The sequence below is a fragment of the Rutidosis leptorrhynchoides genome, chromosome 10 (assembly GCF_046630445.1).
Source record: "Rutidosis leptorrhynchoides isolate AG116_Rl617_1_P2 chromosome 10, CSIRO_AGI_Rlap_v1, whole genome shotgun sequence".
In the NCBI taxonomy this organism is placed as follows: domain Eukaryota; kingdom Viridiplantae; phylum Streptophyta; class Magnoliopsida; order Asterales; family Asteraceae; genus Rutidosis; species Rutidosis leptorrhynchoides.
Window position 1 is genome coordinate 12644271 of NC_092342.1, and position 72089 is coordinate 12716359.

Sequence of the window (72089 nt, forward strand, 5' to 3'; positions counted from 1 at the left end):
AGAGACGAATGGAAAAGATGAATAAAGATATTCACGCAATACGAATCAGTTGTGAGCAATGCGGTGGACCACACTTAACAAAAGAGTGTCACATCGAGCAAACGATGGAACAACGTGAGAATGTTTCCTACATAAACCAAAGGCCGGGAAATAATTATCAAAATAATTATCAACCGCCAAGGCCAAACTTCAATCAAAATCAAAACATTCTATACAATCCAAATGGACCCAACAATAACTCGTATAACCAACAAGGTCCGAATAACCAACCAACTTAAAACAACACTTTCAATCAACAAAGACCTAGCTTGTATAAACCACCACAACAAACCGAAGAGAAAAAGCTAAATCTGGAAGAAATGATGGCAAAGCTAATGGAATCTCAAACACAATTTATTACATCTCAAACCCAAACCAATGAGAGGTTTGATCAGTCATTAAGAACTTAACAAGCTTCCATTTTGAATCTAGAAAAACACGTAGGTACTCTTGCTAGCATGATGGGTGAGAGGGAACAAGGAAAGCTACCGAGTAATACTGAAGTAAATCGTCGGAATGAGAATGTTAACATGGTTTCAACGAATTCTGAAAAACCAGCACAAGAAGATGGGAAGGTTTTCGATGTGAGTAACAATGAAGAAGTTACACCACCACCACCCGAGTATGTAAAGCCAGTGGTGTCACCATACAGACCACCCATCCCGTTTCCAAGAAAAGGAGTTGAGTATGAGCAAGTAATAGGTAATAAAGTTTGTGATACCTCTGGAAAGAAGAAGAAGAATAAGAAAGTGCAAGAAACAAAAACCGTAAAGATAAACCCGGTGAAGACAGTTCCACCAAAACTTCCACCAAGGTTGGGTGATCCGGGTGAATTTATTGTTCCTTGTCTACTTAGTGATTGTGTCATGTATGATGCACTAGCAGATTTAGGTGCGAGAGCGTAACATCCGTATTACATCCGTCCTACATCGGTTGGAGAGGGGAACGAAGCATGCCTTATAAGGGTGTGGAGACCTTTCCTATCATGACACGTTTTGGGACCACAAGCGCAGCAGATCCCATGAGAACTCTGCAGTTAAGCGTGCTTGTGCGAGGGAACTACCAGGATGGGTGACCTCCTAGGAAAGTGCTCGTCGTGTGTGGTTTCCAAGAAAAATCCGTGCGCCTACGGGCAAAGCGAACAATATCATGCTACGGGGAACGTGTTACCTGGGATGTTACAGATGGTATCAGGAACGTGTTACCTGGGATGTTACAGATGGTATCAGAGCCAGGCCCCGGACCAAACGTGCACAGCGAGGACGCTGTGTCCCATTAGAGGGGAGGATTGTAACATCCGTGTTACATCCGTCCCACATCGGTTGGAGAGGGGAACGAAGCATGCCTTATAAGGGTGTGGAGACCTTTCCTAGCATGAAGCGTTTTGAGACCACAAGCGCAGCAGATCCCATGAGAACTCTGCAGTTAAGCGTGCTTGTGCGAGGGAACTACTAGGATGGGTTACCTCCTGGGAAAGTGCTCGTCGTGTGTGGTTGCCAAGAAAAATCCGTGCGCCTACGGGCAAAGCGGACAATATCATGCTACGGGGAACGTGTTACCTGGGATGTTACAGAGTGTGAGTGTTATGCCTCTTTCATTATATAAGAGATTAGGAGTAGGTGAGTTAAGTCCAACGAAAATGAGTGTTAGACTCTTTGATCAAACCATTAAGCACCCAGTTGGAATTGCTGACAACCTACCCGTTCAAGTGGGTAATTTAACCTTTCTAGTCGAATTCATTATCATTGACATAGAAGAGGACTCAAACATTCCTCTAATTTTAGGTCGACCATTCTTAGCGTCCACCGGGGCGTTATTTGATGTAAGAGAGGGTAGAATGACACTTAGTAATGATGAAAAATCGATCACCTTTGTGAGTCGAAAGTCTAAATCTCCACCAACCAAAACTGTTGAACCAACAAAAACGATTGGTAAGAACCATGTTGTTTTACCAACTCCAACGGTTGTGCTTAACAATAATAAAACGTCTAAGTGTGGGGAAAATGAAGTAACACCTAATGATGACTTGATAACAAAGAACCTCGCTGTTGATACGAAATTAAATGACTCCGTTATTAACAGTTCAATGAAGAAACTTATAAAACGGATTCGCGATGCTAGAACCAAGGGGAACTTTACGTTATGTAACCGGTTAGTATCCAATCTATCGCCTAAATAAAAGGCAAAACTAGTTGAATTTGTGGATATTACACAAGAATCCTACCAATGGCTTAAAGCCAAAGTCACAGATATGCAAGTTGATTATGGTCCAAGAGAAATTGACAATGAAGTTAATCACAAATTCGACACCACAGCTACCTAAGTGCGGGGAGATTCAGATGTTCTAAAAAGAAAATGCTGCCTAGAGTTAGTTGTTCTGTTATAGTGTAGTTTCGAGAATGGAATCCGATTGGTCTTTTCCACTAGTAGACACTAAAGAACTAGTTCCCCCCCCCCCCATTCTGAATTTTTGTTTTGTAGGTTTTGTATTAAATTAATACGCATTTTTAAATTTAATTTTTGTGTGATTTTAAAAACAAAAATTTACTTTATTTCATTAAGTTTAAAAAATGATTTCTAAAAATCATCGTAAGTTGAAGACTAGGTCATGAAACCGAAATTGCTTTACCCGAGGGCGGGGCGAAAAATTTTGTTATCATTATTTTTAATTTTATTGATCTAAAGTATACCAAAAAAACCCAAAAATCTTTGCTTTTAAAATAATCGCTTTAAAAACGACAAATTTTAAATTTTGTCGAGGGACGGACTAGGTAAACATACCGAAACTACCTAAAGTAAAAGGAAACAAAATTTTAAAAAATTATTCATTTAAATTGTTTTAATAAATAAAATTTTTATAAAATATATATATATTATATATGTTTGTAGTTTATCTTATTTACAAAACAGGGTAAAACAAAGCACTTTCAAAGACTGACATTAAGTTCAGCAAAAGCTACTAATTTTGACGACAAGACGCAAAATATCAAATGTGATATAAAATAATATGTTTGCAAACTCGGTAATTTTAATCACTTTTCTACACTAATCACCCTCATGAATTTATAATTATAGTCTGATTTCATGCAAATGAGGGCATTGCATGATCTCATGTGTGGGGAAAGGTTATAAATTCTCTCGGGTTTACACTTAGTTTAATTGCCAAAGTTTGTGAAAATTTGGAAAATTTTTAAATAAATGAATTCAAAATCATGTTTATACATATTTATGCACGATAAAACTAGGTGATAATACTGAAATTATTGTTACCTCGGAGAGAACATAAATGGAGAAACAACCCAAAACGTCAGAATTCATTTAAAATAGAATAAAGGAGAATAAAAAGGCAAAGAAAAAAAATAAATAAAAGCTAAGTGTGGGAAGAATTTACCAAGTTATTCAAAACACATATCACATATGTTTGTACAAGATTATTACAGGTACTTTTGTTTTGGACGATTTTAATCAGTTTTACCTAATTTACTGTAATATATTTGAAAGAAAGATGAATCTACATGATGAATCAATTCCATCATTAAAAGGAAGTAAAGTATTCCGAAAAAGAAATGCGCTTCTTAATTTAGGTGAAGAAGTTGTCGTCCAGACCAGTTGTAGAGTCTACGAAAAACCTTGAAAAGATTTCTCGAAAATCAGCTGGAAATCCACGGACCTCAGCATCAAACAGGGTCGCCAAGTGGTCAGACTTATCCTAACCATGAGAGGATTTGTCTCGTAAAATGGGGAGGGCGCCGTTCAAATTAGCTTGATAATACTAATGAATCAGACTCCCAGAAAGGATAATCTCCTTAAAGATTAAAAATCAGCTTTTAAGCTTGATATTACTCAATCCTTGAGATTGACCTTAAAGATTGAGAATTACAAACTTATGAAATTCAATGATATCTAAACTCGAGCTTGAACGAGAAAATATTTTGATCAAATTAAAACCGATTTGTTTTCTGAAACCCTATTTTCAATGCGTTCATTATCATTGAACGTAAAATCCTAAGAATTCACCGAAATTCATTAGGTCACCTGAACCAAATCGGGTGTCAACCGTAAGAACGGTGGTTGCATAGCATGGTCGAAGACAGGACCTTGTGCCAGACCAAAAAACTAAAGGGTGATCTTTACTATTGCTCCTACAAAGGATAGTAATTGCATCTGACACGTTTTTGACCATAATTATCTGCATGTCACGGGACATTGCCTTAACAGTTGCTTGTTCATCGCTTTCCTTTACAACCGGACGGTAGTTTACCGAAAGGTAATATACGGAGCAAGTATACTGAACGTGTGCTTTCCTAATACAAGGATTAGCAAGTGGGTGACACAAAACTACAAGTTTTTGAGCTAAAATTTTCAAATATGAAACCCACACAACCCACAAAAACATTTTGCAAACACCGGTGAAGGGTTATTCCGGAAAACTTATCTAGGGTAAAAGCTAGAATGAATTTTCAAAAGATCAAATGTTTTCATAAAGATCCAATTTTCTTAAAGGATCTAAATTTTCATAATCATGTGGGACTGTAAACCACATTGTTACTATCATTGTTTATACCGCTGTATCAAAATCATTGATGTATAAAGTGTGAGAATAAAAAAAAAGTGATTTGAGTGAAATGTGATTTTATTTTAAGTTATGTATTGCTTGAGGACAAGCAACGCTCAAGTGTAGGGATATTTGATAGTGCTCCAAATGAACATATATTTAGGTACAATATCCTTCCAATATGTAAAGCTTTTAGTTGCAATTGTTCTATTTTTATGTAATATTTGTTTAAATAAATAAGTGCGAAGACAAAAGAAGAAAACGACGATTTGAAGACGCAAATGACCAAAAAGCTCAAATAAACAAGATATAATTCAAGTGGTTTCATTTATTGATAAGAAACGTTTAAAAATGACAAGAGTACGAGTCGCGGAATGCGAAGTACAAGATATCTCCGCGTACGAAAGGACGTTCGAAAATCCGAAACCGGGACATGAACCAACTATCAACGCGCGACGTAACGGAGCTAAAATTACAAGTCAACTATGCACATAAATATAATATAATATATAAATAATTCTTAAAATTATATATATATATATATACTATATTATATATTAAAAACCGTCGGCAAACTAGAAAACAAAAACATGTGAGTTGGATCAGAGGGCCATGCGATCGCATGGACAGAAGGCACAAAATCCATGCGATCGCATGGGCATCAGAATCTGGCCAAGTGTTATAAAAGGCGACGAATTTTGCATGAAATATACACACCTTTTTCAATCTCTCTTTCTCTCTATGTAATATATAATTATAATTTTAATTATAATTAAGATTAATAATAAATTATGGTTTAGTTGGGTTAATGTAAGAAATGTTTTACATATTTTAAAGTCGGAACTCTGTCAGTGTAACGCTACGCGATTAATCACCACTGTAAGCTATGTTCTTCCTTTTTAAATTAATGTCTCGTAACTAAGTTATTATTATGCTTATTTGAGCCGAAGTAATCGTGATGTTGGACTAAATATTAAATCGGGGTTATTAGATTTTGAACCATAATTAAGGTTTGGACAAAAGACCGACACTTGTGGACATTAGACTATTGACTATTAATAGATAGGGGGTGGTATTGTCTAATCGAATGACAACTCATTAGAATCTGTCGAACCTATCTTCAAATTAGTTAATCTAATAATTATTAAAATGATTATGTATGTTCTATTTAGTGACATTTATACGACATCTTTTACGATCATTTAATTAATTATTCGGGTTGGGTAATTGATTATTCATTCTGATCAAGTGGGTAAATTAATATTCATATCTCATTAAAACATGGGTGGATTACATACAAGGATAATTGGTGTAATTGTTAACAAAGTAATAAAATATTGGATTACACGCAGTCGATAACCAGGTGTAATTATTAAACAAAGTATTAAAACCTTGTTACAGTTCGAATCCCTAATTAGTTGGAATATTTGACTTCGGGAATAAGGTTAATTTGACGAGCATTTTCTAATTATGACCGATGGACTATTATGGACAAAAACCAAATAGGTATCAAATAATCCAGGACAAAGGGCAATTAACCCGGGTAATAATTAATTAAAATAAAAACGTCAAACATCATGATTACAGAAGTTTAAATAAGCATAATACTTTTAATTCATATTTCATTATACCTTTATTTACTGTCGTTTTAATTACCGCAATTTACTTAATCGCAATTTAAATTCTGTCATTTATATTATCGTCATTTATCTTTACACTTATTTAAAATCGACAAACCGGTCATTAAACGGTAAAAACCCCTTTTATAATAATATTAATATATATAATTATATATATTTTTTAAAATATAGCGTTAAACTCAGCTAGCTCCCTGTGGAATGAACCGGACTTACTAAAAACTACACTACTCTACGATTAGGTACACTGCCTATAAGTGTTGTAGCAAGGTTTAGGTATATCCACTATATAGATAAATAAATAACTTGTGTAAATTGTATCGTATTTAATAGTATTTTGTAATAAAAATAATAGTATTTCGTATACACTGCTGCACACATCATCCCCTGTTCATGAACAAGAATTGCAATAGCTTGTTTTCGAATGAATTTTAAAAATCTAATAATGCAGCTTTATTAGAAATCCTTCTTTCAAACTGTATGAAGAGTTTCAAGGTCCAATTTCTAACGTTGAGTTGTAATTTTTGAGTCAAAGCTTAAACTTTAAAAAGTCAAAATGTTGTTCTTCGCAAAAATTCGAATTCGTTTTTAAGTTTCTGGTTCAATTAATGATTTAGGGAGTTTCTAGTAGTGATTTACAATGTATTTCGTGTTGAGGTCTTAGTCTAAAATGGCCTTGATTTCAAAATCATGGTATGAGTTTCACATTTTTTTTTTCTCGAAGCATGAACCGCTGCTGCATTCGTTTTTTTTTCTTTTCTTTTTCTGATTAATTTCAAACACTTAATTCAATTATTTCTAATTCGTTTAAATATCCTAAAACTAGATAATTAATTAATTGAAGTTTGGATTGATACCTGGACGTGTGAATCTGATTAAGAAGAAGGAGGAGGAATGAAACAGATGTTTACAGGATAAATATAAATAAGATAGAAGTTTAGTCAGAAAATGGAATGGATCAGATGGTTTAAGGGGTGTTCGGGTGAGCGGGTGGTCGCGGGTTCGAGTCCCGGCTCTGGAGGTTTATTTTCTTTAAGTCTTCAAAGGTAGTTTTATAATTATTATTATTATTAATATCATCATTATTAAGATTATTATTATTAATTATTTTTATGTTAACTAGTAATATTAATTCCATGAATATTATTATTATTATTATTATTATTATTATTATTATTATTATTATTATTATTATTAGTATTATTATTATTATTATTATTATTATTATTATTATTATTATTATTATTAATACAAGTACTAAGTAACGTTTATTATTATTATTATTATTATGCTTATGATTAAGATTATAATTATTATTATTATTAAGTATTAAGTATTAGTATCTTTGTTATCATTATTATTATTGTAAGTATTATTATTATTATTAATAACATTAGTATTAACGTTATTAGCATTGTTATAATTAAAAATTAATACTGCTACAACTATATTAGTATTATCGTTGGTTTTACTACTAGTATCATTATGAGTGTTAATATTATTATAATTATTAATATTATTATTATTAAGATTATTATTATTATAATTTTCAATATTGTTATCTTTAGTGTTATAATTATAATTATTATTATTATTATTATTATTATTACAAATATAAGTATTTGGATAAAAATTATTATTTAGTATTATTATAATAATAATAATTATTATTAGTAGTATTATTATGAAAATAATAAAATTTATTATTATTTTCATTAATATTAGTATTATTATCATTTCTCTTAGTATTATTAACATATTTAAAATTTTAATATCAGTACTATCATTATTAGTAATATTAAGTATTACCAATATTAATATTTTTACATGACAAATATCATTTAAGTGTTATAATAATTACTAGTTTCACAAGCAAATGTTAGATATATAAAAAAAAAACATATTTAATATACATAACCTAATTATACTAATATTTCTATATACAAAATGAATACATTTAATTAAATAATGAAATATATATATATATATATATATATATATATATATATATATATATATATATATAAGTTATTAATATAAAAAGTATATCACTAATAATAATATATATATTTATTCGATTACGATTATATGTAACGACCCGTCAAAATCGCTATTGACGCGGCACGTTAATCATTGATTCCACAGTGAGGTTTTGACCTCTATATGATACGTTTTGATAAAATATTGCATTCATTAAAATAAGTGACTTTCTAAACATAGAAAGTTATAAACATGTGGGCGAGTGCTTAGGTATAAGCAAAACCCCGAAATACATAAGTCTTTAATTTACAGGTTGACATCACAGTCCAATTATTTATTACACAACGCAGTTTTATTTTGAATGCAATAAACTTTGTACAAAGCATGAGATACTCCATGCAGGCAACAAGCACATCACAGCGGAAGCATTCTAATGACCTGAGAATAAAACATGCTAAAAAGTCAACACGAATGTTGGTGAGTTATAGGTTTAATTGCTCGAGTCATAAACATATATAAAGATAGACCACAAGATTTCATCAAAAGTTTATCAATAGATTCTACGTAACAGAGCACCCTGGTAACTAAACTTAACGCTATAGTGATAATTACCCCATTCGTTTTAATACACGCAAACCAACGTGTCTTAAACTCAAATAACATACGTCCGTTAAAAGGCTAGCGCTCTAGCTCGGACGGGGATGTCAAGCCCTATGGATCCATATACAATTATTCGCGCCCACCAGTCCATATCCTATGTACTGGTAGCTACTAATTACCAAAGCTAAGGGATTTTCGGTTTAACTCAGTGTAGAATTTAGTATGTACTTGTGTCTTATCGCGTTTAAAATAAATTGCATGTATTCTCAGCCCAAAAATATTTAAAGTATTTAAAAAGGGAGACTATAAACTCACAGTTCAATATTGAGACTCAATATTGTAGGCAAATTGTGTAGACGTAATGATGGTAGACGACTGTATGGTTGGCCTTGGATTTAAGAACAATACCCCGAACAATACCCAATATTTCCTTAGCTTAAAGTGGTTTAAAACCCGAATTAAAACACCCTCGAATATACCTTATTATTATTAAACTTAAATTTAAAATTATAATTATAATTTAAATATAAATTTTTATTACTGAAGAAGAAAACATGTGATAATCCGTCGAGCAAAACAGGCGTATTTATATTACTTTTCCGTTTACTGTAGCTCATGCGATCGCATGAGTTTTCAGTGTTTTTGCCATGCGATCGCATGGCCGCCTTTTCTGTTTTTGTTTGCTAGTTCGTCGACATCAAATAGTGGACTGTAGAAAATAGTGTTTACTGTAGCAAATCACTGTAGCACTGTAGCAAAATACGGTTTCACTGTACAAATAGTGTTTTACTGTAGCAAATAGTGTTTTACTGTAGCAAATAGGGTTTTACTGTAGGAAAGTCGTTTTTACTTGTACATATATATATACATACATATAATTGTTCATGAATCGTCGAGAGTAGTCAAAGGTAATTGTATATATGAAACAGTTCTAAAATTTTGAGACTCAATCTAACAGACTTTGTTTAACGTGTTAAAATAATAAATCGTATAGAGAATTGGTTTAAATAAGTCAAAAATTTTCGGGTCATCACAGTACCTCCCCGTTAAAGAAAATTTCGTCCCGAAATTTTGTGTAGTACCTGTTTCATGAGCGATATCAGTGAACAAATGTGGATACTTTTGCTTCATTTGATCTTCACGTTCCCAAGTAAACTCGGGTCCTCGTCTTGCGTTCCAACGAACCCTAACTATCGGTATTTTGCTTTGTTTTAATTATTTGACCTCACGGTCCATGATTTCAACAGGTTCTTCGACAAAATGGAGTTTATCATTAATTCGTATTTCGTCAAGAGGAATTACGACATCCTCTTCAGCTAAGCATTTCTTCAAATTTGACAAGTGAAATGTGTCGTGAACACTACTAAGTTCTTGCGGTAGCTTTAATCGATAAGCAACTGCTCCAATTCTTTCGGTGATTTCAAAGGGTCCTACGTACCTAGGACTTAACTTTCCTCGTTTACCAAATCGTACAACGCCTTTCCAGGGTGACACTTTCAACATGACTTTGTCGCCCACTTGAAATTCTAGCGGTTTTCTTCTTACATCAGCATAACTCTTTTGGCGACTCATGGCCATTTTCAATCGCTGTTGTATTTGAATGATCTTTTCGGTGGTTTCGTGAATAATTTCTGGTCCAGTAAGTTGTCTTTCTCCTACTTCACTCCAACATATAGGAGATCTGCACTTTCTACCGTAAAGTGCTTCAAATGGTGCTGCGTTGATGCTGTTATTGTATGAAAATTCCGCCAACGGTAAGTGTCGATCCCAACTGGTTCCAAAGTCAATCACGCATGCCCGTAACATGTCTTCCAATGTTTGTATTGTTCTTTCACTTTGACCATCTGTCTGTGGGTGATAAGCGGTGCTCATATCTAATCGAGTTCCCAATGCTTTTTGTAATGACTGCCAAAAATGTGCTGTGAATCGAGTGTCGCGATCAGATATGATGGAGATAGGTACACCATGCCTGGAAACTACTTCCTTCAAATATAGGCGTGCTAATTTCTCCATACTGTCTGTCTCCTTTACTGGTAGAAAGTGAGCTGATTTAGTTAGACGATCAACTATCACCCAAATAGTATCATGACTACTTGCAGTCCTTGGCAATTTCGTAATGAAATCCATGGTTATTCTTTCCCATTTCCACTGCGGAATTTCTAGTTGTTGCAGTAATCCTGACGGCTTTTGGTGCTCAGCTTTGACCTTTGCACACGTTAAACATTTGCTTACATAAGTAGCAATTTTTGTTTTCATATTAGGCCACCAATAGAACTTCTTGAGATCGTGGTACATTTTTCCATTTCCTGGGTGAATTGAGTACCTCGTTTTGTGTGCTTCATCCAGTACTAGTTGCCTTAGGTTACCATGTCTTGGTACCCATATCCTACCAGCAAAATACAGGGTTCCATCGGCTTTTACTTCAAGCTATTTTTCTAACCCTCTGCTCATTTCGCCTTTTTCATTTTCTTCTTTTAAAGCTTCTAACTGTGCTGCTTGAATTTGCTTTGTGAGATCGGTACGAATTGTAATATTCAAAGCTCGGACCCTAAGAGGTTTTACTCTTTCTTTTCGACTTAGGGCATCAGCTACAACATTAGCCTTTCCGGGGTGGTAACGGATTTCACAATCGTAATCGTTTAACAACTCTACCCAGCGACGTTGCCTCATATTGAGTTGTTTTTGATCAAAAATATACTGAAGACTCTTATGGTTGGTGTACACTGTACACTTGGTGCCATATAGATAGTGTCTCCATATTTTGAGTGCAAAAACTACAGCTCCAAGTTCCAAATCGTGTGTCGTATAGTTCTTTTCATGAATTTTTAGTTGTCGTGAGGCATATGCGATAACTTTTGTGCGTTGCATTAATACACATCCTAAACCTTGGCGCGAAGCATCACAATAGATCACGAAATCATCATTTCCTTCTGGTAATGACAAAATGGGTGCAGACGTTAACTTCTTCTTTAATAACTGGAATGAGGATTCCTGTTCCGTGGACCAATCATACTTCTTTCCCTTTTGAGTCAATGAAGTTAAGGGTTTGGCGATTCTAGAGAAATCTGGAATGAATCTTCGGTAGTAACCAGCAAGACCTAAGAATTGGCGGATTTGTGTTGGAGTCTTCGGTGTTTTCCATTTACTAATGGCTTCGATCTTGGCAGGGTCAACTTTAATTCCATGTTTACTGACAACATGTCCCAAAAATTGTACTTCTTGTAACCAGAAATGTGACGATCGCTCCAAATCCATATGGACGAACACGTCATTCATTGATTTCATTGCGAGGTATTTGACCTCTATGTGATACGTTTTGTAACATTGCATTCGTTTGAAAAGGTATTTCATAAATGAATATATAAATTCCAGGTTTTTTTACATCTGATGATTCCTACGTATAGACAATCACCATTTAAATGGTTTACAATAATACATCTGTTGACAATACAGTCAAAATAAGATACATGGTAATGGTTTGATGAATGCAAGTTTCTTGTATATAGCATGTATGACTCCAAGCACATAACTTGTATCACGTATGAGCAAACAGCGGAAGACTTCTAGAAACCTGAGAATAAACATGCTTCAAGTGTCAACACAAAGGTTGGTGAGTTCATCGTTTTAATATTACACATAATCCGTATATCAATGTGGATTACAAAAGTTCAGTTGTTTTATTCAAAACGTTTATCATTATGTTTTAAATAAAAGGTGGATCACAAGATTTTAGTTGTTTCATCCGAAACGTTTATCAATCGGTTCTACAAAATTGAGCACCCTGGTAACTAAACTTTAACGTTTATATAATTTGTACCCTTTGTATAATCATCTTAATAATACACGCAAACCAACGTGTACGCTTCTCAAATAGCATACGTCCGTTAAAAGGCTAGTGCTCTAGCTCGGACGGGGATGTCAAGCCCTATGGATCCATATACTACTACTCGCGCCCACCAGTTCTTATAACTGGCAGTTACTAGTTACCAAAGCTAAGGGATTTTCGGTTCAAACTCAGTGTAGAATTTAGTATGTACTTGTATCCATTGTGTTTAAAATAAAGTGCATGTATTCTCAGCCCAAAAATATATTGAGTAAAAGGGATCATATGAAACTCACGCATATAAATCTAGTATTTTTAGTATTTATAAACAGTCGCATGTATTCTCAGCCCAAAAATATATTGAGTAAAAGGGATCATATGAAACTCACACAAAATCAGTTTTAGTATTTGTATCCATTTAGTAAAACAGTTTATAAAACTGCGCATGTATTCTCAGCCCAAAAATATATATTGCAAAAGCAATTAAAATGGGAGCAAATGAAACTCACTGTTTAATATTGATATACAATATTGCAGGAAAGCACGTAGACGCATCGGAGATGATAAACACGAGGTTTGATTCACAAAAAAAATACCCCCGAACATTACCCATAACCTCCTTGGCAATAACCCATAATTTCCTTAGCTCTAGCTTGCTCGAAAACTCATTTTGAAAATTACTTGGACAGCACCCCGTCGTAATATTTGATGTACATTATTATTTTTGTATCGCAAAAATAATAACACTAAATAAAAAAAATAATAAGATTAATAATAATCTTATTAATAATAATAATAATAATAATAATATAAATAATAAATAAAATAAATACGGAGTAATATGTATGTGTGTGTGTTTTTTTTTTCTTTACTCGGCAGAAAATGTTGCAATTTATAGAACCTGGCCTGAAATCTGGAGTCATGCGACTCGCATGGAAATGGCCTTCTGGCCATGCGACTCGCATGAGGACCAGGGACAGCTCACATTGTTTTGGCTCCTAGCTTGTCGACATAATATAAAATAAATATAAATATAATATATATAATTTAAATTAATTAATTATATATTATATTAAATTCACGTGCATAGTTGACTTGTAATTTTTGTTCCGATAAGTCGTACGTTGTCACTCGACTTATGTCCCGGTTCCGGTTTTTCGAACGCCCTTTCGTACGCTGAGAAAACTTGTACTTTACGTTTCGTGAATCGTACCTTTGTCAAAATATAGTCTTAAATCATCCATAAAATATACCACTGTAGCAAAGTTACTGTAGCAAAGTCAATTTTTACTGTAGCAATTCACTGTAGCAAAGTCAATTTCACTGTAGCAAATAGTGATTTTCAAAAACACTGTAGCACTTTGGGTACTGTAGCAATTTGAAAATACTGTAGCAAATTAGTGTTTTACTTGTTCATCTTAAACGTTTTAGTTAACTTATCTAAATATCAATCGAATCAATAATCGAATGTTACTATCGTTTACTAAATAACTTGAAATCATATATATTCAAATAGATATATAAACCAATAAGTTTAATGTACGGTAACATGCAATTAAAACTTTGTTACGTTTTCAAGTTATAGTATATATATGTATCTATTTACATATAATGGTTCGCGAATCGTTGAGAACAACTGAAGGGTATTTGAATAGTTTAAAATTTTTGAGATTCAGTTTTACAGACTTTACTTATCGTGTTGAAATCATTAATCATTTAAGATTAAGTTTAAATTTAGTCGAAATTTCCGGGTCATCACAAGAAATCACACTTCGAAAATTTTGCGTACAATTCTTCTTTCTTGAGTATCTCTAGTACCAGTCTTAAGTGTTGCTCATGTTCTTCCTTGTTCTTCGAGTAAATCAATATGTCGTCGATAAAAACAATGAAAAAATTGTCTAAATACGGTTTACAGATGCGATTCATTAGATCCATGAATACTGCTGGAGCATTAGTCAATCCAAAAGGCATGACTAGAAATTCATAGTGACCGTAACGGGTTCTGAACGCGGTTTTAGGAATATCTTCTTCCTTCACTCTCAGCTGATGATATCCGGAGCGTAGATCAATCTTGGAATAAACACTTGATCCTTGTAATTGATCAAACAAATCATCAATCCTCGGTAATGGGTACCGATTCTTGATCGTTAATTTGTTTAATTCTCGGTAATCTATGCACATTCTCATAGATCCATCCTTCTTCTTGACGAACAGAATAGGAGCACCCCAAGGTGAAAAACTGGGACGAATAAATCCACGATCCGATAATTCTTGCAACTGGTCTTGTAATTCTTGTATTTCTGAAGGTGCAAGTCTATATGGGGATCGGGCTACAGGTGCGGCTCCTGGTATGAGATCAATCTGGAATTCTACACATCTGTGTGGAGGTAGCCCTGGTAATTCTTCTAGAAATACTCCAGGATATTCTCTTACAACCGACATGTCATCAATGCTTCTTTTTTCAGTATCGATCTTCTTTACGTGTGCCAGAATAGCGTAACAACCTTTTCTTATAAGTTTATGAGCCTTCATACAGCTGATAAGGTTCAGCTTCGAGTTGCTCTTCTCCCCATAAATCATTAATGACGTTTCATCCTTTCGAGGGATGCGGATCGCTTTCTCAGCGCAAACAACTTCCGCTCTTGTTTTGGACATCCAGTCCATGCCAACGATTACGTCAAAACTTCCTAATTCTACGGGTATCAAATCGATTTTGAAGGTTTCACCAGCGAGATTTATTTCGCAACCATGGCAAATTTTATCGGCTTTTATCAGTTTACCATTAGCTAATTCAATAGTATATTTATCGTCTAGAGGCAATGATGCACATTTTAGTTTAGAACTAAAGTCTTTACACATATAACTTCTATCAGCACCCGTATCAAACATAATAGAAGCTAGTTGATTATTAACGGTAAACGTACCCGTAACAAGATTAGGATCCTCACGTGCTTCACTGGTACTAACATTAAATGCCCTTCCACGTGCGGGTTCTTTGTTCTTCTCCTTATCAGGGCATTGATTTATAAAGTGACCAGACTTCCCGCATCCAAAACATTTCTTAACATTAGTCAGTTTTGTCTTTACTTCAGAAACGGTGGCATAACAATCTTTCGCCACATGTCCTTTCTTGTTGCACTTATCACAGACCACTTGGCAATAACCTGCATGATGTGTGTAACATCTTTTACAGAACGGATGGGGTCCCTTATAGTTTGGACTTGCAGTTGCCCCATCTTGTTTACCTTTAAAAGTTTCTTGTTTCTTCAGGTGAGTACTTTTGCCCTTATAGTCTTCCCATTTCCTCTTTCCTTCAGTTGTCTTGACTTCGGTAATTGGTGCCTTAATCGAACTCTCTGTGATCTGGTCCATGAGTTGGTGTGCCATTGTCATGGCTTCCTGCATCGTATTTGGTTTGGACGATGTAACATTTCCTTTGATATTGATCGATAAACCGTCAATATACATTTCTATCTTTCGTTTCTCGTTTGGCACCAATTCGGGACACAACAAGGCTAGTTCCATGAAATGCTTTTCATAGTTATTGAGATTTGCGCCGATAACCTTCAGATTACGTAACTCAGATTCCATTTATCTGATCTCATTTCGAGGACAGTACTCCTCGATTAGCATCTTTTTCAGTTCTTCCCAAGAGATGTCATATGCCGTATCTATTCCTTCTGCTTTAGCATAATTGTTCCACCAAGTAAGTGCACCGTCTTGCAACGTGCACGAAGCATACTTTGACTTGTCTCCGTTCGCACAATTACTAATTTTGAAAACGAACTCCATCTTTTCAAACCATCGGGTTAGACCGACTGGTCCCTCGGTTCCACTAAACGTCTGTGGTTTGCATCCTTGAAAAGTTTTGTATGAGCATCCGTTTCGTGAGTTTGTGTTTACGGCTGCTGCTTTGGCTGCTGCTTCGGCTGTTGCTTTTGCTGCCTCGGCTGCAGCAATTCTTTCATTCACACGTTTCTCGACTAGTTGCTCAAACTCAGCATCCGACATTTGAGACATGTTTCTTCAATAAACACAACAGATATAATTTAATCATATAGAATATTATAGGTAAAATGAGTTGTCAATAGTTAATCGTAGCATATTAATAATATGAACCGATTATTATAAAAGCCTTTTCTTCTTATTAGCATTTTATAATTATTTCTAGGGTATTACCTACCCGTTAAGTTCATACATAATAGCTAGTACAAGGAATTAACTACTAAAATCCTAATAATATTCCACTATGAAAAATTATAGCGAGTTACTACATTATTATGTAATAATAATAATAAGAAGTAGTAATAATACAAATAATCATTCCATGCATTTATTATTAATAAACCAAAATAATACAATACCATACAATACTGATATTTTACATATGCTTATTTTACATAACAAGATAGAGTAGCACACATAAGCAATAGGATAGCGCATGGAAGATTTATGGTTGCTAGGTCGTTTATTCAGAACTATCAGAAACTTCTTCCCATTTGGTTCTCTCTGCCAATTGTTTGTGTGCACATGGTCCGACAGACATTCTGGCAGTGTATTTTATTTTTGGTTGGGGTTTTGAGGTACCCGTTGCCTCAGTGGGTTTAATACAATAAGGGTGGTTACGGATCGAATGGTCCTGTTCCTTTTTAATAATTAAGGACTTTTTATTATTGTGGTTATTTTTATTATCTATAGCAAGTTGGAATTTCTCCTTAGTGATCTCTTTTATTTCATTAGCGAAATCCTCCTCCTTACTGATCTCGTCTGATGACGAACTGTCTGAGTCATGTGTAGGAGAATATGATGACGAACTGCGAGAATATGTACCGGTGGTCATGAACCGAAATCTGCCAGGCGTAATCGGCACAACCCGCCCGTCGGCGGTATATCTGGACCAATGTCCATATTTGTTTAGAAATGGACGATCCTCGTTTACTCCAGGGATCATGGGTCCATGCCAACGATACTGTGGCTCCGGAAAACTAGAGTTGGGTGGAGCTGGATCCTCGTTCTTTAATAGGTATTGGAACGCCCTTTTCAGTTGTGGATAGAATAGATTCAGTGTCCGATTCCGAGTCGTACAAAATGATAGGATTAGAAGAAGTCATCTATCACATAATTGAAACAACAATTACGTTAGCATATAAATATATCACATATAATGTTTTTGACCAAATAATAAGCAAAAATCAGTAAAAACAGATATGGTCATAGTCCAGACTCACTAATGCATCCTAACAATTACCAGTTAAACACACTAATGTAATTTCTGGTTCCCTATGACCTCAAGCTCGGATACCAACTGTAATGACCCGTCAAAATCGCTATTGACGCGGCACGTTAATCATTGATTCCACAGTGAGGTTTTGACCTCTATATGATACGTTTTGATAAAATATTGCATTCATTAAAATAAGTGACTTTCTAAACATAGAAAGTTATAAACATGTGGGCGAGTGCTTAGGTATAAGCAAAACCCCGAAATACATAAGTCTTTAATTTACAGGTTGACATCACAGTCCAATTATTTATTACACAACGCAGTTTTATTTTGAATGCAATAAACTTTGTACAAAGCATGAGATACTCCATGCAGGCAACAAGCACATCACAGCGGAAGCATTCTAAGGACCTGAGAATAAAACATGCTAAAAAGTTAACACGAATGTTGGTGAGTTATAGGTTTAATTGCTCGAGTCATAAACATATATAAAGATAGACCACAAGATTTCATCAAAAGTTTATCAATAGATTCTACGTAACAGAGCACCCTGGTAACTAAACTTAACGCTATAGTGATAATTACCCCATTCGTTTTAATACACGCAAACCAACGTGTCTTAAACTCAAATAACATACGTCCGTTAAAAGGCTAGCGCTCTAGCTCGGACGGGGATGTCAAGCCCTATGGATCCATATACAATTATTCGCGCCCACCAGTCCATATCCTATGTACTAGCAGCTACTAATTACCAAAGCTAAGGGATTTTCGGTTTAACTCAGTGTAGAATTTAGTATGTACTTGTGTCTTATCGCGTTTAAAATAAATTGCATGTATTCTCAGCCCAAAAATATTTAAAGTATTTAAAAAGGGAGACTATAAACTCACAGTTCAATATTGAGACTCAATATTGTAGGCAAATTGTGTAGACGTAATGATGGTAGACGACTGTATGGTTGGCCTTGGATTTAAGAACAATACCCCGAACAATACCCAATATTTCCTTAGCTTAAAGTGGTTTAAAACCCGAATTAAAACACCCTCGAATATACCTTATTATTATTAAACTTAAATTTAAAATTATAATTATAATTTAAATATAAATTTTTATTACTGAAGAAGAAAACATGTGATAATCCGTCGAGCAAAACAGGCGTATTTATATTACTTTTCCGTTTACTGTAGCTCATGCGATCGCATGAGTTTTCAGTGTTTTTGCCATGCGATCGCATGGCCGCTTTTTTCTGTTTTTGTTTGCTAGTTCGTCGACATCAAATAGTGTTACTGTAGCAAATAGTGTTTACTGTAGCAAATAGTGTTTACTGTAGCAATAGTGTTTACTGTAGCAAATCACTGTAGCAAAGTCGTTTTCACTGTAGCACTGTAGCAAAATACGGTTTCACTGTACAAATAGTGTTTTACTGTAGCAAATAGTGTTTTACTGTAGCAAATAGGGTTTTACTGTAGGAAAGTCGTTTTTACTTGTACATATATATATACATACATATAATTGTTCATGAATCGTCGAGAGTAGTCAAAGGTAATTGTATATATGAAACAGTTCTAAAATTTTGAGACTCAATCTAACAGACTTTGTTTAACGTGTTAAAATAATAAATCGTATAGAGAATTGGTTTAAATAAGTCAAAAATTTTCGGGTCATCACATTATATATATTGATGAATATACAAATGATATAGGTTCGTGAATCCGAGGCCAGCCCTACACTTGTTTAATGTCGTCATATGTATTTTTACTACAAAATACAGTATAGTGAGTTTCATTTGCTCCCTTTTTAAATGCTTTTGCAATATATATTTTTGGGACTGAGAATACATGCGCTGCTTTTATAAATGTTTTACGAAATAGACACAAGTAATCGAAAACTACATTATATGGTTGGATTATTAAACCGAATATCGCCCCTTCAAGTCTGATAACCTAAGAATTAGGGAAATGACCCCTAATTGACGCGAATCCTAAAGGTAGATCTATCAGGTCCAACGAGCTCCATCCAGGGTATGGATGCTTTAGTACTTCGAGGTATTATTTAGTATATTAGCTGCGCGCTGTATACTGGGAGATATTCTATATGCATCTTGTTAAGGTCGGTTACCAGGTGTTCAATTCATATGAATGATTTTTATCTCTATGCCGTGCGAAATGCCTGATATGAGATTACATTTATTAGAAATGAAAATGAAAATCTTGTGGTCTATTAAAAATGATGAAATGAATATTGATGATAAACTAATGAACTCACCAACCTTTTGGTTGACACTTTAAAGCATGTTTATTCTCGGGTATTAAAGAAATCTTCCGCTGTGCATTAGCTCCTTTTAAGTATATTATTTGGAGTCATTCATGGCATATTTCGAAAGACGTTGCATTCGAGTCATTGAGTTCATCAAGATTATTATTAAGTCAATTATAGTTGGTTATATTATGAAATGGTATGCATGCCATCAACTTTCGATGTAATGAAAGTATGTCTTTTAAAAACGAATGCAATGTTTGTAAAATGTATCATATAGAGGTCAAGTACCTCGCGATGTAACCAAATGTAATGTATTCGTCCAGATAGATTAGGACGGGTCATTATAATTCGTGGCTGTTTATGATCCAATGTGTTTGCTATAACAACTAATACTAGTATATTGACATTCAAACGTTCAAGCTGTTTAATCGACTGTATAGCATCAACTAGTGATTGTAAGTGATTCGATTCGATTCGATAATTCAGGTACTCGGTCTCAAGAAGTATTAGTGAAGCAACAGGGGCATTTTGTGTTGGACATTTCAGTACTATTTTTGATGGCTTTGTTTGATTTGTGCATAGCATAATTATCTCTTTACTTTATTAAGTACCTTGTCGATTGTATATGTAATAATTAAGTTTTGAGCTCATGCATTGCACGAGTTTTACGAAACTATTAAAGATGAGTTGCAATTGTATTATATAAGCGATGTTGTTAGGTCCATCATCATTGATTCATCAATGACACAACCAATGGCGAATGTAGGATGGAGTCTTAAGACCCCACTAATATTAAAGTTTTTAACAAAATACTACTTAAATTTTATATGACACTACTAAATTTATAGATAAGACTCAATAAAGTTGTAAGGTTTTTCCTGTTTGGGTTACTGTGAAGAGCGAGTAATCCGACCACATACTCTAATGTATGCAGTCCATCAGGAATACTCACTGACTATTTCCAACCCTTTTCTAGCCACTTAAAGATTTGAACTTGAGACCTTTTGCAAGAATTTCAGGCTCAATCACTCGACTACCTTGATATATATATATATATATATATATATATATATATATATATATATATATATATATATATATATATATATATATATATATATATATAAAGTACTAATGGATTTAGTGAAGGGCAAGATAAGACCCAATATATATACTTCTAAAACTAATGGTTTAATGAAATTAACAATCATTTTTTTAGAAAAAAAGTTACAATGTACCATTCAAATTATAGAGGATCTTTTTAAATTTTGATTCTAAAATCGTCACCGAATGCAACTTTTACCTTTTGGATACTCAGCTATGTTGGTGTTAAAACATCATATGTCCTTACATTGCTAATGAATATGTGGTGTATATGTGCGTATTAATTATGCCTGACAAACGGGTACGGTTGGGTCGAGACCCAAACAATTTTGAATTATAAAGGGTTATGGGTCAAGCGGATCTCAATTTTCAAACGAGTTGGGTCCAAATGGGTTGGGTCGGGTCGGGTCGGGTCTAGGGATGGCGATGGATCAGATATGGATCAGGTTATCCCGTATCCATATTCATTTAATTTTTAAAATCTGTACCCATATCTATTTAAATATTATTCTTCCATCCATATCCATATCCATATTTGTTGGATTAAGTAGATTAACGAATATTCATTGGATGTTAAGTTATTAACAAGATATTTCTATTATGAAATGAAATCATTAAAATATTTTTAACAAAAATATGTAAGATATATGAATTCAATATTATTCACCTTGTCTCACACACACACACACACACACACACACACACACACACACACACACACACATATATATATATATATATATATATATATATATATATTGATGACTTTGGTTTGAATGTAAATCATATGGGTTGTATTTTTTCAAAATTATATTAATTTCTTTTTGGATTGTTGATGTTTGTTTGTTGTTGGTGAATTGAATGAGATTATATGCTGAAGCCAACCCGTTCATCTATTTGGGCTTTTTAAGTTTAGCTAATCATTGTTTTTTAAAATAAAGTTAAGTGATCCGTGAAATTACATGTTTGTTAAAAATATAAAAATAACTATTAAAAAATATGTTGAGTATAAAAAAGGTATGATATAAAATAAAATTTAAATTCAAAGTAACATGATAACATAATACAAACCGAACAGACTTTCATCACTTATACCGCTTCCTTGTAAACTACGTTCATTGTGGTCCTACCAAAATGATTTGTAGGTTAGTTACATGAGCCAACTGCCTCTTAGAGCACTGAGTGTCGCTATGTTGATTTCGGCATTTGTGAAAATGGAGGCCGAAATCGATGATACATCGAAATCGCCTCAAAGTCGATTTCGGCGTACACTTTTCAAAGTCTGGAAATGGATGGTGGAAGTTAAGGGTTTTTTTATTTCACCCTTTTTAATTTTTTTTATTGGTCCACACAATATTTTATTTCACCAAGACTTTAAAAAATAGACATCGAACCATTCCTCCACTTTATCAATTTTCAGTCCTTTTTAGACATTGTATCCCTATCATACCCTAATTTGTCAAATTCATTTTATATCCCATCCATTTCAACTTAATCAACTTAGTCATTTGCATCCTTATCAAACCCTAATTTCATCATTATCCTACATGAAATACTTTTCTTTCTATGCTTTTACATCATCATCATCATCCTTCCTGTAATCTCTCACTCAATTTAAATTAAAAATACATTTTAAAAGTTGAAACATATTCAAAGATATATTGCAGTAAGTGTTTTCAAATTTTCTTTCAAAAGTCTCCCTAAAACGTAACATATAATCTTCTTCCTCGTCAATATTAACTGATGATACGCATATCGAATCCATATTAAATAGCTCTTATTCTCATAAGAGTTATATATTTTACAAGTAAAAAACAAATTTTAGGATTCTAAAAGGAAGCAGGCTAGAAAGGAGCAGGCCAGAAGCGATCAGGAATTTCGAATTCCGACCAGGAAATCCGAATTCCTACCAGGAATTTCGAATTCCGACCAGGAATTCCGAATTCCAACCGGAAATTTCGAATTTCGACCAGGAATTCTGAAATCCAATCAGGAATTCCGACAAGGACTTTCCGACAAGGATTTTCCTACAAGGACTTTTCGACAAGGATTTTCCGACAAGGATTTTCCGTCCAGGATTTTTCGTCCAGGATTTTTCGTCCAGGATTGGCCGTCTAGGATTAACCGTCTAGTATGAGCCGTCTAGGATTAGCCGTCTACAATCATGCCGTCTAGAATTGGAGGAGAATGAAGGCTGCCTTGTACGTAAGCCCTTTACCAGGAGCACTTGCCACATCAGCTACATGTACTACACTTATAGTACACTTTGTACTACCACATTTGCCTATAAATAAGACATTCTACTACTCAAAGAAGGATCCCCCAATCGTTTGACTCACACATACTACACGAAGCATGGAGAGAATCCTTTTCTATCTTCATCATCTTCACCAATGAGAGATCTATTTTCTCTCTCTTCGTCATCTTCATCATATAAGAGATCTAATATCTCTCACTACATTCTTAGATACTAATTACTCAATCCAATTGAGTAGATTAGTCCATCCATTGTTTAACGCCCTCGGAATCCAAATTTCGAACGGGGTTTGCACACTTATTGAAGATTAAACAGCGGATCGATCCTTTTTACAAATTAAGCACTCAAGTCTAAATCTACAATCACGCTAGTACGATTTTGGTTTGATCATTAACTCTGTCACAAACAAATCACATTTTCATGTTATTCATCTCGTATAGTCCCTGGATCCATGTAAAAATACATCAAACCATGACACCCACATTAGAAAACAAATTAATGGGTAAATCATTTTTCGGTGTTACATCTAGCTTTGGGATCCACCTGTTTATGACCCACTTCTCCGGATACTTGAACCCATATTGTTCAAGGCCCCGCCAAAAAAATTATTTTGACTTCTTATACCGATTTTTTATTTAACTCGCACCAGTCGAATCGCCACCACCATGTCCCAAATGGATTTGGTGCCGTTTGATGAATCATGGGGCGGTTTACTGATAAATTTGGAGATCGAGATCAAAATTTATGAATAAGTGTGAATTGGGTGATGAAGGTGTTGATTGTTGATACGGTGATATGTTGACACGTTGAAGAAAGTCATTCTGAAATTGATACACTATTGTTTAATTGATGAATCATGGGGTGATTTGCTAATGAATTTGGAGATCAAGATCAAATTCAGAAATAAGTGTGAATTGTGTGATGAAGGCGTTGATTGTTGATACAGTGGTATATTGACACGTTGCTGAGAGCCGCTCAAAATTTGTAACACTATTGTCTAATAATTGTACACATCTCGTCGTGAGGGTTTTGAGACAATTTATTAGATGAGGCACGTGAGACTTCTAATTTAATATCTAATACTTCCTTCATTCTAAAATAATAACTGTTGAAAATTTGATTTTATATATGTCTATTTTTATGTTAAATAACATTTTTTGAAATTTATATGAACGGATTATGTTTTAAAATGTGTTTTAATTTGTATAATTTACATAAATATAAATAATATATATCATAAGCAAAAACATTTAAAGACCAAGTTGTAGAAAAAGAGTTAAAAAGTCAAAACGAGACGATAATTTTGAGACATGTGGAGTATTAAATGTGATGATTCATGATTTTTAAAGCTAAGTATAATTTATGTATTTAAGCTACAAATTATGATTTTGTACAAATTTAGTTTTTGGAGCATATAATCTTAAAATTTGATTTAGATTTCTTGAATCTTACGTCTAATTTGAATTTGAATTTTGAATTTTGATTTGAGTTTGAGGTTTTAAATTTGATTTGAGACAGATAAAGTTACATAGATGATTTGAATTTGGGATGAATAATGTCCGATGTTGTTAAAGAAAAGGGAAAAAGATGATGAGTAAATTGATAAAAATACTCTCATGTGTCTAGGACATGAGAAAGCTTAACGAAATCTTTTAACGATCGTCAATTTGAGTGGATGTCCTTGTAATAGTTGCAAACCTCAGTGATTGACTTTGTCAAAAAAACAAAAAAAACGTTTAGGGATTTAATCTGCATTTTAATAAAAGCCACAGGCACTGTCCTTGTAATTTTGTCTGCGGATCCCAACAAACGCACGCACGCACGCACACTTATTATATTACTCCCTCGGATCCACATACAAAAAAGACACACTATTCCCCATTTCGATTTCGATTGATATACGAGTAACTAGGAAGTGGCCAGTTGGCCTACTTCGTTGGCCGGAAAATTTGATTCTAAAAAAAAAAGTTCCTAAAAAAAAAAAAAAAAAAGTATGTAGCGGGGTACTATTCAGGCTGTTATATATATTGTTAATTAGGGTTAGGGTTAGGGTTTCTATTTCATGGGTACAGAAAGGAAAAGGAATGTGAGTTTATTCGATGACGCAACGGCCACCGGTACTAACAACAGAGCCAACGGCGGAACCTCCGTGCACGGCGGCGGTGTTCCGTCATATAATCGTTGGAATGGGCGTCCGTACACCTCAACGTATTACGAGATACTTGAGAAAAGGAAAATGTTACCTGTTTGGCAACAGAAAGAAGAGTTTCTGAAAATGCTTAGAGAGAATCAAACCCTAATTTTAGTCGGTGAAACTGGCTGTGGTAAAAGTACTCAGGTGAGTAGTTTTCTATATCTATCTATTCATGTACATATATACGTATACGTATACGTATACGTAGATGTATATGTATGCATTCTTATTTGCTGCGTGAAATTGTAATAGATTACTTGTGACTATAGTGACGTCATTATTTTAGCAGTAAATATTCAATATGGTGAAGTATTATTCATATATGTGTATATTGTGTAAATGTCATATGAAATTGCAATAGTGTACTGGAGTGGGACTATAATTATATGATTATTTCAAGGAGTAAGTAATGAATTTTTTTTTTTTGAAAGGCAGTAAGTAATGAATTTGGTGCTAGCTGCAACACTTCAAACTAATTATGTTAGATGTAGCTAATTATACAGTTATATAAACTTGTTTAGGTATTGTATTTGTTAATTGTCAAACTTTTTGGAGCCAATTGCTAAATCTTTGACATTGCTATGTGTTTTTTTGCACAGTTGTGGGGTTGGTACTGTTTGTCATGTCAGTGATAGTCACATTGTCACTTGTTTAAGGGAAATCTTTAATAGCCGTTTATGGTATAGCTCAATGGGTGGCAGTTATAAAATTTTTTAGAAGGAAGTAATTGATAGAGTGAAATGAGGATCATGTTTTTGATTTGTTATTTTTCGTAGAAAAAGCTTAATTTTACATATACTATTAGACGAGTGGATCTTGGTCGCACGCTGAATGCCAAAACGACAATAGTAACAGCCCCTTTTCACACTTGATTTACAATTTAACCCCCTCAACTCCGAACAGGTTACAAAAAATACACCATACTCCAGGGGTAAAAACAGTCAATTATATAACTTAAAATAAAAAAACTCCACCCAATCGCTTCGACAGCCCGTATCGTCCTTCTCGACCCGAGTTAAATTCCACCGACCATACCGTTAAACTCGAAATATTTTCACGAACAAAACGAAACTAACTACGTTGGAAACGGACACTTTTTAAAAAACGCTAAACGCAATGACAGCCTGTATCTTCCCGCTCGGCGCGACTTAAATTTTTCCGACAGCGCCGTCATACTCGAAATAATTTTATGAACAAAACGATAATAGCTACGTTCAAAACGGACACTTTTTAAAAAACGCTAAACACAACGACAACCCGTATCTTCCTGCTCGCCGCGAGTTAAATTTTTTCGCCAGCACCGTTAGGTTCGAAATAATTTTATCAACAAAACGAAACTAACTACATTCGGAACCGGACCATGAGCCCCCGCCGCATCGCGCAGGCCGGACCCGGACTAGTTAAACACTAAACCTTTGAAAGATGTATCTAAATCTAAATATGAGTTATTTTGGGTTATATAGTACTTTTAACGGGTCAACTGGGCTTGATATGAAATGGATGAACTTCTGAAGGTTGCCCAAAGTGTTAAAAAGGGGTATATTGTTGTATTATAGTTTCTGTAATTGTGGATATGTGACTGAAAGTCAAGTGATGCAAGAAAGTTGTTTTTAGCTTTATGGAATTTGTAAATTGTATTTATGTAGCTAGTGTTAGTAGTATTATATAGACAAGAAGTCATTTGGGGATTTAAGAAGTCAATCAGAAACATAAAGTCAGCTTACACTTATTTGACATCTTTGTTTATTAGTCCTGAGTAAATCATAGTAGTAACAATTTTTAACTGTACAGATTCCTCAATTTGTCTTGGAAGCTGTTGAGTTAGAAAGTGGAGATAAACGCAAGAAGTTCATGGTTGCTTGCACGCTACCTCGTAGGATAGCTGCAATGTCTGTTTGTCGCCGAGTTGCGAATGAAATGGATGTTACAATCGGAGAAGAAGTAGGTTACAGCATCCTTTTTGAAGACTGCAGCAGTGAAAAGACCGTCTTGAAGTAAGCTTTACCATTTCTAACTTAATCATTGAGTAAATTGCTTTCTTTTTTAATTTCTATTTATTACTTACGGAGTATATTTTCTCTTCTAATTATATAGATATCTAACTGATGATATGCTCTTAAGAGAAGCCACGACGGACCCATCTCTTGAAAGATGTAAAGTGATTATTCTTGATGAGGCTCACGAAAGAACGCTGGCTACTGATGTATTATGTGGTCATCTAAAAGAAGTGTTGAAAAAAAGACCCGATCTCAAGCTAGTTGTCATGAGTGCTAACCTCGAAGCAGAAAAGTTTCAAAGTTATTTCGTCGGTGCACCATTAATGAAAGTTCAAGGTAGACTTCATCCTGTGGAGATCTTTTATACCCAGGAGCCTGAACGGGACTACCTTGAAGCAGCAATCCGAACGGTTGTACAAATACATATGTGTGAACCTCCTGGTGACATACTTGTCTTCCTTACTGGAGAAGAAGAAATAGAAGATGTGTGTTGCAAGATAGCAAAAGAGGTTAGGAATATGGGTGACCAGGTGGGCCCCGTGAAAGTCGTTCCTTTGTATCCGACACTATCACCAGCTATGCAGCAGAAGATATATGAACCTGCTCCACCACCAGTAACTGAGGATGGGCCCACTGGTAGGAAAATTGTGGTCTCGACTAACATCGCGGAAACTTCTTTAACCATTGATGGTATAGTTTATGTCATAGACCCGGGTTTTGCAAAGCAGAAATTTTATAATCCTAGGGTTCGTGTCGAGTCCTTGTTGGTATCTCCAATATCGAAGGAAAGTGCTCAACAGAGATCTGGTCGTGCTGGAAGAACACAACCTGGTAAATGTTTTAGATTGTATACGGAGAGAAGTTTTAATAATGATCTTCAACCTCAAACCTACCCTGAGATTCTTCGATCGAACCTTGCAAATACAGTTCTAACTCTGAAAAAACTTGGTGTTGACGATCTTGTTCATTTCGATTTCGTGGACCCGCCTGCTCCCGAAGCTTTGATGCGTGCGCTAGAGGTTTTGAATTATTTGGGAGCCTTGGATGATGTTGGAAAATTGACCAAGCTAGGTGGAACTATGAGTGAATTTCCACTTGATCCACAAATAGCGAAGATGCTTGTTGTGAGCCCTTCATTTAACTGTTCGAATGAGATTCTTTCAATCGCCGCTATGCTATCAGGTACACATAACATTCTTGTCTTTCTTGTTCTTGATATGGTGAAACATGTTATGCATGTGTGAAGGGGGGGATCAGCTGTGAGGGTAAAATGGTTAAAATCCCAATCAATACTTATATTTGATTTGATCTCTAAATAAATTGAAAATCATAAACGAATGTATACTTCATACAAAATCCACAAAATCACTTTAAAAACGCATGCCCATCCAGTTCTAGCTGTGTCTTAAGTTGTCATCAGCAATTGTTTTTTCTCGGTTCCACGCCAACCTGGTTTGGCATGCACCATAGAGTTTGTAAGCAAGTGCTGATGCAAATAGTTGTAATTTCTCAGTATATTCTCATGTGAAGCAAATGGTGTGGTCTCTCTTCGTCTCTATGAATCTTCTGACTGATCACTGTGGGCCTATTCTGTGATAACCCAATTTTTTTAGCGCCCAATTGCTTCATCCGGCCCAGAGAAACGCTGAAGGCAGCTGACGAGGCGAAAGCTCGATTTGGACACATTGACGGGGACCACCTTACGCTTTTGAATGTATATCACGCATACAAACAAAACAGCAAGTAGTTTTTTCTAATCTTCATTACATCTCTAAAGCTAGTATTTATAGCATGACATCTGTTCTAATACTTATTGTTTATTATTATTACTGTTTCTAATCTTCATTACATCTCTAAAGCTAGTATTTATAGCATGACATCTGTTCTAATACTTATTGTTTATTATTATTATTGTTGTGCTCAGATGAAGATCAATCGTGGTGTAATGAGAACTTTGTGAATCAAAGGGCACTTAGATTTGCAGATAATATGAGGCAACAACTTGCACGTATTATGGCACGGTCTAACCTGAGGTTGTGCAGCACAGATTTCAACAGTCGGGACTATTACGTCAATATTAGAAAGGCTATGTGTGCAGGATATTTCATGAAGGTTGCTCATTTGGAAAGAACGGGACATTATTTGACCGTGAAAAACAATCAAGTTTGTTGCATTTTTTTTTCCTAACCACGTTACATATATAATATTTTATTGGAGGTTGACTATCAATGAAGTTAATCTTGGCAATCACTTTATATTCTTTGATTTGCAGGTAGTTCATTTGCACCCATCAAGTTGTTTGGATAACAAGCCCGAATGGGTGATCTACAATGAATTTGTGTTAACAAGCAGGAATTTCATACGTACTGTTACAGATGTTCGTGGTGAATGGTAAATAATTCTCACTAGTTAGTTTTTCTTTTAATAATTGATATTTGGGTCGTGACATAAAAGGGTAATAGAATCGGTTTGATATTCATGGTGTGTAACCCCTTGTATACAACCATAGAAGGTCCAAGATGGAGAATTTTCCTTTCTAAATGTAACAACTTTTGAAATATAGTTTTGTAAGCTTTTATCATTGGTGTTGTTTAATTCAGGCTTGTTGATATTGCCCCACATTACTATGATCTTGAAAACTTTCCCCATTGTGAAGCGAAACACATTTTAGAGAAGTTGTACAAGAAACGTGAAAAAGACAAAGATGCAAGTTTATTTGACGTTGTCGATGTCGCAAAGACCACCACTAGAATCAACAGAGCCGACAGTGGAACCTCCGTGCACGTTGGAGTCTCCGTGCATAATGGCGGTGTTTCGATTATTAATCATTGGAATGGACGCCCGTACACCCCAAGGTATTATGAGATATTTGAGAAAAGGAAAACGCTACCTGTTTGGCATCAGAAAGAGGAGTTTTTGGAAGTGCTTAGAGAGAATCAAACCTTAATTTTAGTCGGTGAAACTGGTAGTGGTAAAAGTACTCAGGTTCGTTGTTCTCTATATCTACATATACATGTACATATGCATATGCATAATATTTACTACCTATCTGTCTACTTGTTCAAGTCATGTCTTTAACTAGTTTAACATCTTTGTTTTCTAGTCTCGAGTAAATCAGTAACGTGTTTTGACTGTACAGATTCCTCAATTTGTCTTGGAAGCTGTTGATTTAGAGAGTGCAACTAAACGCAAGAAGTTCATGGTTGCTTGCACCCAACCTCGTAGGGTGGCTGCAATGTCTGTTTCTCGTCGAGTTGCGGATGAAATGGATGTTATAATTGGAGAGGAAGTAGGTTACAGTATCCGTTTTGAAGACTGCAGCTGTGAAAAGACCGTCTTGAAGTAAGCTTTACAATTTTTAACTTAATCTTGCAATGATTTGCTTTATTTCTAATATCTATTTACTACTTACAGTTTCTCTTCTATTTCTATTAGATATTTAACGGATGGTATGCTCTTAAGAGAAGCCATGACTGACCCATTACTTGAAAGATATAAGGTGATCATTCTTGATGAGGCTCACGAAAGAACCCTGGCTACTGAAGTATTATTTGGACATCTAAAAGGATTGTTGAAAAAAAGACCTGATCTCAAGCTAGTTGTTATGAGTGCTACTCTTGGAGCAGAAAAGTTTCAAGGTTATTTCGTCGGTGCACCATTAATAAAAGTTCAAGGTAGACTTCATCCCGTGGAGATCTATTATACCCAGGAGCCTGAACGGGACTACCTCGAAGCAGCAATCCGAACGGTTGTACAAATACATATGTGTGAACCTCCTGGTGACATACTTGTCTTCCTTACTGGAGAAGAAGAAATAGAAGACGCGTGTTGCAAGATAGCAAAAGAGGTTGGTAATATGGGTGACCAGGTGGGCCCTGTGAAAGTCGTTCCTTTGTATTCGACACTCCCGCCAGCTATGCAGCAGAAGATCTTTGAACCTGCTCCACCACCAGTAACTGAGGGTGGGCCTGCTGGTAGGAAAATTGTGATCGCAACTAACATAGCCGAAACTTCTTTAACCATTGATGGTATAGTTTATGTCGTAGACCCGGGTTTCGCAAAGCAGAAAGTTTATAATTCTAAGGTTCGTGTCGAGTCTTTGTTGGTATCTCCAATATCTAAGGCAAGTGCTCATCAGAGATCGGGTCGTGCTGGAAGAACACAACCTGGTAAATGTTTTAGATTGTATACGGAGAGAAGTTTTAATAATAATCTTCAACCTCAAACCTACCCGGAGATTCTTCGATCGAATTTTGCAAATACAGCTCTAACTCTGAAGAGACTTGGCGTTGAAGATCTTATTGCTTTCAATTTCTTGGACCCACCTGCTCCTGAAACTTTGATGCGTGCGTTCGAAGTTTTGACTTATTTGGGAGCCTTGGATGATGATGGAAAGTTGACCGTCGTAGGTAAAATTATGAGTGAATTTCCACTTGATCCTCAAATGGCGAAGGTGCTTGTTGTGAGCCCTTTCTTCAACTGTTCGAATGAGATTCTTTCTATTTCAGCTATGCTATCAGGTACACATAACATTCTCGTCTTTCTTGTTCTTGATATGGTGAAACATGTTATGCATGTGTGTGCACGGGTGGGGGTGCTTGAATGTGTGCAGTATTGGGGTGCTTGAATGTGTGTTTTTGATTAATCAAACAATTTATTGTGTAAATCTGTAGTACATTGTGGTGCAACACATATTCTTTAGATGCGCCTCTGTGGTTTAAGTCTAAATGGTAGCTTCTGGTGCTGTTGAGCCTATTGAATGTTTTATTTATTCGTTTATTTATTTTAATAAAATTTAGCATTAGATCAAACTCTGGTAATATAAGGGGGGCTATAGTAATGTTACCTTGTCAATTTTTGATGTGTTATTTGACAGTTCTAAAATTTTTTAAGTTGGCATGAATGGCTGGGGAAGAAGTGGAGTGCCAAACATGATAAATATAATGAATTGTGCGTATGTTAATTTAGTTTTTTGAACTTTTAATAGCTCATACGTTTCTCTTTTTTACATTATTTTACCTTTTTAAATTGTTATCCATAACACATGACGCAGATCATCCTATCTATGAGTAAAATTGTTAAAATCCCAATCAATATTTTGACCTCTAAATAATATAAAAACCTTGGTGCATAAATCTTCTGACTGATCACCGGGGCCTATTCTGTGATAACCCAATATTTTTTAGCACCCAATTGCTTCATCCGGCCCAGAGAATCGCTCAAGGCCGCTGACGAGGCAAAAGCTCGATTTGGACACATTGACGGGGACCACCTTACGCTTTTGAATGTATATCAAGCATACAAACAAAACAGTAAGTAGTTTTTTCTATCTTCATAACTTTATTACATAAAGCTAGTATATATTGGATGACATATGTTCTAATACTTGTTTATTATTATTATTATTATTATTATTATTATTATTATTATTATTATTATTATTATTATTATTATTATTATTATTGTTGGGCTCAGATGAAGATGAATCATGGTGTTCTGAGAACTTTCTGAATCAAAGGGTACTTAAATTTGCGGATAATGTGAGGCAACAACTTGAACGTATTATGGACCGTTTGAACCTTACGTTGTGCAGCACAAACTTCAACAGTCGGAACTGTTACATCAATATCAGAAAGGCTATGTTAGCAGGGTATTTCATGCAGGTTGCTCATTTGGAAAGAAATGGACACTATTTGACCGTGAAAGACAATCAAGTTTGTTGCTTTTTTTCCTAACCTCGCTATATGTATCGTATCTTAATGGAGGTTCACTGTTGATGAAGTTAATCTTGGCATTCAACTTGTATTCGTTGATTTGCAGGTAGTTCATTTGCACCCATCAAATTGTTTGGATCACAAGCCTGAATGGGTGATCTACACTGAATCTGTGTTAACTAGCAGGAATTTCATACGTACTGTTACTGATGTTCGTGGTGAATGGTAAGTAATCCTCACTAATTAGTTTTTCTTCTAATATTCAATATTTGGGTCGTTGCATAAAGAGGGAAATGGGCCTGATTTAATTTTCATGGTGTGTAACAACTCATGAAATATCTTCTTAAGCTTTTATCATTGATGTTGTTTAATTCAGGCTTGTTGATATTGCCTCACATTACTATGATCTCGAATACTTTCCCCAATGTGAAGCAAAACACATTTTAGAGAAGCTGTACAAGAAACGTGAAAAAGACAAAGAGGGGGCTGAAGCAGCAGAAGGCAGTTTTATAAACCTGAACCTTCAGTTCACACGTTTACTTCAATAAATAAGCAAAGCATCAGTAAACACTTTTGATGCAGTACTCAAACAAGTGAAACAATTAACAAAGGTACAAAACGTAGCATGCAATTTAAAACTTATTATGTAACTCGTGGATGGTTAATCCATCTCAGCGTTTGTTTGCAGCCATGTTCTTGTAAAGGTTGTCGATTCCCTCCTGCATCATTTAAAAATCGCACATTTTAACAAATGCTAAATAGTAAAAACCATAGCGCGAAGCAAGAACATGTTAGTGAAAATTTTGATTACCTTGTAACGATTAAGTAGTTTATCTCTACGTTTCTTCATAGTTGCAGTCAACAAATCCTTTTCTCCTTCAAACGTTCGTGGTTCCACAATTATAGCCTTTATATGCTCAAATCCTCTTAGCTACAACCACCAAATGCAACGTAATTATAAGATATCGATAACAACCTCCTTATATCTTTAATCAAATGTATAATACATAATTGAATTATAATACAGATTAACCAAATACCTTGTTTCTCTCTGCGGTAGATTCAAGTTCAGATAGGATATAATCTCTGAACTGTGTTAGTGTGCACAGCTCAGAGTAAGAAATTTTAAGCCCCTTTTGATGGGCCCACTTTTCCGAGTTTTCTTTGTTTGGTACACCTACAGCGACCAATGATGACTTGAAGCTATCGCCGTATACCCAAATCTAGTTACAGTAGTATATTAGTTGGCCAAAATCCTTAGAAGCGAAATTTTTCGTATAATATAATACAAGTAACGAGATATTACATCTTCAAGAATTGGAGTGATCCCGTAAATTTTTTCTAGATATTCTAGCGCGATATACTCTCCTTGTGACAGTTTTATTAGATGTTTCTTCCTGTCGATGATTTTCAATACCCCGTTTGGTTGCATCTCCCCAATGTCACCTAATGATGCACACATATTATATAAGTTAACTAAAAGCGCTAATCTTGATTATTAACACGTTTACATTAAAGTAAGGGATTATTAACCTGTATGAAACCACCCATCTTTCATAACTTCATTAGTGAGTTCTGGATTCTTGTAGTAACCTGCGAAAGATGTTTTTCCTCTAACACATATTTCACCACGCGGTGGATTAGCCAGTGGGTCATAACCCATGTCCGAAACTTGTTCTAGGCGTAATTCTGTATATACAAAGGGGGAACCAACTGTTCCAATCATGCATATCTCATCTGGAAATCCTAAAGTTGCCAAACCACACGTTTCCGTCAACCCTGTAACAATATCGAACCAATTTAGAAAACCCGAGGGGTATACTAGTCATGAACAGCTTAATCGACCGATTATTTTGATTAGAGGTGGCCAAATGGATGGGTCAAAATGGGTTGCATTTGTTTGCTCCTTCATTTTAGAACAACAAACTCACACACTCTTTGTCCTCAAGGGGGACTCGAACTTACACCTTAAGGTTGAGGAGTTCCCTTAATACCGCTAAACCAAAAGCGCTTTGGTATTTGTTTGCTCCTTGGAATAAATTGATTTTAAGGTCTGTTTGCTCTAAAAAAAACATTACGGGCTATGTTTTGGCCTGTTTTCCCCATTTATCTGTTCAAGCTATCTTTTTAAATTTTACTGTTTTAAAATAAAGCACGACTCAAGTCAGCCCATTCAAAAGTAAATGGGTCGAAATTGCTACATTTATTGCTTATATGTTTGTAGTACTTACCGTATCCTTGCACCACAAAAGCACATGATGTAACCCTCATGAACTCTTCAACTTCAGTGCTTAATGGAGCTCCTCCAGATACTATTAGGCGAATTCGACCACCCAGCCTATTCTTAACCTACGGTTCATCAGAGTTAGTGAAAATCGACTCTCAAAAGATTTATGATAAATTTTTTGATCATGTTTACATTTTGTATGTAATACAAGTATAAATATAAAGTATTAAGATAAAACCAACCTTTCTAAAAGCAAGCAGATCAGCAAGCCTTGACGCATATTTATGCTTGTATCCTGCTTTCATATACTTAAGTTTGCTGCATATAAACATTAACAGAATGATTTATATATATACACACTACTAAAGTATGAACATAATGTAATTTCATAAATAAGATTAAGCAAGATAAGTGATTAATTAAGTACTGATTGTATAGAATGCTGAATATTTTCCTCCTCCTTGGATTAACTTCTTCTAGTCCTTTAAGAATACCTGAAATACAAAACGCCAAAATCTCACACGAACAAAAATTGCATATATAGGATGCATCTTGATTACCCTCCTAGCTGTTCGCTAGGGTGTTTTGATTTTAATAAAATTTGTTGTTCCAAAAAAAATATATGTCTTGATTAATAAAGCGAGTCGCACCTTCGTGGATCCTTTCCAAAACTCGAGGTACTCCAGCCAAAAAAGTAGGCTTTAACTCTTCTAAATCCTCCCTTAATGCATTGATATCCTTCAAAATAATAAATAATAAACATTGATGAAATTAAAGTAATGTATATTAAAAGTTCTAATTCTTTAATATATAACAGTCATGAGCATCTTGTTATGACAAAAATAAGACTGAGTTAGGGATTAAGGACGTATGTACCCCGTGATAGAAGCCAACTGAAGCACCTTTACGGAAAAAGTATTCTTCGATCATACGATCAAGAATGTGTGCAAGAGGCAAGAACGATATATAAACGTCATCCACAGTCATCTATAAAGACAGGTACTAATTAAAAAAAATTCAAGAATATATAGAAAGAATTAAAGTATAAATACTCCCTTTCCCCTGATATCATGAACAGAGAAAATCTTATCTGTTTATCCACGTGTAACGTGCATAATCTATTACGTAATTAAAATACCTTGTCCTCAAATTGTTCCATGAAAAGATCAACCCCTCTTATGTTTGTTATTGCATTTTCATGAGTCAAGATAACACCTTTTGGATCTCCACTAGTGCCACTAGTGTACATAATTGTACATATATCACTTTGTTTAGGAGTCTGCAGTTCTGATGGATTTTTATTCCCCTATTAGACACAAAAATAAATAAATAAATAAATAAATAAATAAAAATAAAAAAAAAAATAAGAAGAAGAAGATTACGATTACTTGAAAAAACCATGAACAATACAAATTCCAACAAAATAACTAACCATATGAAGGAAATCGCTCCATTCGTATGCTTTTATCCCCATGGACTCTGCTTTTTCCTTTTCCTCTTTGGTCATTGAAGTGAAGCAAACAATCACTGCAATCTCATATCTCATCTCATATAAAATATATAATAATTCACTTATCTATTAACTATTTTGCAACTGATTAAAAGTGATACTCACACTTTAATCGTTGAGTATGTGTGCATTCTGGATTCAATAACTGCAAAATCAGAGCAATGTTGAACTTAATAAAAAAAAAAATATTAGAAACTTTACAGTTGAAATGTGAAAAAAAGACTGAAGTTTGGATACTCACTTCTTTAACTTTTTTATCTTGAACAAATACAGCATCTACTTCAGCATGGTTTAATATAAAGTTTACTGCTCCTGGTCCTGTTCATATCAAAAACTTCAAATGCTATTGACAGTTGACATTCTAATTAATCCAACTAATTTGGATTAAAAAAAGTAAAAAAGAAAATTTATTTACCAAGGGTATCATATAAGGGCACAGAAATGTAGCTCTGAGCATTGCAAGCCTAATCATCATGTATATTTAATCAACAAAACTTTCAAAAATCATTGGAACAAAAAGTTAAAGTCAAAGTCAAAATTTGAAAACTGACTTCCATTGCAACAATCCATTGAGGACAATTTGCTCCATAGATTCCCACTTTACAGCCCTACATAAGTAAAGTACCAAAAGTGGTTAAGTAAAAAACAAAATAAGCCCAATTTATGAAACTACATAAAACATAAGTACAATATGATTATGTTGCAAGTTTTATGTTGTATTAGCATTTACTTACAGGTTCTATTCCAGAAGCCCTCAAGGCTGAGGCAACATCCAAAACTTCACCATGTACAGTCTTATAAGTTTTCCATTTATATGGCCCCCACTGAAAATCAAAACAATATATATGTAACAAGTTTACAACGTGACGTGGCTGCCACGTCATCGTTATTCGATGTACAAATAATCATCAAAAAGGTACAAACTTTGCCATAAACAAGCTCACGCCATCCTAACATCTTGTTGTCAGGATATCTTTCAACTGACTTTCTGTAGATTTAACAACATTCATATTCATATAAGTATTTATATATGACTAAACAATTCAAATAACAGCGAATTAATATGAGTTATATATATACCTAAAGACATCCCAAGTACTTTTTAAGTCAAATTCAAGAGGTGGGAAATCATCTTTTGCAAGAAGATTCCGATAAATTGGACCAACAGATGGCTCACCGTTAACACCTTTTATTCCATTTTTTACTATAACTGCAAACTGTTTATCCATCTTGTAGTTCCGTACAGTTCTTGAACCCTGCAAACATAAAAACCCTTCTTTAGATTACTGATTATAGAGTAAAGATTTAAACTTTTTAACATTTTGTCAAACGGGCTGGTAGTTATTTTATGTTTCTTGTAAAGGATGTGAAGAAAAAGAAGTAAAAGCAACATCTTTAAATCCTCATAAATTAACAACAGTTTAATCTATGTTAGACCCACTGTCAAATAAAAAAAAAAAAAAAAAAAAAAAAACTTTTTTGACATTTTGTTAATGGGGTTAATACTTGATATATGTAAAGTTTGAATAATGTTAAGGATAAACAAAATAGAATCGAATCTTAAGGGAAAAAAATATGTTTTATATATATAGCAGAAAAGAAGGCATGAACATATATAAAAGTGCATGGACTTGCACACATGTAATTATGGAAAAATAAAAGTTCATATGAAGATGACATACTTACCAGAAGAAACTCAAAATGCCAAAGAAAGATGGTAGCTAGTGACACAATAGCATATAATCAAGTTGAATGAAGATAACAAAGATTGTATTTGTAGCTGAAAATATAAGGATTTACATGAAAACAAATAGATCGAGTCAATAAATGAGTGCAACTACTAGAGGCTACTTCTTGTATCATCCTTACAATTATTTGATGCTGTGTACATTCTACTTCTGTTTTCCAGGCTTTCAACGGCATTAATATGTGAATATAACGTAGTTTTGGAACAAGTTTATTGACCATCTCACTTGTTTGGGTGTCAAATAAATGATGTTGTACATCAAATTATTTGAAATTTTGCATTTTAGCATAACAACAAACATTTGCACTAAAATTTTAATATTCTATATTAACCCCTTTGTCTAAAATATTTTACTTTTTGAGTAAAAAACATTAAAAAAACTATATTAACCCCTTTGTCCTAATGGTTGAACTTACGTGATGATTAGTTTTACTATGTTCATATGAATAAAAATCGATCTTTAATTGTTATTTTATTGATTATCAATATAAGTTAAAACCTATCGAATATCAAAGTAATCCTTAATAAATCTTAAGTCTACTTAACCATCTTTTTAATAGTATTTGAATTTAATTAAATCTTCATTCTATCTTTCACAAGATAGTATTATAAAAAGTCTTGACTAAATATACCTTATAATTGTCTCTTTCCTAATAGATAATATTTCAATAATTAAATAACAATATAATATAATTTAATAACTCTATTTCTTTCTTAAGAGATAGACTAATGATAAATAACAACTCTTATCCACCCCCGCGTCTCAGCGTCTCTTGAGACGATCCTTAACTTACTAATTACTATACTACTTTGATCGGGTTTTGTTGCCCGTAAGAGTGTTAAAGTTAAAAGTAATTAAGATAATATAAATTTAAAAGTTGAAAACAAAGCTAAACACTACAAGCACACACTTTACACACATCAATAACAAATCATGTGTAGATTAAAAGATACACATATAATTTGCATAATAGGTTTTTACAAACTATTTTTTGTTGAATCTTACTCTCCATCAACATTTATATATAATTCAACCTACTCACATGTGAAAATCCTTGTAATCGTATTAAAGGATACAATCTCGAGTGACTAACATGGATTTCTAACCCAAGTGGGTTACTTTTCACCGCGTAAGATAACCATTTGAGTATATTCGTGCAATTATAATCGTGTTTCGTGTATTATATAGAATGCAGGCTAAAGTAGGTTGCCCATTTTGCAACCATTATTTAGCTCACGTCATGGTATTGATGGCCATTGTTGTTAGGTCATCTCCCGTTTGTACTTTCGTTGTTTTTTAAACAATTCTTTTAAAAAAAATTCTTTGTAATATAATGGTTCCAGAGTGAGGATCCACAGAGAACCATGGGTAGGAGAGAACTCGAAAAACTCATATACTAAAGTGCAGATTGACTTAATCTGTGTACAGATTGAACTCAATGTGTGAGTTCTATGGGTTCCCTCCCACCCCTAGTTCTCTCCGGATCCCTTCACACACACACACACACACACACACACACACACATATATATATATATATATATATACATACATACATACATACATATAAATCTATAAGCATTTGTCCAAATGTCATCCAACCCATGATTTAAGGGCCACTTAGGAGAGAGGGATCACTCATATAAAACCTATACATATACAAGATTTGTTCCTATTTTTTTTTACCTCACAAACTACCTATACATATAGATAGATACACCAATTCACAAACTCACATGGCACTAGAAAATCTGATCAGCTCTTTTATTTAATTATTTATGGATGGAGAAGGTATCAACAATTACTTTTTATGACACACTCATGTGATCAATAGCATCTTTTAAACATAACACATTTAAAATTTGAAATTTGAAATCCAAAATTCATAATTCTCTCTCTTTCAGTAATCAGTAAATATACTCCGTATATGAAAATCAATGTTTAGATCTACGAAAATTGCTCAAATTATACACAGTAACCCCTAATCATACACCGTCTCTATCTCTTTCTAAATTCTCAGAGATCGAATCAGATATTCATAATTCGCAATTCATTATTCATTATACAATCAATCATTGGGTTATGATCTAATTTGATTTTGTGTTTTTCTCGATCAGATTCGTCTCTTTCTACACGTATTATTCTATTTTCTCTACTTTATGATCGTATGTATTTATTGTCATTCGATCTATACATCTCTGCAACCTCCAGTAAGTCATTCCCTCTTTTTTGAAATCAAATACTAACCCTAGCTTTATCTATTTATGTATATAATCATATTTATGCAAAAATTTGCTACATGATGATCAACTGATTTATTTGAATTTTAATTCAAATTTTACTTCTCCTTTTTAGATATGGGTTTCGATGGAGTTTGTTGATCGAGTAAAAATTGTGTTTCGCAATGAAGGTGAGATTGAAAATCTTTTTTTGTGGTTTTTAATTGAAATTTTTTAATATGTTAATTTGTAACATTGATGTAGAAATTGCTTGGTTCTGATTGAATTGAAATGACTGTGTTTATTTTTGGTCAAAAAAAGTGTGTGGGTATATTGCATTAGAAATAATATGAAATGTCCCGTTCATATCGATTATAAACGTTCCAAATTAATTGATTTAGTTGCGAGGTTTTGACCTCTATATGAGACGTTTTTCAAAGACTGTATTCGTTTTTAAAACAAACCATAACCTTTATTTTAACAACAAGGTTAAAAAGACACCACCTAGATTATCCAGAAATGATAATCTAAAAATATCACACTTACACACTACCAATACATATTGGTTTACAATATTAATATGTTACAACAAAATAAATCTCGAATGCAGTTTTAAACAATATTATACAAGCATGCTGACACCAAATCTTGTCCATATATTAGCATGCAACAGCGGAAGCTCTTAATAATCACCTGAGAATAAACATGCTTTAAATGTCAACAAAAATGTTGGTGAGTTATAGGTTTAACCTATATATTTATCAAATTGTAATAATAGACCACAAGATTTCATATTTCAATATACATCCCATACATAGAGATAAAAATCATTCATATAGTGAACACCTGGTAACCAACATTAACAAAATGCATATAAGAATATCCCTTATCATTCCGGGAAATCCATAGGACATGATAAAACAACATCGAAGTACTAAAGCATCCGCAACCATGGATGGGGTTCGTTAGGCCCAATAGATCTATCTTTAGGATTCGCGTCAATTAGTAGATCGGTTTACTAATTCTTAGGTTACCAAGCAAAAAGGGGCATATTCGGCTTCGATCATTCACCCATATAATGTAGTTTCATTTACTTGTGTCTATTTCGTAAAACATTTATAAAACTGCATGTATTCTCATCCCAAAATATTAGATTTTAAAAGTGGGACTATAACTCACTTTCACAGATTTTTACTTCGTCGGGAAGTAAGACTTGGCCACTGGTTGATTCACGAACCTATAACAAATATGTACATATATATCAAAGTATGTTCAAAATATATTTACAACATTTTTAATACGTTTTACTGTTTTAAGTTTATTAAGTCAGCTGTCCTCGTTAGTAACCTACAACTAGTTGTCCACAGTTAGATGTACAGAAATAAATCGATATATATTATCTTGAATCAATCCACGACCCAGTGTATACACGTCTCAGGCTAGATCACAACTCAAAGTATATATATTTTTGGAATCAACCTCAACCCTGTATAGCTAACTCCAATATTACTGCATATAGAGTGTCTATGGTTGTTCCAAATAATATATATACATGGGTCGATATGATATGTCAAAACATTTGCATACGTGTCTATGGTATCCCAAGATTACATAATATATTATAATACATGTATAATACAATATGAGTTAGCTAGGATATGATTAATATAGATTTGTTACCAATTTTCACGTAGTTACAACAAGCAAAAATATCCAATCTTGTTTTACCCATAACTCTCTCGTTTTAAATCCGTTTTGAGTGATTCAAGTTGCTATGGTTTCATATTGAACTTAAGTTTATGAATCTAAACAGAAAAAATATAAGTTTATAGTCGAAAATACAGGTTACAAGTCGTTTTTGTAAAGGTAGTCATTTCAGTTAAAAGAACGACGTCTAGATGACCATTTTGGAAAACATACTTCCACTTTGAGTTTAACCATGATTTTTGGATATAGTTTCATGTTCATAAGAAAAATCATTTTCCCAGAAGAACAAATTTTAAATCAAAGTTTATCATAGTTTTTAATTAACTAACCCAAAACAGCCCGCGGTGTTACTACGACGGCGTATATCCGGTTTTACGGTATTTTTCGTGTTTTCAGGTTTTAAATCATTAAGTTAGCATATCATATAGATATAGAACATGTGTTTAGTTGATTTTAAAAGTCAAGTTAGAAGGATTAACTTTTGTTTGCGAACAAGTTTAGAAATAACTAAACTATGTTCTAGTGATTACAAGTTTAAACCTTCGAGTAAGGTAGTTTTATATATATGAATCGAATGATGTTATGAACATAATTACTACCTCAAGTTTAGTAGGTAAACCTACTGAAAATGATGAAAAAATAACTTGAGCTTCAAAGGATCTTTGATGGCTTGGAAGTTCTTGAAATAGAATCATGACACAAAAACAAATTCAAGTAAGATTATTACTCGAATTAAGATAGTTATAGTTATAGAAATTGAATCAAAGCTTGAATATGAATATTACCTTGATTTAGAAATATAACCTACTGTAAATAACAAAGGTTTCTTGATCTTAGATGATTGCTTGGAATGGATTAGGAAACTTGGAAGTAAACTTGTAAACTTGGAAGTGTTCTTGATGTGTTCTTGAGTAATTATTTTTATGATGATTATAGGTAATAACCAAAGCTTGTATTTGATGATTTTTGCTGGAAAAATAGTAACTTAGACGTTCATGGAAGAGTGTGTGTGTTTTGAGAGAGAATTGGGAAGAAAATTGAAAGTGAAATGGAGTAGGTGGTGAGTGGTGAAGGTGAGTTGGGTTAAAAGGAGTTCTTGTTTTTGTTTCCTTGCTCATAAGTCATGATAGTTGTCTAATTGTTGGTTCCACATGTTTGTTTACTATCTAGGGCTGCTAAGAGCTGAATTATTATGTGTATATACCAATAGTATATACGTCTAGGAGCTGGGTATTGTACGAGTACGAATACGGTTGCATACGAGTAGAATTGTTGATGAAAATGAATGAGAATGCAATTGTAAGCATTTTTGTTAAGTAGAAGTACTTTGATATGTGTCTTGAAGTCTTTCAAAAGTGTACTAATACATCTAAATACACTACATGTATATACATTTTAACTGAGTCGTTAAGTCATCGTTATTCGTTACATGTAAGTGTTGTTTTGAAACCTTTAAGTTAATGATCTCATTTAATGTTGTTAACCCATTATTTATTATATTTAATGAGATGTTAAATTATTACATTATCAAGATATTATGATGTATGAATATATCTTAATATGGTATATATACATTAAAATGTCTTTACAACGATAATCGTTACATATATGCCTCGTTTCAAAATTCTTAAGTTAGTAGTCTTGTTTTACATATGTAGTTCATTGTTAACATACTTAATGATATATATAATTATCATTTTATAGTGTAACAATATCTTAATATGATACATATGTATTTAGTAAGACGTTGTAATAACGATAATCGTTATATATATCGTTTCGAGTTTCTTAACTTAGTAGTCTCATTAATGTATATAACTCATTGTTAATATACTTATGGAGATACTTACTTATCATAAACTCATGTTAACTATATGTATATCCATATATATATCGTCATGTCGTTTTTACAAGTTTTAACGTTCGTGCATCGCCGGTCAACTTGGGTGGTCAATTGTCTACATGAAACTCATTTCAAATAATCAAGTCTTAACAAGTTTGATTGCTTAACATGTTGGAAACATTTAATCATGCAAATATAGTTTTCAATTAATATATAATCATGGAAAAGTTCGGGTCACTACATAATAGACGTTGACTATTAAGTTTGGGATGAAGTTATCAGTTTAGAATTCTTCACTAATAGGATCATGCTACTGTATTTAAATTGAAAATTTAAGGCTTTAATGTTGCTTATACGTACATGGAAGACTTCAATTTTTCATCGCATAATGTAAATTGGATTATGACATAAGGTTTCTATCTTTTGGAAATAATAATTTTTGTTCATTTGAGGCCATTTTTAGAATAACATATTGGAGGTGACTTCCAGACTATACTATAGCAGGTATGAACCTATCTTTGTATTATAGTTTTTGACAAATCAATGATTTTCTAAGTTGAGATTATTGCTTATTGATATGCAAGTACCAGCATAAAGAATTCGATTTTTACATGTATAATCTTGCAAAAAAGTTTTCTAATAATATATTACTGAAATGAAATTGATTTCATTTTGGAAGTAGTTAATAACCTGATAACATAGCAGGTAGGAATTTCTCACAATGCTTGATAGTGTTTGTGTTTGGTATATGTTCGTGTCAGATTGAATTTGGAAATCACATCGTTTTAATAAGTCATATACTTGATGTGCCTATAGCGAATAATGATCATTTACTCGCGTTGTTTCTATAGATCACAACCGATATTGGAGACGATTTCACTTATAAATGATTGATTAAAGCTTAGTTGATTTGGATTCCGGTTCACTAGCTTTAAACATAGCTGATGGTATGCCATAACATGACATTTTGATTAGTTACTTCATAGCATAAGGAAATCGTTTTGTATGTTACTGCCAATGAGTTTGTAATTGTTTTCTTGATTATAAAAATTATAACTTTCTTCCATGTGGGTGTTCTTCCATTTGAGATGTGCATCGACGGTGTTAGCGGCGGTTGATGGTGTAATCGCCATTTTTTGAAATATAGAGGTGAATCTGGTAGAACCTTTTCTTTGGTTCTCCAAGGTTCTTCAATGGCAGAGCCGAAATAAACCGACCAATCGACCGGAGTTACACCAATGGAGGTTGAATTGGGTAAGTTTAATTTTTTGATAATCTTTAGCTTATACTATTACTTGATTTCTTAAGATTGTAAAATGATTATATATATTTTATTATAATTACAAATTCGTATGTTTGGTGGGATTGGGAATGATGGGAGAAGGAGATCGATTGGATGGCACTTCAAGGAAACTGCACCAACCATCTTTGTATAAATCGTTCAGTTCTTACTAATATTACAAACCACTGTTGCAAAACACCCCGTCTCGAGCCGTCTCGACGCCCGTTGCGATGTTTTGGTGACTAACCCGTCCCGTCTCGAATAAAACCGTCTAATATGACAGTCAACGGTCAAAATTCGGGTCAAAGTTGAAAAAAATCATGTCAAAGTCTCTCAAAATTCAGAAAAGACAGAAAGTTGGTAAAATCGGTCAAATTTGTCGTATTTTAGTTTGAATTTTCATTATTATATTAACGGTGATAGCAATTATGAGTACAAATTAGTCAATTAAAGTTTTTGGCTTTAAAATATGTACACATATATATACATTTATATACTTATATATTTAAAAGTCAACTTTGGTCAACGTCCGTCTAGACTCCCGTCTCGACCCCGTCTCGAACGTCTCGACCTTTTTAGGACCCGACCGTCTCGACCCCGTCTCACGTCTTTTGCAACCTTGTTACAAACAATAAGTATAACTGCACCAACCATCTTTGTTTTTGTTTCAGTTAAATTCATATTGTACTAAGGTTGTTTTGTTATTGATATACGGAGTAACAAATTGTGATGTCATCACAATAACATACTGTAAGTATAACTTTAGCTAATGAATTTCTATACTTAATTAATATAAATTGCTAACAACATGTCTTAATTAACCTTTGTTTTTTAGTTTGAATTTGTGACCCGTTTACCTGCAAACGTTACAATTCTGGTTGTGTTATATCTGTAACAGTTTAAACATATAAACAAAAAAGAAGTTTGCTGATGTTAATATACAATTCGACTCTTTAGAGATAAAATTTAACCGTTTTTAGGTTAATAGATCGTATTGCTGCCATCTATAAGTTTTTTTTACAGTAACCTTTTCCAACGTGTTTATGCATTTATTTCAGAAAGAAGACAGATAGCACAGGTGATGGTTGCAAACGCTGCAATTGTAAGAAGATCAAGTGTTTGAAACTGTAAGCAAATCCAATATTTTACATTTACTTTGTCTGCTTTGAATTTTGCATTATGAACTGTTTTTTCTACAGTTACTGTGACTGTTTTGCTGCTGGAGTCTATTGTGCTGGCCCGTGTTCTTGTCAAGGGTGCTTCAACCGACCCAAACATGAGCAGACTGTTCTTGAAACACGCCAACAAATTGAATCACGAAATCCATTTGCATTTGCTCATAAGGTTATTCATCGCGTTACACAACCTCCAAGAACCCATACTGTGGTATGTTATACAAAATAACTACTTGATTTTTATGACTGCTAATTGGGTCAAAATGGGTTGGTCAGGTCAAAGTTTTTTCTGTCCAAAATTTCTCCTTTAACTTATTAAATACATATCATGTCAAATGTGATTATAATTACTATAATAATGAGTTGATGATTATTAACAGGAGGATGGATGAAGAGACCCGCTCTAATCCATCCGGACGAAGTCCACATCGATTATAAACGATTCACAATAGTTGATTACATCGCGAGGTTCTTGACCTCTATATGATACATTTTACAAACATTGCATTCGTTTTTAAAAGATAAACTTTCATTTACATTGAAAGTTGACTACATGCATACCATTTCATAATATATCTAAACTATAAATGACTTAATAATAATCTTGATGAACTCAACGACTCGAATGCAACGTCTTTTGAAATATGTCATGAATGACTCCAAGTAATGTCTCTAAAATCAGCAAATGCACAGCGGAAGATTTCTTTCATACCTGAGAATGAACATGCTTTCAAGTGTCAACCAAAAGGTTGGTGAGTCCATTAGTTTATCATAAATAATCATTTCATAATTTTAATAGACCACAAGATTTCATATTTCCATTTCTCATAAACATACGTCCCATGCATAGAGACAAAAATATCATTTATATGGATTGAACACCTGGTAACCGACATTCACAATATGCATATAAGAATATCTCCATCATTCCGGGATCCTCCTTCGGACATGATATAAATTTTGAAGTACTAAAGCATCCGGTACTTTGGATGGGGCTTGTTGGGCCCGATAGATCTATCTTTAGAGTTCACGTCAATTAGGGTGTCTGTTCCCTAATTCTTAGATTACCAGACTTAATAAAAAGGGGCATATTCAATTTCGATAATTCAACCATATAATGTAGTTTTGATTACTTGTGTCTATTTCGTAAAACAGTTATAAAAGCAGCGCATGTATTCTTAGTCCCAAAAATATATATTGCGAAAGCATTTAAAAATGGAGCAAATGAAACTCACCATAATGTATTTTGTAGTAAAAATACATATAACGACATTGAACAAAAGTAGGGTTGACTTCGGATTCACGAACCTATATCATTTGTATATTTATTAATACACATAATTGTAATCGAATAAATTTATATATATATAATAATTTGCTAGTTGTATCATTTTTCTATTAATGATATATATATGTCTAATATATTATTTTGTATATGAAAGTATTGATTTTGTTATGTTATATGTACTAAATATATATTTTTATATATATATCAGTTGTTTGGAAAGATAGTTATTATAATAACACTAAATATAATAATCATTATAATACTGATAATATTAATAATAATACTTATATTAATAATACTAATGATTTCAATAATTATAAATATGATAATAATACTAATATTAGTGATCAATATATTATATTGTATTATGATAGGAATAATGAAACTAATAATACTTAATGTTAATATTTAGTGATAACAATAATAATAATACTAATTATTCTAATAATCATATTCTAATGTTATTTATAATAACGATGATTTTTACTAGTCATTTTGATACTAACTCTAATAATAATAATGGTAATACTAGTAATAATAATAGTGATAGTAATAATAATAGTAATGATAATATTTATAATAATACATATGTTACTAATAATAATAATGATACTTATACTAGTAGTAAAACGATATCATTTATATTTTTAGATGATAATAATAATATTAGTAATAACATTATTAATAATAAAAGTCATATTTGTAACTATAATCTTAATATATTAATAAATGGAATTTCTATTATAATACATATATTTGTAATAACAATCTTAATAATTATAAGACTAATAATAATAACAATAATGATGATAATAATAATAATAATAATAATAATAATAATAATAATAATAATAATAATAATAATAATAATAACAACAATAATAATAATAGAAGTGAAAGAAATAACAAGGTATACCCTTTAAATCTTTGAGTAAAAAGAAAGACTGCAGACTGGACTCGAACCCAAGACCTCACGCTCACCCGACAACACTCTCGACCATCCAACCATTCCTGCTTTTCTGATTTATACTATGACACATTTCTATTTAACCATCATTTTTACTCAGTTTCAATTTTCCTTTTCTTCTTCTACTAAGAACTCGATCAAAGCCTCAAATTCAATATAACGAATTTTGTGATATTAATTAGGACTTGTCATTAAATTAATATTAATCAGTTTTATTTATTTCTATTAAATAAAAATAAAAAAATATAAAGAAAACAGGAAGCTGTTGCAGTTCGCTGCTATAAAAAAATACTGAATTCCATTTTTTTTTGCGAATGTTTTTAAACAAAGGTTATAAAACGAATTTGTATTTTTTTTTTGTTTATGACCTGTAACAATTATAAAAGAAATTTGATCGTTAAATAAAAAGAAATAAAAAAAATCAAACAGCAATGGTCCTGCTGTCGTTACAGTTTAAAAAAAAAATCGAACTTTGATTTCAAGAACGAATTAGGCCAAGCTTATAACATGAAAGTTGTTGTAAATCCTTCGTAAAAACTTTAGAAATCGTCAATTGTTCAATAAACTCAAAAACGAACTCGAATTTCTTTATGAACAATTCGTTTGACTTTTTAATTTATATGTTTGACTCAAAAATTCGAGTTCAATACAAGAAATTGAAAGTTGAGATTTTAGATAAAGCTTACATGAACGATTCCTAACACTTCTGCATTATTAGATTTTAAAATTTGATTCGATTTTTAGTTTTGGCCGAAAAGATGGACTTGAGAAGGATAAATGGGTTTTTCTTGGTTTTCTTTCTGTTTAATTTCCATTTGCAGTTGATAATCTATATGAAATGATTAGGTATTTAATTAAACAGCTGAATCCGACCCTAAATGATTTGTGATGTCGACCCTGGTTCACGAGACATACAGAAGACAAAAAAAAAATATATACAAATAACAGAATCTAAAGCTATCGGGTATATATCTGTTTTATATCCGTATTATTTATCTATTATATATAAATAACTGAATTTTATTTTATATCTGTTTAGATTTTTATTTATATAGCTGTATTTTATATAATTGTATATATATATATATTTATATGTATACATATATATGTATGTATATATATATATATATATATATATATATATTTATATATATATCTATTTTATTAAATTTTCGTAACATTAGTTATTAATAAAATTCTATTAGAAATTTTAATAAAAATTCTAATAATATTAGAAATATAATGATGATAATATTAATGATAATAGATAATAGTAAAGGTAATATTAATTATAAGAAGTGATATTATTGATGATAATAATAACCTCTAAAATAAATGATTATTTTTAGTAATAATGTTAATGTTAATAATAAACATAATAACCAAAACCAAAATTTTTTTTTACTACTAATTATAATTATGATAATAATGATATAACAAATTAAATACATTAATTTTATATCTATATATTATATTAAAATAATAACATACCGATACTAATTTTAATAATAATATTATTAGTAATAATACTGAGAGTAATAATAATAATATTAACATAACAAATATAGTTCAAACTTGCAATTAAATATAATACCATTTATCACTTGTGTAATATTATTATACGGCGTCATTTATTGAAGGGTTAATATTTATATATTTTATATATATTTGATAAAAACTTTATATAGATTCATAATAATATTTATATATGTATATATATTTATTTTAACAACATAAATTTTAATTAATTAAAGTATACTTTATTAATTCAAAATATTATATATGTTCTTATAATTATACTCATATAATATATATATATATATATATATATATATATATATATATATATATATATATATATATATATATATATATACAAACCAATGTTCGTGAATCGTCGGGAAAAGTCAAAGGTCAATTGCATTCATGGAAATAGTTCAAACATTATGAGACTCAGTTTAATAGACTTTGCTTATCGTGTCGAAATCTTATAAGATTAAGTTTAAATTTGATCGGAAATTCCCGGGTCATCACAATGGAGATCAAGTAACACCGCTTGCAGGACGACACAAACGAGGCTGCAACTGTAAAAAGTCCATGTGCTTGAAAAAGTCTTACGAATGCTATCAGGTGGGCCCATTTTTTTGTTGTTGCTAATATGGTTTACTTCATGTGGTTTTATTTTTGATATACTTATTTGACTGGATTCATATCAATAGGCTAATGTTGGATGCTCTGATGGATCTCGTTGTGAAGGCTGCCAAAATATCTATGGCGCAAAAGAAGGTATTTAAAGTTTTATGAAACATACTCTGTTGTACAATCTGGTTTTACCTTCGAAAATTCATAATTGAAACTAATTTCTTTGTAAACTTGTGATTGTTTACTTAATCTTATGCGTTTTAGTAAGCGGCATGAGTAGAGAAATGGGCATGGATACAATTAACGAGACATTAAACACTTCATTTGATGACAAGTTCAGAGTGGGGTCCATTAGGTTGAAATCATCTCTTCCCGAATACCATAAACCTCACCATTTGACCCCTCAAACCCCATCTTTTCAACATTCAAAGTAAGTTGTTCCATAATGTAATTATGCTCGCTTTACTAATTTATTTTATATTATATATGAAATAAACATAACAATTCAATAACACTGTTTTCTAATCCCTAACAATGAAAACATACAAATTATTTTGGTTTATTTTGCTTCTTTATGAGCTATTAAAAGTTTGAATGATTAAATTAATACTTCATGTTATTATATAGTTTTTCAATGAAAATCATTTTAGAATTGCAATTTTCAAATTTTGTTAACATTTTTTAATTTCTGAATAGGTGCTTGCAGGTGACACGGAATTAATGAACTTGACATTAATAAGGAAAAGTAGAGATGGACGTTGCAAAGATTTAAGTCGCATAGTAAATAGGAATATATTGTATTTGGGTCCCAGGTGTAAACTAATTGGTCAAAGGTAAAAGTTTCGTAAAAGTTTCTATTGATGTAGTTGGGTAGTTGGTAGTTGTGATCTACGGAGTAGTTGTTTTGAAATATTTCAATTCGAACTTCAAAAGTTAATTGAAAAAGAGGATAAATGAAAGAAATTCAGGTGAAATCAATGAATTTACAACCTCAAAATATGACTTTTGGTTCTTGATGTGTGATTGTGAAATATGAGTCATGGTTTCGTTGATATTACAAGAGGTTAATGTGTGTAATGGACTGGTGTAAAAATAGTTTCGTTGATTTTATCCATGTATTGTAGTTCTAAATCTTACATTTGTTTAATGTTTTCTGTTTGCCTAGATTTTATTATAACTCCTATTCTATTTTTCTTTAATAATAATATTAAAATAATAATGTATGTTTATGTTTTAATCATTCTGTTAGATATGTAGTATCATGTTACTTTTAAAATTTCAATGATAAGTTATGTTTCTTATAATCATGTACCATTTATATACTTCAAATATATATTTCATATACTAACTTCTTAATATGTTCTATTGATAGAGAATTATTGTTCTAAAAACAAATAAAGTACTTGAATATAGCGGGGAAAGAGCAGCTTCATTTATGAAGATGATCAACTTCTTTTTTTTCTTCTAATAAGTGTAAAGTTTAGGTGTGCTTTTTACTTTGTGTACATTTTATATGTGTTAAGTGTACTCCTTGTATGTGCAATGCACGGGCTCCATACCACAGGCTCTTAAAATTTAAATGAATTTTTTAAATTTGTTAACATCACGGGCTCTTAAACTTAAAATAATTTTTAGATAGGTGTCAACATCACGGGTTCTTAAATAATTCTTATACTTTTCCTATTTTTTTAATATCGCTATTTACATACCAATATGAACTGCAAATCCCTTTTATTGCACGGTTATGTTACTTCGAAATATTGATTAGGCAGGAGGTTTGTGTTGCAACACTTATAGATTTAAGTTTAGAACTAAGTTTAATGTTTTTTTTTGTTAAAAAATTAGAACTATGTTTCATTTTATGACATATATTAACTATAATGTATGTTTAATGTCATTTTTGTTAAAAATTAAAACTATGTTTCATTTTTATGAGATCTATCAACTATTAATTACATATCATAACTTCTAAATGTTTGCATCAACATTTTTAAAAACAACTACCAATTGTTGCTCCAATTAATGAAGTAGCTATAATCATTAATCATAGAGTAATCGAACAATTTACAAAAATTATTTGTTACACAAATTAAAATAAATTTATTTGGTGATTAAAAAATAAAAATTATATCATTTATTGATACTAATTTAATAAAAAAATCTTTTATAATCAGTTATATTATATCCACCGTGCATCGCACGGGTGCTTCCCTCTTGATTATGACTTTATATATATAGGCATAATCAAGAGGGAAGCACTCTAGGGGAAAGTAAATTTTTGTTTTTTGTTTTTTGTTTTTTTGAAACTTGTTTTCAAACATTAAGATCACATGAAAACATGAACGTTTACAAAAGACACTTTGTGATGAATGTTATTATTTTGGCGGGAAAACGCTCGAAGAAATAACTGATAACAGTCATCATGAGTAATGTTTTAATTAGAGTATATTTTCATCGTTTTGTTTTCATCTTGTGTGAAGTTTTTTTTTTTTTAAAAATAGCCCGATTCATAGTTTAGGGTTTAGTGTTTTGGGTTTAGTCCCTAAACTTAAAACCCTAAACCGTTCGTGTTAAAAATTTAATCAAAACCCTAATTTCTAAACCCTAAACCCTAATTTCCGAACCCTAATTTCTAAATCCTTAAAAAATACTTTAATTAAAACATTACATATGATGCATGTTATCATTTATTTTTTCGAACGTTTTCCCGCCAAAATAATAACATTTATTACAAAGTGTCTTTTTAAATATTCATATTTTCATGTGATCTTAATGTTTGAAAAAAAAATAAAAAAAAATTATCTCCATCCACTTCCTCTGAAAAAGTGATTCCCTCTTGATTAAAACACTATATATATATATATATATATATATATATATATATATATATATATATATATATATATATATATATATATATATATATAGATCCTTTTCTTTAAACCTTTATTGGTAATAATGTATACAACACAAGCTCTAAAAGTATCAGGGACGGCCCCTCTTGGCTCTTGGTGAATGCCAAATCTACTTTTCAACCAAAACTCTCTCAACCAAAATTTCAACCCACTTACCCTAATTCTATTCCAATCAAAAAACAATTCCAAAATACTTTCAACAAACAACAATCTTCAACTCAACAAAACACAACTAATTCGTCATTTTCAAAGAAAACAACTTTGTTTTTGGGTGGTTTGTCAAGATTTTCTAATCCAACCACCATTAACAATGCTTTGAGCAGATTTGGTTCTATTGAAGGCATTTCATGGAAACAAGACAGGTCTTTTACCTTTGTTAAGTTTCAGAACATAGTTCAAGCAACAAAAGTTGTACAAGAGATGAATGGTAGGGTCCTTAATGGTTGTACTCTATTCGTAGGATATGCCAAAAAGGAGATGAATACCAATATTTTACCCAAAATTGATGCTGTAAACTTAGAACCAGAGGCACTTCATTCATTTTCTTCAATACCAAATATCAACCTATCCATTAATCATGAAACAAACGACAGATTAAAATGGACTGCACTTGTTGTAGACAAAGAACCCATCAAGGCACTAAAACTTTTTAAATGGTTGAAAAGCAGATTCATTGCAATTGAATCTGTTTCAACTTGGGGCTCTTACGGCTACATTATTCAAAGTAAAGATGAAGAAAGTTACAAGAGAATGACTATGTGGCCCACTTTGAATAAATCAGAATTTGTAGAAGTTATTCCCATGATAGAGAACAAAAACAAGTTTACTAGAATCACAAAACTTGCAATTAAAGGGATACCTTTTAATTGTTGTTCATCCAACTGTACCATCGCAGCAACAAGTGTTTTTGGGAGAGTGTTTCATATTGACACTATATCTCATAATCTCAAATGGCCAGATGTTATGTACGCCCTTATTGAAACTAATGACCCGGGTTCAAATAATCAATACGCTCAGGCAAACGTTGAAAACCTTTACAATTGCAAGCTTTGGGTTGAAGAAGTTTTCGAAGAAGAGCTGATCGAAACTGTAGATGATACCATCGTTGAAGAATTCAACGAAGCTTTACAAAAATCTTATGCGATTTTTCTTGAGCAGAAAGTCAAAGATCAAAAAACTACTCCGGTTCCGGAATCTATATCGACTGGAACTTTTTACCAACCGGAAGATGGAGAAGTATACGTTATTGATGAGGATTTAAATTTTCAAACTCTTAAAAAGTCAAACAATCCTGATGAAGCAATCTTGCCAAAACCTATCCATTACTCTATGGAAAAAGTGTCCTCTACAGTGAAACAACAAAGAGAGAAGTGTGTTAAAATAAAAGAGTCAGAAGAGGACATCAAAAATTCTCTTTTCAAGGAAAAAAGCATGGGACATGAATTTGACAATTTGGCAAAAGCAGATGGGGTACTTTTGGCACCCACTACCTCTCTCACACGTGTACCTTTCAACCTTAACCTAAATGACTATCCTACCCTCACTATCAAATCACCAAAAAACTCTTCTCATTCTAACAATTCTCCAAAAAACACAACCTGCTTCAACAAGAAAGATTCGTTTGTAGCAAAATTAAATTCTTCAGGTCCCAATAACAATAGTCAAAAAGATAAATGCCATGACAATGGTTGCAAAGCTTCATGTGAAAAAATCAAAGCAAGATACAATCGTATAGCATCAAATGATGTTTCTTTCCTTCATATTAAAAACAATGGGGCTAAGGAAACAGGTAAAGACAAAGAAAATAATTGGGTCGATAGTGTTCCAGATCTCTCTGGTATTTTTGATACCTCAAGTGAAATCCATCATGTGATTGGTAATGAATCAAATTTAATGGATAAGAAAGTCAGCCGAGTTCAATTTGGTGGTAAAAAGCTTTCATATAAAGAAGAGATGGCCAATTTTGGAGTGTTAATACAAAATATGGCTGAAGATGATACTCCAACCAACAAACCTAAACCATGAGGCTCGCCTCATGGAACACCCGTGTCCTCGGAAATAAGTCAAGAGGTCGAATGGTGGGTTCTTTAGTTAACCACTTTCAATTACAATTTCTAGCTATTCAAGAGACTATGGTGAAAGAAGTAGCACAACCGATTTTAAACGAGATATGGAAGCATTATGCTTTCGATTCAATTCAAATGGAAGCTAGTGGGAGATCGAGAGGACTCCTTTCAATTTGGAGATTGGATTTCTTTTCCTTGATTAAACATTGGACCCGGAGACATTGGATTGCTACAATTATGAGGTATCTTCCAAATGATCAAATTATGTTTATATTTAATGTTTATGCTCCTCAACAAGAGCATAAGAAAAAACTCATTTGTTCACAACTAACTAGTATTGCTACCAAGTGGCCGGGACCATTATGCTTTTTGGGCGATTTCAATTAGGTTTGTTCACCGGAGAAACGGTTACGAGAGGTTATTGATCACAATAGCATTGCCTCTTTCAATAGCTTTACCTCCATGCTAATCTCTTGGATCAAACATTATCTAATGATGAGTTCACTTGGGATAGTCCTTTAGAAAAGCTTTCACGTTTTGACAGGGTTTTCATAAATAATCGTTGGGCTCAAATGTGGCTCGAAGCTATTTTACAAACAGATCACCCGGATTCCTCTGATCACAAGCCCATAATTTGGGGCAAAAAACTGTTATCGTGGGGCCCCAAACCTTTCGTTTCAACAATGTTTGGCTTTCAAGAATAGGGTTTCTACTGTCGTGTGAAGAATTGTGGAACAAGTATGATGTTCAAGGTTGGGTTGCCTTTATTGTAGGTAAGAAATTGAGACTGTTAAAATCCGATATTAAAACTTGGAATTCTTCCCAACAGAGTCAAACCAAAAGCAACATCCAGTTGTATGATTATGAGATTAAACGTTTGAAAATTGTTATAAATTTCGTGATCTTTCTGATGTCGAAGCAGCTCAATTGGTAGCTCTTAAAGAGTGCAAAAAACGCTTAGCAATTAACATTGAATCAAAAAGAAGGCTACATTCTCGTTTTCGTTGGCTAAAGCTTGGAGATAAAAATTCAAGATTCTTTCATCTCGTCTCACGTATTAGACAATAATCTTCATACATCACATGTATGCAAATCAATAACAGTTGGGTTGATGAACCTCAATTGGTCAAAGAACACTCTGTTTGTTATTTTGAATCCCTATTTTCTGCCAATTGTTCGTTGTTTGATATTATTTCTATATATACTAATAGACAAAACACTATTCACTATTCACCAATAGTAACCAGGGGTATTTTCATCATTTCACTTTTTTCCTAACGATAAAATAAGCAACTTTCGTAAAAAAACCAACCCTTCAATGTTACCAACAGATGTCGAAGAAAATTCTTTTTTACAAATATATCAACTAACTTTTTTTTTCCTTCTCTCTTTTCTTCCTCAACGATAAAAGAGACAACTTTCATAAACTGAACAACCCTTCAATACTACCAAAAGATGTCGAAAAACATTCCTTTTTACAAAATAGATCAACTAACTTAAAAAAAAAACCAATGCTAAAAGAAGCAACTTTCAGAAAAGGAACAACCCTTCAATGTTAGATGTCGAAAAAATTCTTCTTTACAAAATAGATCAAGACTTTTTTTTAACTCGCATTCAAAACGGAGCCCCTGACGCGAAGCGAGGGCTCCACAACTAGTTGATATTAATTAGTCTATGCTTAAATTGGCCCAAGTTCCTAATTCCTGTCCTCGAGGCCCATTTTTCAGCCACTGAAGTGCACTCTGTTATTAAGGGTTTTGACGAAAATAAAAATCCCGGTCTGGATGGCTTCTCGTTACAATTTTTTAAGAAAGGGTGGCATTTCTTAGAAGATGATATTATGGAAATGTTTTCACAATTCCACGAATCTCCCTCCTTTCCAAAAGGTTTTAATTCTTCATTCATAGTGTTGATACCCAAAACTAATTCGGCAAGAAATATTGAACAATTGCGACCGATTAGTTTAATTAATGCCCCTATAAGATCTTAGCCAAAACGATTGCAAATAGGCTAAAACTCGCAATCTCGTCAATTATAAGTGAGAATCAAAACGGTTTCGTACCATCGAGGTTGTTAATGGACGGTGTTATGGTCGTTAATGAAGTTGTCCATATGGCAAAGTCAAAAAGGATCCCTACCCTTTTGTTAAAATTTGACTTCTCAAAAGCCTACGATTGTGTTTCACATGATTTTTTGCTTACAGTTTTGCACAAGATGGGTTTCGGGTCAAAATTCATTTCATGGGTTGCTACTTGTATATCCAACATTCACTTCTCGGTTCTTTTAAACGGTTCTCCCTCTCGAGAAGGTATCATGCAACGTGGCTTAAGGCAAGGCGATCCGTTATCTTCATTCTTATTCATCATTATAGCCGAAGTTTTGAGAAAACTACTTTCAAGGGATTTAGATAATGGTTTGTTAGAAGGTTGCAAATTTGGCCATGATTTAACTATTAATCACTCACAATATGCGGATGATACAATTATTTTTGCACAACCGAATACCCGTGAACTCAATCGTATCAAGTATATTATGGGTATGTTTTACCAATTATCCGGGTTACAAATGAATGCTTTAAAAACTACTTTGTATGGTATTCATGTTTCCAAAGAAGACATGATTAAGTTTTCGGCCATTCTCGAGTGTAAAGTGGGAATTTTTCTTTTGGTGTATCTAGGCATCCCGATTGGCTTTACTTCCAATAGAACTTCTATGTGGGATCCGATTGTTAAAAAGTTCAAAAAGAAGCTCGTCGGATGAAAAGGAAGGTGTCTCTCTTTTGATGGTCGATTAGTTATAGTCAACACTGAAATGTCCCGTTCTTATTGATTAAAAACGTTCCATATTAATTGATTTCGTTACGAGGTTTTGACCTCTATATGAGACGTTTTTCAAAGACTGCATTCATTTTTAAAACAAACCATAACCTTTATTTCATAAATAAAGGTTTAAAAAGCTTTACGTAGATTATCAAATAATGATAATCTAAAATATCCTGTTTACACACGACCATTACATAATGGTTTACAATACAAATATGTTACATCGAAATCAGTTTCTTGAATGCAGTTTTTACACAATATCATACAAACATAGACTCCAAATCTTGTCCTTATTTTAGTATGCAACAGCGGAAGCTCTTAGTATTCACCTGAGAATAAACATGCTTTAAACGTCAACAAAAATGTTGGTGAGTTATAGGTTTAACCTATATATATCAAATCGTAACAATAGACCACAAGATTTCATATTTCAATACACATCCCATACATAGAGGTAAAAATCATTCATATGGTGAACACCTGGTAACCGACATTAACAAGATGCATATATAAGAATATCCCCATCATTCCGGGACACCCTTCGGATATGATATAAATTTCGAAGTACTAAAGCATCCGGTACTTTGGATGGGGTTTGTTAGGCCCAATAGATCTATCTTTAGGATTCACGTCAATTAGGGTGTCTGTTCCCTAATTCTTAGATTACCAGACTTAATAAAAAGGGGCATATTCGATTTCGATAATTCAACCATAGAATGTAGTTTCACGTACTTGTGTCTATTTTGTAAATCATTTATAAAACCTGCATGTATTCTCATCCCAAAAATATTAGATTTTAAAAGTGGGACTATAACTCACTTTCACAGATTTTTACTTCGTCGGGAAGTAAGACTTGGCCACTGGTTGATTCACGAACCTATAACAATATATACATATATATCAAAGTATGTTCAAAATATATTTACAACACTTTTAATATATTTTGATGTTTTAAGTTTATTAAGTCAGCTGTCCTCGTTAGTAACCTACAACTAGTTGTCCACAGTTAGATGTACAGAAATAAATCGATAAATATTATCTTGAATCAATCCACGACCCAGTGTATACGTATCTCAGTATTGATCACAACTCAAACTATATATATATTGGAATCAACCTCAACCCTGTATAGCTAACTCCAACATTCACATATAGAGTGTCTATGGTTGTTCCGAAATATATATAGATGTGTCGACATGATAGGTCGAAACATTGTATACGTGTCTATGGTATCTCAAGATTACATAATATACAATACAAGTTGATTAAGTTATGGTTGGAATAGATTTGTTACCAATTTTCACGTAGCTAAAATGAGAAAAATTATCCAATCTTGTTTTACCCATAACTTCTTTATTTTAAATCCGTTTTGAGTGAATCAAATTGTTATGGTTTCATATTGAACTCTATTTTATGAATCTAAACAGAAAAAGTATAGGTTTATAGTCGGAAAAATAAGTTACAAGTTGTTTTTGTAAAGGTAATCATTTCAGTCGAAAAAACGACGTCTAGATGACCATTTTAGAAAACATACTTCCACTTTGAGTTTAACCATAATTTTTGGATATAGTTTCATGTTCATAATAAAAATCATTTTCACAGAATAACAACTTTTAAATCAAAGTTTATCATAGTTTTTAATTAACTAACCCAAAACAGCCCGCGGTGTTACTACGACGGCGTAAATCCGGTTTTACGGTGTTTTTCGTGTTTCCAGGTTTTAAATCATTAAGTTAGCATATCATATAGATATAGAACATGTGTTTAGTTGATTTTAAAAGTTAAGTTAGAAGGATTAACTTTTATTTGCGAACAAGTTTAGAATTAACTAAACTATGTTCTAGTGATTACAAGTTTAAACCTTCGAATAAGATAACTTTATATGTATGAATCGAATGATGTTATGAACATCATTACTACCTCAAGTTCCTTGGATAAACCTACTGGAAATGAGAAAAATAGATCTAGCTTCAAAGGATTCTTGGATGGCTTGAAAGTTCTTGAAGCAGAATCATGACACGAAAACAATTTCAAGTAAGATTTCCACTCGAAATAAGATTGTTAAAGTTATAGAAATTGAATTAAAGTTTGAATATTATTATTACCTTGTATTAGAAAGATAACCTACTGTAAGTAACAAAGGTTTATTGATCTTGGATGATTACTTGGAATGGATTTAGAAAACTTGGAAGTAAACTTGCAATCTTGGAAGTATTCTTGATTTTATGAAACTAGAACTTTTGGAATTTATGAAGAACACTTAGAACTTGAAGATAGAACTTGAGAGAGATCAATTAGATGAAGAAAATTGAAGAATGAAAGTGTTTGTAGGTGTTTTTGGTCGTTGGTGTATGGATTAGATATAAAGGATATGTAATTTTGTTTTCATGTAAATAAGTCATGAATGATTACTCATATTTTTGTAATTTTATGAGATATTTCATGCTAGTTGCCAAATGATGGTTCCCACATGTGTTAGGTAACTCACATGGGCTGATAAGAGCTGATCATTAGAGTGTATATACCAATAGTACATACATCTAAAAACTGTGTATTGTACGAGTATGAATACGGTTGCATACGAGTAGAATTGTTGATGAAACTGAACGAGGATGTAATTGTAAGCATTTTTGTTAAGTAGAAGTATTTTGATAAGTGTCTTGAAGTCTTTCAAAAGTGTATGAATACATATTAAAACACTACATGTATATACATTTTAACTGAGTCGTTAAGTCATCGTTAGTCGTTACATGTAAATGTTGTTTTGAAACCTTTAGGTTAACGATCTTGTTGAATGTTGTTAACCCATTGTTTATTATAACAAATGAGATGTTAAATTGTTATATTATCATGATATTATGATATATAATATATCTTAGTATGATGTATATACAGTTAAATGTCGTTACAACGATAATCGTTACATATATGTCTCGTTTCGAAATCGTTAAGTTAGTAGTCTTATTTTTACATATGTATTTCATTGTTAATACACTTAATAATATATTTACTTATCATTTAACATAATTAACCAAGTGTATCAATATCTTAATATGATTCATATGTACCTAGTAAGACGTTGTTATAACGATAATTGTTATATATATATATCATTTTTGAGTTTCTTAAATTAATAGTCTCATTTTTATGTATATAACTCATTGTTAAAATACCTAATGAGATACATACTTATAATAAAATCATGTTAACTATATATATAACCATATATATGTCATCATATAGTTTTTACAAGTTTTAACGTTCGTGAATCACCGGTCAACTTGGGTGGTCAATTGTCTATATGAAACCTATTTCAATTAATCAAGTCTTAACAAGTTTGATTGCTTAACATGTTGGAAACACTTAATCATGTAAATATCAATTTAATTTAATATATATAAACATAGAAAAGTTCGGGTCACTACAAACACGGTCATATCCAATTTACCTCTTCATTATATGGCAATCTACAAAGCTCCATTGACTATTATTAAACAATTGGAATGTTATCGAAGGAACTTTCTTTGGGGAGGCGATTGCCTAAAAAAGAAAACATGTTTGGTTAAATGGGAGACGGTTTGTCTACCTAAAGATATAGCAATGTTAGCTAAATGGTGGGCGAAGTTTAATTCAAACAAGCAAAGTCTTTGGAAATCTATTGTGACATCTTCGTTTGGTTCAACGTTTAGAGGAAAAATTATGAACAACGTCTCATCTTTACATTCATACCAACTTTCACCCATATGGAAAGATTTGATCCATTTACAATACGACAATTCGTTACAATGCATCGTGGGCTCGAATATTTGGAAATGGAAGTTGGGAAATGGGGTGAATATTTTATTTTGGCACGACTCTTGGGTAAATGGTCCCATTTTAAGATAAATTTTCCTCACTTTTAGATCAATGCCTTCAGCCTTTCGCCACTGTTCAAATGTGTAGATATCCTCTTAATCTCAAATTGCATCAGCAAGGGTGGGATCTTCATTTGATTCATCCACTCTCAAGGTTTAATACATCCAGGTTTGATGATCTTATCACTGTTTTTTTCTCTGTTTGCTTGAACGATTTAGAAGCTGACCAAGTCTTTTGGTCAGCAGCCTTGGATGTGATCTATACGGTGTCCGACGCGGTTCGTATTCTGATGCAATCGAGTAATGTAATTTCTCCCTCGTGGCCAAAAGTAATTTTGGGTAACAATGTCCCGTCCAAGATTATGTTATTCCATTGGCTAACTGTGACGATCGCTCCAAATCCATATGGACAATACGTCATTCATTGATTTCATTGCGAGGTATTTGACCTCTATATGATACGTTTTGTAAACATTGCATTCTTTTGAAAAGGCACACCATAAATGAATATTTAAATCAAAGGTTTTCGACATCTGATGATTTCTACATATAGACAATCACCGTAAATAATAGTTTACAATAGTACTTCCGTTGACAATGCAGTCAAAATAAGATACATGGTGATGATTTGGTGAATGCAACGTTTCCTTGAAAAGTATGTCATGTAAGACTCCATGCACATAGCTTGTCTAACATATAAGCAACAGCGGAAGACTTCTAGTAAACCTGAGAATAAACATGCTAACAAGTGTCAACACAAAGGTTGGTGAGTTCATAGTTTTATTGTTTCGTATAATCTGTATGTAAAGTTGAATCACAAGTTTTCAGTTGTTTCATCCAGAAACGTTTATCAAAATATTCTACGAAATTGAGCACCCTGGTAACTAAACTTAACGTATATATATTTTATACCCTTTGTATAATCATCTTAATAATACACGCAAACCAACGTGTACGCTTCTCAAATAGCATACGTCCGTTAAAAGGCTAGCGCTCTAGCTCGGACGGGGATATCAAGCCCTATGGATCCATATACTACTACTCGCGCCCACCAGTTCTTATAACTGGCAGTTAACAGTTACCAAAGCTAAGGGATTTTCGGTTCAAACTCAGTGTAGAATTTAGTATGTACTTGTATCCATTGCGTTTAAAATAAAGTGCATGTATTCTCAGTCCAAAAATATAGATTGCAAAAGCATTTAAAAAGGGAGCAAATGAAACTCACCTTAGCAGCATATAAAGTCGTTCACCAAAATGTGACTAAAACTCGAATTACCAAATAACCGTAGATCTCAACCTAGAGAACATATGTTGGTCAATAAATGTCTATCAAGCTAGGTCAGGTCATAGTGTATCATAATCCTAATGCTCGAGATCGACATACAAAAGTTATCCAAAGTCGTTTCAAAAAGTCAATTTTGACAATAATTCAACAAAACGAGACGTGCCTTATATATGGATTCATTTACTTGGCTGGTAATATTCAAAAATCCAATTTATCATTCTTACAAACAAGTTTCAAAAGCAATTTCAATCAATGTCAATCATAATTCAGTTGATCATATCTTTTAATTCGTTCACTGAAATTACGCGATTTCTAAATGAAAAGTTATTGATTTTTCGCCAGCTTTCCAAAAACATGCATATCATATACCTTTTATCAGTAATATATGTATTTACTTCGTGATTCATCATAACTGTTTAACGACAAAATTTAGCATACAAGCATGCATAAATATATATACTCGAGCACTAGACATGGATACACAATTAATATATAAAAATAAGATATGAATGCTCACGTATCAATATTGTGATCCAATATTGCAGAAAAGTACGTAGACGCAACAGAGATGATAAACACTAGGTTTGTCTTGCGAATAATACCCATGAATATTACCCATAACTTCCATATTTAAAACCCATAATTTCCTTAGCTCTATCCCGTTTGAAAACCCATTTTGAAAGTGACACGCTCATGACCTCGTCGTAGTATTTTATGTATAAATAATAATAATACTAATACTAATACTACTAATAATGATAAGATTAATAATAATATTAATCTTAATATTAATAATTAATAATAATAATAATAATAATAATAATAATAATAATAATAATAATAATAATAATAATATATAATTTAAATATATACGGAGTAAAATTATTGAAGAAACAACTGAACGAAATCGAGTTTTTATAGTATGTGGCCTGCTACAGTACCCCATGCGATCGCATGAGTTTTCAGTGTTTTTGCCATGCGATCGCATGGCCGCCTTATTCTGTTTTTGTTTGCTAGTTCGTCGACATCAAATAGTGTTTACTGTAGCAAATAGTGTTTTACTGTAGCAATAGTATTTACTGTAGCAAATCACTGTATCAAAGTCGTTTTCACTGTAGCACTGTAGCAAAATACGGTTTCACTGTAGCAAATAGTGTTTTACTGTAGCAAATAGTGTTTTACTGTAGCAAATAGTGTTTTACTGTAGTAAAGTCATTTTTACTTGTACATATATATATATACATACATATAATTGTTCATGAATCGTCGAGAATAACCGAAAGGTATTTGAATATATGAAAGTAGTTCAAAAATTTTGAGATTCAGTTTTACAGACTTTGCTTATCGTGTCGGAAATGTTAATCATACAAAGATTAAGTTTAAATTTGGTCAGAAATTTCAGGGTCATCACACTAGCAATTCGCAATTGTATTCCCGTGAGAGATGTTTTGGCTAGAAGACACATTTTGCCATCTACTCGGTCCACTTTATGTGTTTGGTGTTTGGTTGAAACCGAAACTGTCAATCATCTTTTGTTACATTGCAAGTGGTCTTTCAATATTTAGTCGGAGTTATTTAGATGGTGGAACATTAGATGAGTTTTACCGAGATCGATTGAAGAGTTTTCCTTTGATTGGTTTTTTGGAATGGGTATTAAAGCTTCAAAGTTTTGGAAGTTGATTGGTCCCGCTACTATTTGGGTCATTTGGATGGCAAGAAATGACTTTATATTCAATGGCAAAGTCACTTGTCGCTCGGTTTTGGTCCGCAACATCAAACTCAAGACTTTCCTTTGGGCCACAAATCTCAAGTTTTGTCATGGAATACATTCTTATGTATGGGAGCAAAACCCATTCTTGTTATGTTACTAGCTTTAGTCTGACTTTCAATTCGTTCTTTGTATTTCTCATTTTGACCGAGTTTGACTCCGTTATTGTAATTTGTATTGCATCTTCATTGTTTTGATAAAGATCTTTCTATCAATACATGTCAATTTTTTTTCGCCAAAAAATAAAAAAAAAGAGTTAAATACACTGATGGTCCCTGTGATCTTGATTAAATTACGTCGCTAGTCCATAACTCTTAAAAATTATATGCTTCGTCCCTGTGATTTTAAGTCCAAACGGCGGTGGTCCCTGTGGTCTTGGTTAAATTACGTCGCTAGTCCCTAACTCTTGAAAATTATATGCTTCGTCCATGTGGTTTTAAGTCTAAACGGCGGTGGTCCCTGTGGTCTTGGTTAAATTACGTCGTTAAACCATAACTTAAAACCTCATTTACAAAATCTCGTATTACTTGAGATATTAGGGTTAACAAAAAAAAAAAAAAGAATATTTAATTTGTTGCAGGTGGTTAATATGTTGAAGATGGATAAATTAAGCCCAGAATTACTTTTGTATACGGAGTCATTAGAAAAATGGTAGGTGTATTTCTTAAATGCTCATTATTGATGTCATAAATAAATCAATATTACAAGACAGGTACCCAAACCTAAACGACTTGAACGTTTACTTGTTTTGATTGGTGGTTTGAGCACCCTAAATCCTAAAAAGGTGCTACTGTACCATTATTATACAAATAATTTAACAAATAATTTAAATTTGTGTATTTCACATACTTTGTCATTTTGTGAATTATTCTTTGTAAAATTTAAGCGGATGGATGTAGCATTGTACCATATCTCTACTACTACTACTACTACTACCTTATTGTCAGTAATCTATCACCAATCATTTATCAATTTACGAAGACATAATAATAGCTTTGTGATTGCCAATACATATGTATTGCGTTCACTTGAATGTATACAATAGTCTATAAGTTCATTTGGTCCATTTACAAATAAATGAGTTGAAATAGTATACAAAGCAAAAACAAAAACAAAAACAAACTTATATTATATTTTATAATTAAAAAAAAAAAACTTAAGCAATTTTAACAAACCAAAATTGTAATGAAGGAAAATTTTAGAAACAACCATGCAAGTTATTTGTCTAGCTGCTCCTGAATCCCTCTCTAAAAACCTAAAACACATTGTCTTCTTCTTCCTTACACCACCTTCATATGTGATTTTCTTCCTTGCCTTTCGTTTTGTAAAACTCCGACACTTGTCCCCTCTCTGACTACTGGCAACTCGCTGGTGGTCCGACCTTTTTACTCGCCTTTGTTATTCCTGCAATCAGAGTGGTTTTTTAGTCGATTCTTTTTTCTCTTGTCGTCTTTCTCGTGACAGCTTTTGAAGGTTGGCCGAGAGCCACAATGGTTGCGGGCTTTGGTTTTCTTCCCGGCCATTGCTTCCACTGCGTCCTCTCCGGATCCACTTGTCTTGCCAGAATCTCGCCGGAGTTTCTCCGAGAACTAGTTGGGCGATGTTCTCATGTATACCAATGTTTCTTTGGTTTACTCGTTGTGGATCTGATTGAATTGGTTAGATCAAACAAAGGCATGAGACTTTTTCTAACGCTCGATCGTTCGCACCCGTTAGAGCTGGTTCTGGTTGAGTTTGCAACCTCGCTGACTTTTTTTTTCTCTTCGCCGGACTTTCGATTCTTCGGTACCGATCTTTTTAGCCAGGTGATGAGTGCGCCGTTAGCACTCGGGTTTTAGAAGGTGGTTTTTGCTGGTGTTTTTTGTTTCCTGTCTCTGGGCTTGTGGTTGCGAGGTAGGTGCTGGTGTTTGGCATTTTTCGGCTGGGCTTTTTTGGTTGTGGGTGCTATTGGTTTTCTCTTGGTTGTGTTTATTAGATTGGGCATCCTGGTGACGTTCGCTTACCTTGGGTGCAGTTGTGGTAGTCATTTGGGTGGTGTCTGAATTTTTCTACGGTTATTTTTCGGGCAGCCATACGGTGGGGGATGGCGGGTTATAAAAGTTTTAGCATATAGTTTGGTTGTTCTATTGTGGTGGTGACTGGCGTTCTCCTGGTCACCGACTTTTGTTGTTTGTTTGGTTGGTCGTGTCTTAGTGTAGCTGGTATTTTTTAGTCCATTTATTATAGTCATAGCCTGCTTGTATTTCTTAGTATTAGCGAGTTTTTCGCTCTATTAGTGGGGTCGTTAGGTAGTTTAGTTTGGTTATGGTTCTTTTTGAATTTCATTATATGTGTTATACTTGTTGATCTTTGCATTCTTATTAATTTTATGTTTTTTGAAAGGAAAAAAAAAATACTGGTAACAAAAATAGAAGTGTAAATATGGGTTGGATTAAATATATATTGGCAGCCACTTATGTCAACCCATCATCAAATATCCTGCATCCGAGGAGGCTTCGTCTTGTCTACTTCCAAAACTAGGAAAATGTCAAAAAACTATATATATATATATATATATATATATATATATATATATATAGCGGCATGATCAATGGGGAAGTAACCAATCGGAGGGAAGCGGGGGGAAGCAATTTTTTTTTTGTTTTTTCGTTTTTTTTTGGAATTTTTTTTCCCGGCATCAAGATCATACAAAAATATGAACATTTAGAAGAGACACTTAGTGATGAATGTTATTATTTAGGCGGGAAAACGATCGACAAAAATAACATTCAAGATAATATTGTTCGTGAAGAATATGAACGTTTTTTTTTTCATGTTTTGTGAAGTAAAATTTAGCCCGATTTAGAGTTTAGGGTTTAGGGTTTAGGGTTTAGGTTTTAGGGTTTAGGGTTTGGTGTTTTGGGTTTATGGAACTAAACTCTAAACCGTTCGTGTTAAAAATTCAATCTAAATCCTAAATCTAAACCCTAAATCTAAACTCTAAACCCTAAATTTCTAAACCCTAATATCTAAACCCTATAAACCCTAATATCTAAACTCCAATAGCTAAAACCTCAACATACGCTCAAAAATACGATAATTGTTATATATTACTTCTTCGAGCGTTTTCCCGCCAAAATAAAAACATTTATCACAAAGTGTCTCTACTAAATGTTCATATTTTCATCTCATCTATAATGTTCGTGAACAAAGTTTTTTCAAAAAATGAAAAAAAAAAGTTTTTGCTTCCCCCCGATTGGTTACTTCCCTCTTGATCCTACCACTATATATATATATATATATATATATATATATATATATATATATATATATATATATATATATATATATATATATATATATATTTATATATATATATATATATATATAATTAGAATATTATATATTATTAGAATCTATAGTTTCTATTATATTGCTAAAATGATGATGTCATAAAAAGACTATTTCCCTTCATAAAAGAAAATCAAAAAGAAAAAGAAAAAATTTGAGAGCATTTTGATGATGTCATAATCATTAAAAAAATAAATTAAGTAATTAAAATTATAAAGATACAGAGTTAATCTGTAAAAATCAATACGTCATTCCATACGCCAAAAACCCTTCCCATTCTCTCCTTCACAAAAACCCTAAAAAATTCCCAGAAACGAATTATATTAGACGCTCTTGATCATAATCTATCTTTGAATATCACGATTAATCCATGATTCTGAATATCTGATTACGATGGGAGCAATCAGAAAACCTAATTTGGTTTATTGCCCTAATTCTGATAAACACACCTTCGATGTTTAACCCTTTATTGGTTTTTTGATCCAGATTCGTTTGTCTAACTCCATCGATAGGAGAAATCAGACAACGGTAAGTATTTTTATGATGGATTTATGATCCAGAGTTTCTAATATCATATAGTTACATTATAATTCGTTTCTAATAGATGTATATCAAGTATATATATGATTGATTTATCGTGATGGATTTATTCTGGATTTGAAATTTGATTAAGGTTTTCTTATAGGAATCACGATTTTCATATGACTGGAGATGGTGTGAATTTGATTAGGTTTTCTAAATGTTCATTGAGTAATGGTTATTGATATGTGGTTATAAATGTACATTTTTGCCGTGATAGTTGGGGAAACATCGTAGGGTTGATCAGGAGCTGAAGACAAGGGTTTTAAAACTGGAGTTTTTTCTTCATGAAGCTCGGCCTCAAACCCAAAAGCTTCAAAGGGTATGTCTTCTGTTATTCTATTTTTTCTTGGTAACAGATTACAATTATGGGCAAATTAGACGCAATTTGGGTGGGTAGTCAACAGACCACTAAGTGCTCATATCAAAATGAATAATTATTTGGGATTTTTCATGTTCCTTAATGGTTTTTCTTATGTATTTTGCCTACAAATGTCTTTTTCGATTTTGCTCATGTTTAGCCGGTGGTGGTGATGGTGATGGTTTTGCCAACGAATTTGATACAAGACGATGTTCTTAACATATTTTTTAGTAGTCTTAAGTATGGCCTTAAAAGTCTCATTAATATGATGGTTCTCATAATCTATTTTATCTTCTGTGTGATTCTTTCTTTAGATCCAATATGCAAGGAACCAGAGTGATGAATTTAAACTTGATATTCTCTGTACAACTCAATGAAGGATACAGTTGTGGTCAGGTTGTTAACAAACTTTTAACTTCATGTGAGAATTAAGTGTGATTATGAGACTATTATGTGTATACAGTGAAGTGGTACATAGGTAATGGGAGTTTGTATTGTTTATTGTAGTAGACTATATATGTATTATGTGATGTGCAAGGATGTACTTAAGGTATTAAATTCTTTTTCTTATATAATCATTGCTATAGTTATAGTCATATATGTTATCTGGAAATGCTATATTAAAATTAGTGTGTTGTATTGATGCTTTTGTTTTTGAAATAATTGCAGATTCACTAATGTGTGTTGAATTGTGATATAAAGGTGCTCCTGAACATAGGAATGAACTTTGTGAAAATAATGTCACATAATGTTAAAGTTTGTAAGGTTCCACATAGCCACCTGATTGAGGAGGAGGTATTTATACAATGTTATTGAATTATTATTATTTGAATTAAGAGCTAATGTGCTTAAAGTTACACACATGCTTTAAGCTTTTATGTGTTATTTTGTTTAATAAATCTATGTACCAACTTATGTGAACTAACTTTGTTTTTAATTAGTTGTTGATAACTGAGAAGATGGTGTGGTGTAATACTTACTCTCGAGAAGATGATGGTATGTTATTGTACAATCAGTTATTAAGTAGTGAATTGTTGTAATTGTTTGATATAGGTCGAACGAACTTAAAAGTACTAGACATTGCATTTTTAACTTCACATCTTCCTTTTATTTATGGGTTACATACTTTAAGCGATGTTTGAATTTCAAGACTCTGTTTCGAATATGATATTGTAAGCTTTTGGTTACATTTATAAATTTAAAGTCTTTTATGGTCTTATCTTCTTATATAATTTTGATTCTGGATTCTTATTGTTATTTGTTATTTATGTGGGGTTTTAGGTAGTACGTGAAATTTTATAACCGATTTTGTGTTTTGTTCTTTTTTTCCAGTTAGGAATAGAATAGAATGTAAGTAGCTTTATAATGTGACTACATATATTAGTTTTGTACTTATCTTTGGAATGTGATAATAAGATTGTTGCTGTATATTTGGACTTGAAAATAATTGTTGCTCTATATTTCATATGGCTTTAAAGAAACAGAAGAATGTGTATCAAGGTGAGCAGAACTGTGAAGGAGAGAAGTGAAGCTATCAAAGATTATATTAAGATCAAGTTAATGTTTAAATGACTAGCATTTACATTAACTTAATACCTAAAATATATTATTAAATTATTTT

The 72089-nt window shown here is 32.8% G+C and overlaps 2 protein-coding genes across 8 annotated transcripts; one reads left to right on the top strand and one right to left on the bottom strand.

Moving 5' to 3' along the window:
* Positions 1-25538: 25538 nt before the first annotated feature.
* On the top strand, positions 25539-34251 carry LOC139872410 (probable pre-mRNA-splicing factor ATP-dependent RNA helicase DEAH2). Of its 6 annotated transcripts, XM_071860281.1 has the most exons (12): positions 25539-25814; positions 27462-27664; positions 27765-28849; positions 29592-29830; positions 29940-30058; positions 30268-30652; positions 30807-31009; positions 31103-32187; positions 32854-32979; positions 33143-33381; positions 33488-33606; positions 33758-34251. In XM_071860281.1, exons 1-12 carry the CDS (start codon positions 25539-25541, stop codon positions 33927-33929), a joined length of 4251 nt encoding a protein of 1416 aa, XP_071716382.1. In that variant the 3' UTR covers positions 33930-34251. The 6 variants fall into 6 exon arrangements, 5 of the variants coding, with proteins under 5 accessions (XP_071716382.1, XP_071716383.1, XP_071716379.1 ...); XM_071860282.1 differs by lacking the exons at positions 30268-30652; positions 30807-31009; positions 31103-32187; ... (2 more) ...; positions 33488-33606; positions 33758-34251 and adding an exon at positions 29281-29406 and having other exon boundaries at positions 29940-30062; XR_011767034.1 differs by lacking the exons at positions 29940-30058; positions 30268-30652; positions 30807-31009; ... (3 more) ...; positions 33488-33606; positions 33758-34251 and adding an exon at positions 29181-29381 and having other exon boundaries at positions 29592-29628.
* On the bottom strand, positions 33869-54941 carry LOC139872409 (long chain acyl-CoA synthetase 1-like). Of its 2 annotated transcripts, XM_071860276.1 has the most exons (20): positions 54889-54941; positions 38199-38374; positions 38043-38106; positions 37853-37942; positions 37670-37726; positions 37534-37582; positions 37360-37436; positions 37224-37263; positions 37041-37135; positions 36747-36914; positions 36485-36595; positions 36259-36346; positions 36036-36102; positions 35851-35926; positions 35613-35730; positions 34915-35160; positions 34688-34827; positions 34422-34604; positions 34193-34312; positions 33869-34100 (listed from the first exon to the last, which is right to left on the bottom strand). In XM_071860276.1, exons 2-20 carry the CDS (start codon positions 38345-38347, stop codon positions 34053-34055), a joined length of 1986 nt encoding a protein of 661 aa, XP_071716377.1. In that variant the 5' UTR covers positions 38348-38374; positions 54889-54941; the 3' UTR covers positions 33869-34052. The 2 variants fall into 2 exon arrangements, with proteins under 2 accessions (XP_071716377.1, XP_071716378.1); XM_071860277.1 differs by lacking the exons at positions 36485-36595; positions 54889-54941 and having other exon boundaries at positions 38199-38435.
* Positions 54942-72089: the final 17148 nt, after the last annotated feature.

Bases quoted from the DNA above. Each gene is read 5' to 3' on its own strand.
- LOC139872410 (XM_071860281.1), top strand. From the start codon at position 25,539: ATGGGTACAGAAAGGAAAAGGAATGTGAGTTTATTCGATGACGCAACG. The intron at 29,831-29,939 runs GTTTGTTGCATT...TTTGATTTGCAG, and splicing joins TGACCGTGAAAAACAATCAA to GTAGTTCATTTGCACCCATC. The intron at 33,382-33,487 runs GTTTGTTGCTTT...GTTGATTTGCAG, and splicing joins TGACCGTGAAAGACAATCAA to GTAGTTCATTTGCACCCATC.
- LOC139872409 (XM_071860276.1), bottom strand. From the start codon at position 38,347: ATGGATAAACAGTTTGCAGTTATAGTAAAAAATGGAATAAAAGGTGTT. The intron at 36,347-36,484 runs GTACATACGTCC...ATTATTTTGAAG, and splicing joins CAGTTGGCTTCTATCACGGG to GATATCAATGCATTAAGGGA. The intron at 34,313-34,421 runs GTATTTGGTTAA...TGGTGGTTGTAG, and splicing joins CTACCGCAGAGAGAAACAAG to CTAAGAGGATTTGAGCATAT.